The sequence below is a fragment of the Pteropus medius genome, unplaced genomic scaffold, assembly GCF_902729225.1.
Source record: "Pteropus medius unplaced genomic scaffold, Ma_sr-lr_union100, whole genome shotgun sequence".
In the NCBI taxonomy this organism is placed as follows: domain Eukaryota; kingdom Metazoa; phylum Chordata; class Mammalia; order Chiroptera; family Pteropodidae; genus Pteropus; species Pteropus medius.
The window spans coordinates 18,705,976-18,776,717 of NW_024340849.1; the positions used below are offsets into that span (position 1 = coordinate 18,705,976).

The 70,742-nt window shown below is 43.6% G+C and overlaps 3 protein-coding genes, 2 long non-coding RNA genes, 1 other non-coding gene and 2 pseudogenes across 7 annotated transcripts in view; 7 read left to right on the plus strand and 1 right to left on the minus strand.

Annotated features, from left to right (window-relative positions):
- Positions 1 to 747: 747 nt before the first annotated feature.
- Positions 748 to 8,668, plus strand: LOC120585533 (uncharacterized). Its single transcript, XR_005648400.1, has 2 exons — positions 748 to 2,110; positions 7,636 to 8,668. It is a non-coding gene; the product is annotated as an uncharacterized LOC120585533 (long non-coding RNA).
- Positions 8,669 to 17,581: 8,913 nt separating this feature from the next.
- Positions 17,582 to 39,954, minus strand: LIPG (lipase G, endothelial type). Its single transcript, XM_039841941.1, has 10 exons — positions 39,597 to 39,954; positions 36,580 to 36,761; positions 34,763 to 34,942; positions 33,524 to 33,635; positions 28,591 to 28,812; positions 26,561 to 26,803; positions 25,756 to 25,876; positions 24,575 to 24,793; positions 21,750 to 21,854; positions 17,582 to 19,620 (listed from the first exon to the last, which is right to left on the minus strand). The coding sequence occupies exons 1-10, from the start codon at positions 39,691 to 39,693 to the stop codon at positions 19,599 to 19,601; spliced, it is 1,503 nt and encodes a 500-aa protein (XP_039697875.1). The 5' UTR covers positions 39,694 to 39,954; the 3' UTR covers positions 17,582 to 19,598.
- Positions 39,955 to 40,062: 108 nt separating this feature from the next.
- On the plus strand, positions 40,063 to 43,890 carry LOC120585550 (uncharacterized). The gene is made up of 2 exons (XR_005648412.1): positions 40,063 to 40,622; positions 40,954 to 43,890. It is a non-coding gene; the product is annotated as an uncharacterized LOC120585550 (long non-coding RNA).
- A 3,476-nt stretch (positions 43,891 to 47,366) lies between these two features.
- Positions 47,367 to 47,482, plus strand: LOC120590480 (uncharacterized; annotated as a pseudogene).
- Positions 47,483 to 52,626: 5,144 nt separating this feature from the next.
- On the plus strand, positions 52,627 to 52,745 carry LOC120590880 (uncharacterized; annotated as a pseudogene).
- A 6,295-nt stretch (positions 52,746 to 59,040) lies between these two features.
- On the plus strand, positions 59,041 to 59,611 carry LOC120583185 (60S ribosomal protein L36a-like). The gene is made up of 2 exons (XM_039838509.1): positions 59,041 to 59,065; positions 59,168 to 59,611. Exons 1-2 carry the CDS (start codon positions 59,041 to 59,043, stop codon positions 59,458 to 59,460), a joined length of 318 nt encoding a protein of 105 aa, XP_039694443.1. The 3' UTR covers positions 59,461 to 59,611.
- Positions 59,612 to 69,312: 9,701 nt separating this feature from the next.
- Positions 69,313 to 70,742, plus strand: part of RPL17 (ribosomal protein L17) — a 3,845-nt gene continuing 2,415 nt past the window's right edge. Inside the window, exons 1-3 of one of the 2 annotated variants that reach the window (XM_039841949.1) lie at positions 69,313 to 69,400; positions 70,178 to 70,230; positions 70,317 to 70,357. In XM_039841949.1, coding sequence (XP_039697883.1) covers positions 70,191 to 70,230; positions 70,317 to 70,357 — 81 coding nt within the window. In that variant the 5' untranslated portion in view covers positions 69,313 to 69,400; positions 70,178 to 70,190. Of the gene's footprint in view, positions 69,401 to 69,449; positions 69,645 to 70,177; positions 70,231 to 70,316; positions 70,358 to 70,742 lie in introns of those variants that run through there. The other variant, XM_039841956.1, reaches the window with a different exon arrangement.
- Positions 70,032 to 70,097, plus strand: LOC120591510 (small nucleolar RNA SNORD58). The gene has a single exon (XR_005649906.1). It is a non-coding gene; the product is annotated as a small nucleolar RNA SNORD58 (small nucleolar RNA).

Below are 70,742 nucleotides of genomic sequence, written 5' to 3' on the forward strand. Positions count from 1 at the left end.
GTGGTTCCATGCAAATCAGTGATGCTCCTGTTTAAGGCCACAGGCAGCCCTCTAAGCCAAGAATCTGGAATAGGCAAGCCAGCTCTGCTCCCAGAGAGGGTCTGCACAGCCGAGCACCTTGCTGGCTCACTCAGCCACAGCAGATGATCGATCACCTTAGATTGGTTGACATCCATTATTCCATAGAACCTCTTTTCTAGCACTTTGTTGTTTATTTTCAGAAAATCAACCATTACAAATATTTTCTTTGGTGTTGGAAACTTGAATGCTATTCTCCTTCCTGTTGAATATATTTGCCAACCAACTTCACCTGCCAGAGACAATGTGAAAACCCATCACCCAGTGGCTCATTCAAGACAAGTCCAGAGTCTTGAACCATTATCTTACTTTCCTTGGAGCTTCTGTTTGCCTGAACTGTTCTGCCTTTCTCTGCAAAATGATTTTGAAAATCAGGCTTAGATTAGTACTCCTGGGCAAAACGGCTGGGCAGATGAGACTGCCTGTTTGTTTCAGTTTTGTTTTTTCTACCTAAAATAAGTATAAGGTCACAGAAGAAAGAGCATTACCTCCATGTGGCTTATGCTGAAAACTTGCAAATTTACCAGTCAAGACTTACTCACCCATGAGCTATCCTGGGTGTGAGTAATTCCTGGAAAAAAAATAATAATTCCTGAAATAAATGAGTTACCATTTATTTTGCCAAGGAGGCAATATAATTGAAGCATTCATTCTCACTTACCCAGTCAGGCCTGATGGCTGATGAAAATTGGTGGAAAAGGTTGTTAATTGGGGATTATGGAAACAAAGTCGAAGGCTGCCCAGGTAGTAGGATAGGACACTAGGCTGCATCCCCAAAGGACTGTATTCAACTGGAACGTAGAACAAGAAAAACATCTGCCCCACAAAGCAAGGAAGATTACTTGTCTTAACCTTGGCACTGAGTCAAAGGAACATCATCTCCCTTGAGAAAGAGTAAGGAAGGAGGAAGTGGGAAACAGGAAAACTGACATGTATCGTATTTCCTTTATATGACAACCATCATATAATAGACAATGATACCTTATTATCATATTTAATCTCGCAAATTATCCCCTTTTTAACAGAAGAGGAAACTAGATACAAGGGCTGAGATTTATGGCGTGAGATTTATTGCAGATCCTGTGGTCACCGGCATTGTCTAAGGCGCTTTGCTCAGACCTTGACTGCTATTGTCAACCACTGCCCGGGGATGGATTTCCCACATGCGCTGTCTTAAGCCTCACTCTACGTCTCTGTCCACCTCCCCAACTCCTCTTTCCCTCTCTCCTTCCAAAACCTGCTCTCCCAGGATGGTGGGAGAAAATGTGGGCTCAAGGGGAATTTTCATGGGCTCGCCAGTCATCCCACACTTTACCCACAACACTGTTTCTGACTTGAGAACAGAGCTACTAAACATGCCACTGGGCTGGAGCAAAGGAGATGGGAAAGAAAGGGAGAGCCGGCCTTACATGCTCACTTGGGTGTCTAGACACAGCTAAGTGGAGCTCAAGAAAGCTGTCTAGCTGCGAACGGAGAGAGGTGGTGGCTTCATGTGATGTAACTAGATGAAATAGCTGAGGGTGAGAGTATAAACGGAGAGAGAAGGAGAGGAAGCACTCAGGACACGGAAACAGAGCGGGTTAAAAAAAAGAGAGGGGGCTGGTGAGAAGGAGACGATGGAGACCTAAGAAAACCAGGAACACGAGTGGTGTCAGAATTTAAGAGAAGTGTTGGGAGTTTTTTCACCGAGAAGAAAAAGTCAAGTCAAGAGAATCGATTCTGCCTAGAAAATGTACATTGGCCCTACAAATGGGCATTTGGTCCTGCGGTGACAGTGGTAGATGGACAAGCTGGAAAGCAGTGTGTTCCGGAATGAATGGAAGGGAGGAAGTGGAAATCTGTTAGAGATGCACATTTTCAGGCTCCACCTCAGACTTACTGAATCCCTGGAGTGGGGCCCAGCGATCTGTTTTAACAAGCACTCCCGGTGATTCTGATGCATGAAAACCACTGCTGGATGCATAGCATCCCCAGCATGGGCTGGCACTCCAAAAGGGGAGCTGAAGGCCTCAAGGGGTCTCTGGTTTTGCAGGTAGGAAGCCCTTGAGAAGGAGGTATTGGAGTGGGATGGTGGGCGTTCTTGACGATAAATAGGTCTTCAGCCCAGGATGGTGGCGGAAGGAACGGCCAGCTCAGGACTGGGCTTCTGGGCAACAGTCGGGGATGGGATAAGGGTACAATTGTGGCAGTAATGGATTTGAGATCCAGGGCCTCCTGTCCTCTCTGCGTTCCCTCCATAGCTCAGGGTACCTGACCTCCCAGGCCCCCAGGCCACTAAGGTGTTAGGAACTTAACATGTTATTTCTTCCAAGGTCATTAGCATTTAAAAGTTGGCTTCCAGAAGAAAGCACTATTTCTAAAGTAGAATTGTAAGCTTTGGGGTTCCTGGGTAGGAAGCTGCCTGGTCTTCAAATCATAATTTCTCAAAGACAGCCTACTGGGCAGATGCATACTGCCCAGCCTCCAGCTTTCACTGGGGAAGGTTGGCGGGGCCCCTGCATGGGTGTAGGCCAGACTTCTTGAGCTGAGGAATTCCCCCATCTGTTCTGCTGCCTCCTAGCATCTCTCACAGCCACATCCTCTGTGGGAGAGAGGCAGCAATTAGCATAACTGGAACAGATCCCCTTTGTCTGCATTCCAGACTGTGAGAGTCAGGCCTCGCCCAGAGACATGCTAATGATGTGGAAGGGACCTTGGGTGCTTATTGGCACCAATCTTTGCTCAAATGTTGGGGCTGCTGGAAAACAACCAGGTATAGGTGCAGCCATGGCCGAAGTTTGTGCATTGATTCATCCTCTTCTCATCCAGGAAAACTCCTGCTCCTGCAGCCCCTCCAGCTCTCTCAACATCTTCCTCCTCCAAATTTCTACAGCCTTTTGCGGTCAGAAAAACATGCTTGTTCTTGTTACAAGTATCTTCCATCACCTCACCCATGATTGGACTTCCTCCCCATCTGAACTGCAGTTCCTTCACAGGAGACCTTGTTTTATACTTAATTAACTAATCAATCAGCCAATCAATAAAAGTCTATTAAAGAAACTCTTTGCCAAGCACTGCGTAAAGACCAATAGGCCCCATCTGGAAAAAGGCAAGTGCAGCCTAGTTGGGGGTGCAGGGGCATACAGTCAAGTGAACGGTTACCAACCAGTGGTGAACAGAGAGATGCATCGGATGCTCTTGGAAGATCGAGCAGGGGGTGCAGAAATGTGCCTTGGAAGGAGTGGGGGGATGAATAGGGGAAGGCTTCCTGGAAAAGGTGACAGTTGAACATCCTACATGAAGGATGAGTAGAGGTTTATCTCATAAGTGTTACAGGTGGAGGGAAAAGTATGTACAAAGTCATGTGGTAGGAAAGCATTTGGGGCTTTCCTGTGACAAGGAGAAAATTCTGAGATGTTCTAAATTAAATTATAGCAACCTGAAAGTGAGAAAAAGAGACAGAACTGTTAATCTGTTAATGGCTGCAGGCCAGCTAACAAAAGACTGCTCACATTCCTGTGGTTGCTGTTTGACCTTGGGATTGATTTCCAGTTGGCTATTTTTCTAGATTATTTTAGCCAGGCACCAATGAACCAAGAGCCTCTGTTTCTTGTTCCATGTGGACTTTCCAGACTACAGCCCACAGCCAATTCATACGAATGGACTTTTTTTTTTTTTTTTTTTTTTTTTTTGCAGACTATGCCTATCTCAGAGCTGGCCATGCTTCACTTTCTCCTACCCTTTTGTCTATAGCTAATATAATTTTTTTTCAGAGCGCTCATGTCTTTTTCCTCTTTCCCCCTACTTGATGTATAAAAATGCTTACAAACTCTGAGACAATAGACATGTTGCCTTTCCTACCTAGCCAAGTTGCTGGTGGTTTATTTATTTATTTATTTCTCTCTCTCTCTCTCTCTCTCTCTCTCTCTCTCTCTCCCTTTTTTTTCTTTTTGCTGGTGGTTTAGACCCCATGCGCCAAGACTGGTCTTTTTTTGCTAGCAATGGCCTAATAAACTCTTTCTTTCAAAAAGACTTTCAGCTGTGGACGTGAGAACTTTTTGTTTAACACCTGGGACCATGAGTAGCTGAGGTGGCTGGATCCTAAAAGGCTTTATCTTCCAAGCTGAAGAGCTGGGAGGTTGATTTGAGGGCACTAGGCAACCAGGAGGGATTTTGGTAAGAGGGTAACGTGGTCAGAGTTGTGTTTTAGGAGAGGGCCACAGTGTGGAGGAGGGATGGACTGGAGGGATGAACTGGAAGGGGAGAACAGAAAGACATCAGAACTGCTGAGGAGTGAGACAAAGGCAGGGAGGATGGGAGAGAAAGGAGGCAGTGAGGGAGAGGGAAGTCTGGGATGAGACAACCCAGCGTCTGGAGTAGATAGTCTGGGTACATGGTGGTCCCATGGGAACCAAGACAGGAAACCAAGAGAGGGCAACAGTCTGAGGGGTAAGAGGACAAGTTCTGTTCTGGACATAGTCAGTTTGAGGTGTCCATGGGTGGACCTGACAAATGGAAAGTTGGTCATAGGGGTCTGCAGTCAGGGAGAGAGATTAGGAGAAGAGACCCCAATGTTGGAGGTGGTATAACCTGGTGGCTTAGAAAAGGTGTTTAAGAGCCCAGCTGAGTTTGAATTCTGGCTTTGCTTCTGGCTAGTTGTGGAAAATTGAGGAAGACTTGATGTACAAGCTATTTGCAGGTTGCTTTCCTCTGTTTTAAGAAAGAAATCTGAGTCCCGTCTGATGAAAGTGGGGAGGACTAAAGAGAATATATGTAAGATGCTTAGCATGAGACGTTGGAGGCACTCGGCAAATAGGTTAAAATCATCATGGAGGTGGAAATTAAAGCTGGATGTGGGGAAGGCGGCCCTGGGGAGAGCGTGAAAAAGAGAGAGCCAGAAATAGAACCCTTAAGGAGCCAGTGGCCCGAGAGACAGGAAAGTAGGGTCAGGGAGACCAAGAAAGGAGGAACAGCCAAGGGACCAGATAACGTGTGGAGTTATGAGATGAAGGGGGACAGTTAAATTGTCAGTCATGAGGTTGCTGACGATTGTAGAGCCATTTCAGTGGAGTTGAAGATTAGTGTAGATAATAGTTGCCCAAAACTTTGCTATAAAGAACAAAAGATAATAAAATGAAGCAAAAGGGGAACAAGGGTAGAGAAGAGTTAAGACAAATTTTATATGTATCTCTATCCTTTCACTCTCCATATCTTACTGAAATTATCCGTGTAGACATCTGCTTCCCTGACCTGTCAGCATCCCTGCTGAGACACGTAGGTGTTTTCCCTATTAGACTGCAAGCAGCACAGGAATTATGCCTGTGAGTCTTTGGCTCCCTAGCACCTCTCCCAGTGCCTGGCACAAAATAGGTGCTCCATAGATGTGTTTTGAACCAGTTTGTGTGAGCGAGACAATGGATGAAGGCTCCTGCTCCCAGACACTGCCTACCTGGGGAGAGACAAGCAGAGTGAATAGTGATTGTCCTGGCATTGGAGCCTCAAAGCATCTGGCGACGCTGGTGTGACTGAGGGTAAAAAAAAGGGGCAAAAGAGCAAAGGGCTCTGTGGTTGCTCTGCTTATTAACCCAGGGCCAATACCTTGTGAATAAATGTTCAAGTGCAAGTTCAAGCATGTCCACAACAGGTATATAGACTTGGAGTGTATGTAGACTCATTTGTTCTCGGCACTGGTCTTTGTGGGTGCCAACTGTGTGCTAAAGCTTGTCCCTACTGGGTCACGAAATGTCTTAAACGAGGGCTGTAAGTGAAAGAATCTGACAACTCATAAATGACCTTCCCTCCTTACTAATAATGCCTAAATGGTTCTGGTCTCTCTAGGTGTGAGTTGCAGAGGCAGGGGGGACACACCTTAAGTGCTGCAGTAATCTCAGTCTTCTCACCTAGAAAGTCAAGGAGTCATTCTTGACTGGATTCCGAGCTCCAGATGGCTCAGATCCTGCTTAATTTCTAGATCTTTTCTTGAAATTGGGTTTGACGGGAGGAGCCTGGAAGGATGTTAAGCACCTCAGAGGGAGGAAGGGCTTCTGTGGAGACTGAAGGGCTGAGAGATGGGAGGTTGTGGCTCTGGGAAACCAGCTGCCTAACTCCCTGCCCTGACCTCATTTCCCATTCAATTGAGGAGTCAGGATGACCACAGTCATGAGATAGTCAAATTCATGTGAGGTCATATACGTGGCTCCAACGGAAAGTGGCAGTTTGGACCAGACCAGTCTAGGCCTTCCCTGAAGGTAACCCAAAGGTCCATGAGGTGGTCTTAAGACTTCCTGGGACCATTCTCTCAAGGACCTGCTCAAAGAATCTGCTCTGGCCTGGACAGCCTCTAGTTCTACTCTGTGCTGTAACCAACTTCTCAAGGTAATCCAGGGCCACAGCAGACCCAATCTATAGAGAGAAAAGGCAGTCTCCTGAATGTTCATCCTGGGCATCCTTCTCCTTGGTCTACAGCAAAATCGTTGAAGGAAACTATGTCTTCCCTTAGCATTATGAAGATGCTAATTCATGAAGGCTGATTTTGAGTCTCAGTTGGTGGATAGAGCAGAGATTATAAAAGAACTTTATTCTTTCTTCTCTTTGGTCTTGAAGTCTCAGGCAGGAAAGCAGAGAGGAGGATGTATCACAGGGCTCTGCTCTCCTTAGCTTTGCATAGGGCTCATGTTTCTTATGCATTTGCCTCTCTTATTGTGCTTAGCATTGGCCTAGACAAACAGGTATTGCTCCTAAAATATTTACTGGTTGATTAAATTAATTGTACACTGCAACAATAAAGTGATTTTCATATTTTCTAAATTATATACACTGAAATCTGCCATTTCAATGTGACCCTGAAGGAAGTTCCGATTATCTGTTTGAACAGTGAGGGGTTTTGTGCCCTGGGTCCTTCTTCTGCAGTGGAATGTATTCTCAGATCACCTGCATCTGCCACCCTGCAGCACAGCCCAGGCATCCAAGGCAGCATTTTCACCTTCCGGTTCTGATCAGGCAGTGAGAAAGTGCTTTGCATCTTTGTCAGAGCTTGCTCTAGGAAGTGCTACTTACATCTTGAAGTCGAGGAGACCCTTTCTGATGCATTGCTGCCAAGTGGATTTGAGGAAATGAAGAAATTACAGCATCTTCGGAATATGTTTCTAACTTTCAATGCAATAACCACTCTCTAAAAAGGAGAAGCAGTGAGCTTTCACAGGAAAGAGCTGTGAACTAGGAATCAGAAGACCTGAGTGGTTCTGCAACTTAAGGTTCACAGACCCTTCACTACTTGGGTCTCAGTTTTCTCTTCTATAAAATGGGTATAAGAATACTTGTCCTAGCCCCTCACAGGTTAGTTTTGAAGGTCAAATGAGATTAAAATGAGCAGGTGCCTTAGAAGCTGCCACATGCTGTCCTAAGGTAAAGGATGGATTTTTTTTTATTGCAAACTGGCTGGACTCTCCCCCACTCCGGAGAGCTGCTAAGTCAGACCACACGGGCCTACGGGACATGGGGTGCGGGGTGTGTGTGGATGTGGGGCCCTGGCAGCACCATCTGCTACCTTGTCTCACTCGCTCTCTTGCCCCACACCAGAGCCAGGGGAGGCTTCAAAGACGGAAATGTTTTCCTGGCTTCTGACGTGAGCAAACCAAGCTGTCCCTGGGCTGTACTCCATGCCTCTCAGAAGGTCATCGCTGAAGAGGATCACAGCCTGTCTTTATCTTTGCAACAATTACAGCCTGAATAGCCAGTCAGGCATCTTATTGTTTCCCCAGGGACGACATGATTGGAATTCAGCCCATCTCTTTGTAGTACTCCCCCATGCTGAATTAATGAGGGGGAAGACCAGGGAATTGTGTGCCAGATAATGAAAGCTGTGGACTTGGGATTTTACAAACACCCAGAAACTCTCTTTTGGTCGGGAGGCAGCTGAGCTGTGAAGGGCTGAAATCTGGGATTCTCTCTGATCTGGCTGCCGGGAATGGGGTAGGGGTGGGTTATAAATTCCTGGGCATCACCATGTTAAAACTCTCTTATACGAAGCAGGCCAGTGCCACAGGAGGGGATGAAGGCTTTCTGAAGACCATCTCTGAGTGGTGGCTGAGCCAAAATATCATATCACAACTGTGGATTTTAGCCAAAAAATGATTAGTTTCATATAGAGAGCAATTCTGAACAGGGATACAAGGATCAAAAACATAGACTTCTTATTCTTCAGGAACTTGCAAGGAAGGATATTAAACATAGGCACATGTGATTATTACCCATGGTGGGCTGTGACAACCACTATTTTGAAGGTGCCAACACAGTGCGATAGAGGCTTAGGTTATTGCTATGGTTTGAATGTGTGTGTCGCCTAAAATTCATATGCTAGAGCCTAATCCCCAAGGTGATAGTACTAGTAGAAGAGGCCTTTGGGAGATAATTAAGTCATGAGAGTGGAGCCCTTATGAATGGGGTTAGTGCCCTTATAAAAGAGATTCCACAGAGCTCCCTAGCCCCTTCCATCATGTGAGGATATAATGAGACATCTGCAACCCAGAAGAAGGCCCTCACCCAAACGTGCTGGCACCCAGATTTTGAACTTCCAGCCTATAAGAAATAAATTTCTGTTGTTTATAAGCTATCTAGTCTCTGGCATTTTGATATAGCAGCCCAAATGGATTAAGACAAGTATTGTTGGGAGAGTCCCAGGAGTATGATGGTTGATGGGTTACTACACTGGCCCGGGGCTACAGAACCATACCTGTAGTCATGTGTGTCCACATTTTTACCACCATGAGCTGGTAGCCTGAGAGCATCATTTCATTAGTCTGGGCTAGAGGCCAGTATCTTTTGAGATAAACAGTAGCTATAGCATAGGCTGCATCGGATACATGCCAGGATGAAGGCAGTTGCCCAGATACTCCAACCCTATCAACCCTACAACATCACCTCTGATTTGGACTATCCCATGCCCTAAATATGAGGCCCTCTCCTACTTAAAAAAAAAAAAAAAGGAAAGGAAAATAGAAACCATCAGAAGCTGCCCTTTCCCCTTCCTGGTCACCGAATCTTCTTATATTTGTTTGTACCCTTTGTTCCTTCTCTGTGCCACAGTAGAAGTTGTGTCCATCATCTCCTCCTGTCTAGCTGACTCCCAACACCTGGATTTTACAACCTACTGACACATCAAATATCCCCTCTCTCCCATGTCTTTAGCCCCGCCCCCTGGGCTAGTTCTTTATTCTACCTGCATTTAACACATTCAAGCCTCATTTGTCAAAAAAAAATGAAATAAAGCCCCGCTTCCTTGCCTTCATGTGCCCATCTAGCTACCATCCCATTTCTCACATGTTCTGGAACCCTAACCTTAACACTAACCCTAACCCACTTTGAGAACCATGGCCCTATATCCTTATGGCTCAAACTGGGTCCCCAGACCAGTATCCCTGCCATCATCAGAACTGGTTGGAAATGCAGAACCAGAGCTGCATCTTAACAAGGTCCCAGGTGACATATATGCACATTAAATTTTGAGAAGCCTCCTCCAAAGCTGTGTTTCTCAAAGTTTGGTCCAGACCACCTGCATCAGCATCAACATGAAGCATATTAATAATAAAGAGGACTCCTGAGCTAAAACCTCCGGAGTTCAGAAAAGGGCATTTATCTTTCCTGGGACTCTTTCTGATCTTAACATTTAGAAACTTCTATTGTCGACATTGTTTCCAATTTCACTGCCTGTTAGAATTTCCAGAGAGCTTATTCAAGCTGCACCCCAGAATGGTCAAATCAGACTCTTCTGGGGGGATGGTACCCAGGCATCAGCATTTTTAAAGTTCCCCAGGCCATTTCAATATGCATCTGAAGCTGAGAACAGCGTCACCTTCTCAACAGCAAACGTTGGAGCACATACCCCAGGTTACCTTATACCAGAGGTTCTCAAAACTGGCTACAAATCAGAATCCCCTGGAAAACTTTTAAAATCATCCATACATAGACACAAAATGGTTTATTTAAATCAGAACCTACAGTGTACCTGGGCATCCGTATTTTTTAAATTCCTCTAATCTACAGTCAACATTGAAAAGCACTGGTTTATACCATATAGCCAAGCAGGAACAGAGGGGCCTTGTAAGAGCTCTCAGAGTTTATGACCTCATCCCACCACCTTTGGGGCCGACTATGTCTGCTCATTATCCAACATTAAGTGCTTTCTTTGTGCCAAGCACAGTGCTAAGAGGTGGAAACCAAGATGAACATGGAGATGAAAAAGAAGCAGTTGCTGCTTTGCAAGAACTCTCAGTGTAGTAGAGAAGCTGGCTTCTAAACAAATAATTACAATACAAATGCCTTAAGTGCTGTAATGGTGGGATGAAGAATGTCAAGGGGGACTCCAAGAAAGAGTAGTTTTGCTCCTTCCTGAGTGCATTAGTATTGCTGAATGTGGGGAGGTGGTCACCCAGGTCCTCTTCTCAAAGGATTGTTCTTTACTAGCAGTTTTAGCATCCCATGGAAGCTTGTAAGAATACTCCAGACCTGCTGAGTCCGAGTCAAGTTTAACATGAACTGCAGGTGGTTCCTATGTACATCAAAGTTAGAGATGTGCGGATCTAATTAATGTCAATTAAGCGGCATCCATAAAGTCCACCGACCTAAAACAAAATCAAACAAAAATAAAGATGCTATCGCAATGACATGTGGAATCATCAAATTGTTCCTTAAGGTGATTGACTTCCTCTCTTAAAATGCAACACATTAAATAACTCTTCATCGTACATTCTTAGCATGAATCTGTTTAGCAGAATGTTTAGCCTCAGCCATTCTCTTTCTGAAGATTTCTCTACCAGCAAAGTTATTAAGTAACAGGAGTTGGGACTAGATTGGAGTATCATTATCACTTGGGCCACAAGCACAGCTGAACTAAAGTACAGCCTCAGTTTCCACATTTGAAATAAAAGAAGGGAAAACTCACCTCATAGCAATGCAGTGAGGATTAAATGAAATGGGACTGGAAAGGGCCTGGTTTCAGGCTGGGTCCTCCATTACTTCCAGAACACTGAGTGACAGCTAGAGAGTGTCCAGGCCTCACCTCACAGCTCCCTCCTCCATAGCACCTCCAGTTCTTGTAGCTACTCCTCTCCTCCGATAGCATTCCCTCCCACCATGAGAGGTGGTTCTACTGGTCCTCTAGGCCATCTTCAGGAAGGTGCGTATTTCTGGTATCCGACCACAAGTCAGCTGAGCGAGTTTGGAAATTTTGGTGCCTGCCAATCTCCCACTTATCTGAGCACCAGAAAGACATTTCTTTATTGTTTATTTTCTTAGGAGAAAGCCTTGAAATGAGTGTTCCTTCAAAGAAAGCAGGTAACCTCCACCTTATAATAGAAGAACATCCAGATTTGTGCAGAGGACAAACAAATTCACTATGAGAGTCTTCTGAAAGGTCATTTCCTCAAGTGCTTTTAAGGGAAGGAATGAACACAGGCTTTAGTGTCTGTAGACTCAAGTTTAAGTCCAAGGTCAAATACTAACCGAGGGGCCCTGTCCCAGCCACTGACCTCTTGGAACTTGAGTATTCTCCTCTGCAAGTTTTCTCCTCTGTTGTGCCTATAACAATACTTAGTTGTAAAGGTCCAATGAGGGGAAAAAGTGAGAGGACTTTATGTTACAATTAATTAGTCAGTATTATATAATTAAATATACGAAAATGTGCCTATTGTGTAAACTGGCTTACTTGAGCTAGCCCAAGATTGTTTTTAATGGCCCTATTCTAACTTTTTAAAAAACGTGGGGTAAGTCCGTAAGGCACATATTATTGGGACAGAGTAGGACAATATGTATGTCAAGGTGGAAGACTGAATGTCAGCAAAAGTCTGTAGCAAGGAGCAAGTAGGAAATCCATTCATTAGAATCCTGGTTGCTCACCTGTCAGTTCTGACCACAACAGGTTTCATTAGCATTAATAAGTGAATAAAATTATATTTGAGTATCACAATGTTTAATTTTAAGGTAGTTTACAGTACTATGTCCTCCTACTTCCCATCTCACACTTCTCCCACCCACCCCTTGGGATGGGAGATGAGAAAGTCATAATGCGAGTCTCCTCTCTCTTCTGAGCACTCCCAGCCCTGTAATACCCTCTTCCCTGTGGGAGAGCCTCTCTGTTCAGTTTCTTGGCATGTAGGAGAGGCTTCCTCTTCCACCCTCTCTCTCTCCCACTGTGTCATCCAGGCCCCTGCCACATCCAGGAGGCAGAAGACTGTCAAGTGCTTTCTCTTCCTCCCACAGTCAGGGTGATTTCAAACAGTGAAAGAGAAAGCACTTCCCTCATCTTCCAATCTCAGGGTGGTTTCAAAGAGCTCCATGCGTTAAAGAGAAAGCAACTCAGAGCTGGGAAAGTACCTCTAGCCATAAGCAAACAGTCACAGCAGGCCAATGATAACTGGCTTTTTGTTCACCCTACATCTAATCTGTGAGCCTCAGGGGCCAATCTGGAGTTCTCTGTCTTCACTCCTTTAAGTCCTTGAATTAATCATAAGCTGACTGAGAAATAATCACCTGTCTTCATTGGATTCCCTGGCGGACAGACTCTGAGATGGAGATTTGCAAGCAGGACTTTTACTGAGGAGTGTTCTCAGCATCAACACCTGCAGGGGAGTGAAGGCAGCCAGACTGCGCAGGGAAAGAGTTGAACTACAATGCAACAGAGGCCATGGTGGATCCCACCAGGAGCTCTGCAGCTGCTATGGCCCTTCAGAGTTGTCTGGTCTAGAGGCAAGGAGGTGGATGTGTACTGCCTCTCATCTGTGACCTTGAGCTCCTTGGTTGGCTGAGGGCAATTCCTGGAGAGCCCTCAACTGCCAACGCTTCCAGCCACTGGGGAATAAGTGTCTCCATCCTGAAGAAGGTATCTGGTTGGCCTTCCATGTGTCCACTACATCATCTAAAGTGGTATCTTGGCATTTTTTTTTAATGTTCAAATTTTACATTTTGAAAAATGAAGATGTCATTGCAAATAAATGTGTATTTGCTTAAATCTGTTTTATCCAATTTTTTTATATATATATAATCAGAAAGAGCAAGCCATGGCTCCCCAAAGAAATTATTTTGTCAGTAAATGTCGTGGTAAAATATCAAATATAGTGTAAGTGTCCTAATTCAAATTAAAAACTAATGAAGAAGGGTTGGAAAAGTCAGTATTAAGATATCAATTCTCCTCAAACAGATCTATACATTCAATGCAATCTCTACCAAAATCTCAGAAGACTTTTTGTAGAAATTGACAAAGTGATTCCAAAATTTATATGAAAATGCAAATGACCTGGAATAGCTAAAATGACTTCAGAAAAAAATTAAGGCTGGAAAACCATCAGTGCCCAACTTCAAGATGTATTATAAAGTAACCAAGAGAGTGTGGTATAGACATCAAAATAGACAAATAGATGAATGAAACAGGAGTCTAGAAATAAAACTACACCCATACAGAAAACTGAGTTTTTACAAAGGTGCTAAGGCAATTCTATGGAGAAGAGATCAGCTTTTCAACAACAGTGCTAGGAAAAATAAATATCTGTATGCAAAAAAAAAAAAAAAGAACTTTGATCAATTCCTCACACTATATAAAAAAAAATTAACAAAATTAATTATAGACTTAAATGTAAAACTTAAAATTATAAAACTTCCAAATAAGACATAAGAAAAATTTTTTATGACCTCGAGTTAGGTAAATTTTACTTACAGATGATACTAAAAGTGACATTCATACAAGAAGAACAAGTTGATAAATTGTGTTTAATTAAAATTTTAAACATCCACTATTCAAAAGACACTATTAGGAGAATGAAAAGACAAACCATAGACTGGGAGAAAGTATTCGCAAATCATATGTCTGATAATTTATACCCAGTATACATAAAGAACTGCCAAAACTCCATAATACAAAAACAATCTCCCATAAAATGGGGAAAAGATACTTTACCAAAGAAAATAAGTGCATGGCAAGTCAGCACACAAAAATATGCTCAAGATCATCAGTCATTAAGTGAGTAAAAATTAAAATACAATGAGATACCTTGACATATCTGTTAGAAAGACTAAAACTGAAAAATTGACCATAACCATTGCTAGCGAGGGTGTGGACCAACTGAAATTCTCACACGTTGTTGGTGGGAATGTAAAATGGTACAAGATTTTTGGAAAACAATTTAGCAGTTTCTTAAAAAGTTAAACATGCATCTACCATATGATCTAGACATTCCACTCCCAGGTATATACCCAAGAAAAGTGAAAGCACATATCTACACAAAGACTTGTACACACATGTTCATAACAGCTTTATTTGTAATAGCCCCAAACCGGAAACAACTCAAAGTGCATCAAAGTGCCTGTATAAACAAATGGTGGCATATCCATACAATGACTACTACTCATCAATAAAAATGAATAAACTACTAATACATATAAAAACATGGATCAATCTCAAAATAATTATGAAATAGAAAAATAGAAAACACACTGTATATACATAGAGAACGTACTGTATATATATTCTGAATGAAATAGAGAACATACTGTATATACATTCCACTTATATACAATTCTAGAAAACGCCAACTAATCTATAGTGTCAGAAAGCAGTTCAGTGATTGCCTGGAGAGAGGGCGACAGGAAGGATTACAAAGGGGCACGAGAAAACTTGGAAGTGAGTGATATGTTCACTATCTTGATTGTTGTGATAACTTCAGTTTCACGAGGCCAGGAAAGGAAGCACCAGGGGAACGTTCCTTGAAATACTGATAGAACTTCCCAGTAAAACCTCTATGACTAGACAGTTTTTTTAATGTATGGGGTAAAGAAAAATCCTTTATTAGCATTTCAGTTTCTTTAATATTCGTTGATCTATTCTAATTTTCTATTTCTTATTTTTCCAATGGTGACATTTATATTTTTTCAGGTTTCATCCAGATTTCAAACACAGTAAGTCCTCACTTAAAGTCATCCTTTGGTTCTTGGAAACTGACTTTAAGCAAAACGAATATGATGAAACCAATTTTACCTTAGGCTAACTGATATAAATAAGAGTTAAATTCCTACGGCATATTTCCAGTCATAAAAACATTACCAAACTTCTAAATAAAGACCCAAATCCTTCTAATATTAAACATTGAAATAAATGTGAGCTATATATACATTTAAGAAAGACTAATAAACACAAGTCAGATCATTATTCTCCAACCTGCTTTTCCCAGTTCAGGGTCACGGTGGCCGGAGCCTCTCCTGGCAGCTCAGGGCACAAAGAGGACCCCACCCTGGATAGTGCACCCTTCCATCGCAGGGCCACTGAGACTCACACCCACACTCATTCAGGCTGGGACAATTTAGACATGCCAGTTGACCTCATGTGCACATCTTTGGAATGTGGGAGGAGACCAGTCCTTGGAGAAAACTCATGCAGACAGAAAAAATGTGCGAACTCCACACAGACAGTGTGCCCTTCCGGGAAGCGATTTTTCTTTCTTGTTAACATTATAACGAAATAGTATTAGACAAAACGATGTTATTCAGGGACTCGTTGTATATATTTTATAATATCTATTAGCTTTATGGCTTTCTTTCACATTTGTATTATTCATTAAATTGGAATTAATCTTTGCATATGGTGTGAGATAAGAATCTAAAGTATGTTTCTCTTTTAATGAGCTTACTTTCCAAAACCATCTACTTAACCATCCATTCCTTTCCCAATGGTTAATATAATAGCTTTGTCACATATAAGTTTTCCCCATATATATAGAAAGAATTTTATTTTTATCTTTATCTTTTTCTAATTCAAATGTTTACAAAACAATGATTTTTTCACTATATATATTTAATAGTCCCAACAACTCTGCAAAGTATTGTCTCTCTCAGATGAGCAGACAGAAGCTTAAAAGATTATATTTAGCCTAAAGCTCACATAATACTGAGTAACATACTAGAACTTCGACACCAAATTAATTACTCTTTTCCCAGTTCCCCTAACTGCTTGTTTAAGCAGCTGGTTTCTTGTACCTAACTTCATCCATTCATTTGAATATCTATTGAACACCTACTATGTTCCAGACACTAGTCTAGATTCTAGGGCTGCAACAGCAAACAAGCCAGATACAAATCTCTGCCCTCTGGGAGCTAACATGGCAGAGGCCAGGGCAGCTCTGAATACAGAGGCGGTAACTAAGAAACACCACACTGGGTAAGCACTGCTGTTCTAGTGCCTCCTTGGCTCCCATCCCTCCAAGGAGTTCAGGACTTCAGTTTGTAGAGTCAAAGGAGGTCCCATGGAATTTCCCTACTCTAATTAGTGAAGAGGTGACACCGAATCCCCAAGTCAGATGAGACACAAGGGAGTCACCCAGACTATACCTCTACCTTTGGACAATTTCAAAAAGTCCCTTATGCCTGCCAGAGAGAGTTCAGTCCTTTTCTTGCTACCTGAATTAGGTTAAGAACCAACAATCTGGTTAAGAACACTCACTGTCTAACCCAGTTCCTCCCCTACGAACATCATTAAGCCTAGTATTGCAGAACGTAGCAGGCAGAAATAAAGAGCAGCCACTTTCCACCATCACGAAGCCCCTAACACAGAGGTTTCTTCTCATTGTAGAACACTTTAACATTCAAGACTAGAAATGAGGTCAAATTGATGTAATTCATCAAACTTCATAGTGCTAGATCAGTTTAGGATTACTAAAATTTGATTACAAGATTGAATGACTTACAGGACCCCCTTGTCTATCACCCTGCCTCTAGGGAATTAAAATTAATTCCTGAAGAATACATGGCAATATCCAATTTCCCCCCCCTCCTTTTTTTTGTATGTTATGTGTAGCATATACTGTATTTTTTTAAATAAATAAATTTATTTATTTATTTAGATTAGTTTCAAGTACACAGTACAGTGGTTAGACCATTTCCCCTCTTTTCAATCAACAGTAATCGGATTTTTAGCTGGGCCCATGTGCACCCTGAATAAAGATAGTATATCCCAACTTTCCATGTGACTATGATTTCTGGCCAAAAGAATGTGGGCAGTTTCTCAATCATTCCTTTCTACCTTCCCATGGCTGGCTACAAGGGGACCTAAAGGGGATACTTCAGACTAGGGAATAAGCGAACATCCTATAGATGACACAACAAGAAACGAAGGGCATAAACCCCTTTTGGCTTTGTGGAGCAAACCTCAGTACTAGCTGGGAGTTAAAAACAATAGATAAATCATCTTCTGTCTGGTTTAAGTCGCTGTTACCTAGGTCACATGCAACCAAGCCTGTATCCTCACTGATGTTCCCCAAGGTCCAGCCACCCTCCCTGTGCTTCCTAACATCCACCTTCAGACATTTCTACTGCAGTTTAAATAATTTTTCTCCTTGTTCTCTATTGAAAGGAGTTGTTATCCACTTCCTACCAACAATTAGTTCCAAATAAAGGCTATAGCTTATATTAAAGTAACTTTCTGTCAAATCCGAAGCTTGGGCAGCCATAATGCTCTCAAATTTTAAGAATTGAGTTGCCAGACCACTAAGAATTTTGTAAATTTTTATTATTTTCTATTAAAAATGTTTTATCTTGAAATCGGCTAATCTTTAAAGTAAAAACTAACCATATATTTGTTTTGCACATTTATACACTTGAGAAATAAATAAATGTTCTAAGTAGCATAAAAAAGCATCATCATATACATATAAATCTTCAAGCTGAATGTATAAATACAGGACCCAATGAGGATTTGATTCCCAAGGCTTCCATTGCTAAAAACAGGTTGGAAGCAACCAAGATGCACCATTAGTAATATAAGCTCTATTTTGGCTAGAATGCAATCACAGAAGCAACAGAAGATACAATTAAATTGAGAAAATACCTCAACTTAAGACTTGACTAGTTATGTCTTCTGAAGTGCGGCATTAAACAATGATACAACTTTGGCACAATACAGATAAAAACAGTTTCCTTTAAAACCTAAGTACAAAGAAAACCACTCTTCTCCCTACCTGAAGTCATATCTCCTTCCAAATAAAATCTCACCCATAAAAAGCCCAACCCCTTGGCACAGTTGTTCTTCCAGTTATACATCAATAAAAGAGCTTAAAGTTTTATGAATGGCTCTGAAAAAAATTTCTCGTTTGCCACATCCGGGGCAAGTTGTTGAGAAATGGCTGTAGAAGTCTTGATGAAGTTGCAAGGGTGAACATACCACGGGCTTTGTCTCCAGGAAACCTGGGTCTTCACCTGGCTCCACCACCAACTTGGTATATAATTCTAGGCATGTGGCTGAACCTCACTGAGCCTCAATTTTGTAATACAGAGATAATAATAGCTGCCCTGTTCACTTTCCTGCTGTGAGTCTCTAATTAGGTGATAGACATGCTAATCTTTTGAAAATACAAAAGGGCTTCTCAGGTATCATGTATATTAATTCAAATGAAAATTTGGAGCCTATTCCAAGTTGGACACAGAAAAGGGGCTGGTTTTAGAACAAGGTATTCCAAAGAGGTAAAAAAAACACTGTGTTAAATCTTAGCACCAGCTTCTTAACAGGTGATGGCTCTTTATAAACAGATACGTATAACATAATTAATACCTTCTATCTTTGTGAACAAAAGAGATTTTACTCCAAAGCAATCATACCTGGCAACTGGCCACCATTCTGATCTTCAGCACATATGATACTCTGTTTGCTACTCTGCCGGTGATCAAACATGCCATTCTGAGGGGAAATGCTCTTAATAACTAAGAAAAAATAGGTAGAAACCACTGAAAGCCTCGGGTTCCCAACTCTTTCATCCTGTAGCCTTACAACAATGTTCCTTGTACCTATATCACATGGATATTCATGGATCATATAAACTGAAAAGGAGTTTACAAATCCCAGCCCCATTAAAGTGCTAAATAAACATTTGTCCAACCAAAAAAAAATGAGCAATGGAAAAATAAGAAAGCCAATGATGTGTGCTTTAGGGACAGAGTGAGTTAAGGAGCAGGACAGAATGTCAAAAAAGTAACTGGTATTTTTCAAATCTGCCTATCGAACCCCAAAAGCGAGGATCTCAGCATCATCCCGGACCTCCTCTCCCCTCTCTGGGTAAACAAAGTCACAGGTCTGCCATCCTGACCTGAGTCAGTTCCCAGCAGGAAGACCACCCACTATGACTCAAGTCAGGCCAGGCAGCTGACAGCTCTCCAGGCAGAGCCACCTTAGATCCAGTGTTCTTTGTCAGGCAAAGCACGGGCTTATCCAGCCATTTAGAAACCAGCCCAGTGAGCGCAGAAGCCCAGGCATTCGGCTGTCTGCACACAGAGCTGGCGTTAGAGATCTTCTAGGACAGCAGCAGGAACAGCAGGAGCAGCAGGAACAGCAGTGCATAGTCCCCTCTGGCAAGAAGTCCCAGTTGTCATAGGAGGCAAGGTCCTGGGCCCAGCAAATAGGCTCTTGCCTGTGCTCCAGGGTCAAGGCCAAGAAGGGTCCTTCCAGGTGGGTCCTCAGCAGTAACTTTCCTCCATGTGCTTGGAAGGCAGGGCAGGTGGCCTTGCTGGCACCCTCAGGGAAGCTCTAGGGTTGGGCTGAAAGGAATCAGGTGAGAGGGGCGTTCACTAGCTTGCTTAGCAAACTCATCAGCCCCTAGTGAGGGTTTGCCCTGTTCACCTCACAACCAAGCTGTCTTTCATACCTACCGAACTCTTTTCCTTGCTTCTCTTCCGGAACAAATGGAAAAGATCCTGAGTGCTTCTTCCTTCCCCTCCCCCACCAAGCCACAGATGTACTTTGAGAAACACCACACTGGACTCCTCTCTGGGTTCCTAGTTCTATACTCCTCAGTGCTGGCCTCGCATTTACATACTTAGCACCGTACTCACCCGCAACACACACACACACGAACGCAACCACGCACACACAAGCACACACACACAATTGTGGGGAGAACTACTAATGAGTCCTCTTTGCCTTGATCAAGAGAGACTAGAATGGCAGGAAGGGAACAAGACAGAGTCAAGAGATCTTGATTCTGGTCTTAGCTACACTAACTTGCTAAGCTCTTAAAACTCTCAGTCTCCTTGTCAGTGAAGAGGTGAGCAGTGTCTAGGTCAGCAGAGAGAATACCAAAGGTGTTCCACGTGTCTAGGGATGTCATGGCTTCCTAGTGTTTATTATCTGGGTTCATATGGTGTCCTGTTCCTCCGAGGGTAAAGGAAAGGATGACTTGTTTTCTCAAAGAGATAGTGTAAGACAAGTTATAATGTTCTCAACGGTTACAAAGTTCTGAAGGGGAAAATAAGAAGAGAATATCTTATTGGATATTTTGTCATAAGAATAGCAATCTTCCCTGGGAGAGTCCAATCTACATGGCTGTTCCGAGGATCAATGAAGTTAATACATGCGAGAGCACTCAGAAGGATATATAGATTTGAATACAAATGTAAAAAATTAAAATTATTTTTATAGCAGAAAATTATATGAGGTTACAGTAAACCGAGTCACTTAATTAGATGGGCAGTTTCAGAATCCCACAAGTCCTATGATCACTGAGCTTGTGGTCACAATGATGCTCCTGAACAGGAGACAGAGCAGCTGGGGTATAGCCTGGCCCTCAGGGTTGGCAGACGGTTAATCACAGGGAACCTCAGCACAGGTGCAGCTGCTTGATAATTGATACCCAGATCAAGGTGAGGGGATTTATCTGAGCGAGTGGAACCTCCATGCTCAAGAAAGAGCTCAGGTTTTATAGTAAACCAATCTGTTTCAGTCCTCGCTCTGCCATCACCAGCTGGGGGACCTGGAAAGAGTGACCTAAAATCCCTGATCCTCAGTTTCCTCAGCTGTACACAAGGTCAACAACGCCAGTGCAATGGTGTTGATAATAAAAGTAAATGAGATAATGAATGGAAGACACTGAATGCAGGATGGGCACATGCTACGCGCTCAGTGCCTGGTAGCAGCATTATCTAGGACCTCGGTTAGGGCAAGATGCAGGGGCCAGTGGGAGGCTGGTCTCCCTCCTCAGCAAGTGTTTAGGCTCCAAGGTATGTGACGGTATGTGATGGATTCCTCTTTTTGATGTGCCCACTGCCTTGTACCATATGATATTGGCCTTCCTCAAATCTGAAATAATAGGACTCCAGCATGGAGCAATAGGACGCCGATGCAAGATGACCCCTTTGTCTGATTAAATACCACACACATGAGCATTCCTGCTTCTCGAAAAGGGGAAGAATTGCTCACTGATATCCCCACACCAACCTGGGTTCCTGAAAACCTAACAAGGGAGACTATACCATGTGCTTCTCCTTTACCTCACACCTGACTCCCCACTCCAACCAGGTACCCAGAAGAAAGCTTGGAACCCTGGAACTTCCCACAGCCCTAGTCACTACGAAGATGTTCAGTCTAAGATAGTGCATGGGCACCAACTTCAGGAACTTAGTTACTAAAAGACTTCATTCCACCAGAACCACGGGCTATGACCCCTCACAGGTGAGGCAGAGCAAGAGGCCAAGGGACATTAACATCCTCCAACATCCTGTGTGTTCCACTGATTTGTCTATCTCCTTCTAGCAGAAGGTCAGCTTTGTAAAGGAAAGAAATGTTATCTGTTTTGTTCATTGCTACGTCCCAAGTGCCCAGACCGAAGTCCACACGTGCTAGGTGACTCATCGACATGTACTGCATGAACACATCAAAAAGTCCCAGTTACCTAGTTTCGTTTTTCATTCTCCAGTTATCCAGACACTTGTGAAACCAGAGCTCTTGGCCAGGGGATATGCTGGTGTTCTCAGGGTCTTCTGCACAGAAAGCAAATCTAGAAAGAAAAAGAAACCAGTGAGGCAGCCAAAGCTGTAGAGGGGAAGGTACACAGCTGTGCATTAACCAGAGGGTGGTTTTGGATCCAAGACAGACAGAGCAAGGAGAAAGGAAAAGTTTTCATCATGCCACACCCTGACTCAAGAACTTTTAGAACTCCCCATTGCAACTACGAGCACTCTAAACCACGTCTTACTTTGACATCTGCCACAGTTTGGCACATGCAGACTTTATTCACACACCTTCCACCATCTTCCCTCTGTCTATCCTAAATGCTTGCCTGCCTTTCAAGGCATGGCATCTCTGAAGCCTCCCTGACTGCTCAAGCCCTTGACCTCTCAATGTAATAGAAAAGCATATACTTATATATATATATATAAATGTTGCTTTTGCTATTGTCGTTACTTCTTATGGCATGGAGTTAATAATGAATGTTTTGTCTTATTTTAACACGTTATACACTAGTTTGAATTGTTTGTGGATTCCTGCTAATCTTCTCTGTATTGTTCTAATTTTAGTATTGTGCTGCCGAAGCGAGCACTGGATTCCTATATCTATGGTAGACTGCAAACTCCTTAAATGGAGGAACTCCCATCCAGTGCTCATAAACGTCTATTGACAAGCGTAACTGCAACTCAGCTACGAGTTAAAATCAAAGGTTCAGGAAATGGACAACCAAGATCACAAAACAATCAGTGACCTAACAACCGTTTCAACTATAACTTACAGCCAAATCCTGTGGGCTACCCCAGCTTTGGTGGTGTGCGGTTAGCATGACCCCATGACCAATAGATGTATGGGACACCTGACCCCGCTGCTGACCCAAAGGACAAAAGCCACAATCAGAACAGCTTTAAGAACCTTTACTAGGAAGCCCAATCAATACCTAAACATAGAAAAATGTGACTCTGGCCTTACCACAATTAGAAAAAATTTAAACAACAGTAGGGGACCAGTTCATACCCAACAGGATTGCAAAAATGTTTCACCAAATGTAAGTGAGGAGAAGAAAGGGAAACTCTAATAAGATTGAAAACTGGTCCAATCGCTTTGGAAAGAGAGTTAATACCTAGTCAAGTTGGAGAAGACATGTACGATAAGCCAGGGATTCCACTTTTTAGTATCCTTGCCCCAAAGGAGCCCTCACACATGTGCACAAGGAAAATGTCCAAGGATGTTCATCCCAGCACTAACTGTGACTACGAGAAAATAGCAACCACTTAAATACTTAGCAGAATGATGGTAAAACTATTGTTTGTACCATGATGGCTTACATACAGGAGTTAAATGTGAATAGACTAGATCTATATGTATTGGATAAATTTCAAAAACAATGTTGAATGCAAGAAAAGCAACTTGTTAAGGAATATGTCCACTCACGTAAACTTCAGAAGCCTCCAAAACAATTCTATATGTTGGTATGGATACAAACAGTCATACGAAAGGTATAAAAATCATGAAGGAGGGAAAGACACTAACATTAGTCAATGTTAGAAGATTCGTTCATTTGGTTTGAAAGGGGAGGAATCGGACAGGGGAAAGGCATAAAGGGGCTTCAACTCTATCAGTAATGTGTTACTTTTTTGAAATCTTCTATCTGCAACCAATGTGGAAAACCACTTAAAATTTGTAAAGTTTCGATGGTTCATTATGTTTGAAATGTTTTTTAAAATGATCGTCTTTCTGCTATCATACCCATAGGCATAGGTTCCACTTAATAAGCACCAAGAGAAGGAAAAAGACATGCAATTATTTAGATCACCCCATCTGCCACCCTTCCCCCAGTTCATAAGTTTCTAGACCAGAATCACTCAGACAAGGGACCCAAGCCTCCACTCGCCCCCACAGTCAAGCTGTGCCAGAGGTGATGGATGGAATCTGGGCATGGGAAGAATTGTAATGGAAAAAATGCCAGATGAGGTACGAAGAGCTTGGAGGCTGCTTCCTACCACCTCAAAGCTGGCAGTGACCTGCCAGAGGTCTGCTAAAGAAACTGACCAAGGAAGCCCCCTCTCTTGGCAAAGGTCTCCCAGGCTCCCCTGACTTCTGCTTAGAAAGAAATCTGCTCAGAAAGTCAAGGCACAGTCTAGGGCCTGATGGATAAAGGTTTGGATTTTTCGTGCTAGGCTTAGTATTAACAGATATAAAGAAACTGCCAGCTGGCATGACATAGAGGATTCTGTTACCCGACCTCACCCTGTGTCCTTGACTCAGAGCTTCCAAAGGAGGGGTCTAATGCTCTAAAAATAAAATGCTAGGGAAACCAGGTCTTCCCACAGGCCTCATCCTGGAGGCTCCCTGGACTTGATACTCTGGTTTGCTCAGCACAGGAGCAAGCAAAGACTTTTGGTTGCATGGACCCCAGAACAAAGCAGCACTCCTAAAGAGCCCTGTGCAGGAGCAGCCCCACTTCCTCCAGGGACAACACAGGGCTTGGCAAACAGAATGGGGGCTGGAATCCCCTCTCAGCCAAGGGCCTGTGATTAGGGCACAAACTGCACAACTGTTAACAGGGAACTTGATCTAGGATTCACTTTTCCTTGAAAAGATAAGCAAGCACCTTCGATCCTTCCACATCCAGAGCACGTGGGCCAAACCCACGTGCTCTGGATGTGGAAGGATCGAAGGTGCTTGCTTAGCAAAGGGAAGGACATTGCAAAGGCATACACCTTCTGCTCATCACTGACATGGGGCCAAAAAGGGTCATGAGGCACTTACTTCCGCTGGGTTTCTCCAGACTTAACCCGGATGCGCCTGATATTCAGTTCCTGCACGGACTTGCGGGATTGAGACCAGTATCTGTGAAGCTCCTTCCACAGGTTGTACCAGGGCTGAGATACCTTCTCCCAGGTGAGTTTGATCTTCAAGAGGTCTCCCAAATCCTCCTCAGTGTAGACCAGGAAGGTATTGGTGGCATTCAGCCCGATTTGCTCCACTCTGCAAGGGGAGAGAAAAGCTGGTCTCACTCTCCTGCCACCTGGATAACTGCTGCATCATGTGGGGTGACACAGTGGCATCACCTGCTCCCCATAGACTGGAGAGAAATGAGCAAGAGGTCCCTCCCCCATGCCCAGCGCAGCCCACCAGCAGGACCAAGGTGGCAGTGTGTGCCAGGTTGACATAGAAGTAAGTTTGCCTATAGCACCCCAGCTTCTTATCAAAACCATTCCTGAGCGCTCCCTCATTTATGCCACTTCCTGGAGATACAGGACAAAAAAAAAAAAACAGAAATGAGAAAGCACAGGGAAGTCATATCCCCATCCAACAGTATCTTCTTCCTTTCAGCCTATGGGCATCTGTCTCTCTCTGGCCCACTACGGGCATCTGTCTCTCTCGGCCCACTCTTGCCTGTCTCTCTCACCTGGAACTTGGGGAGGCTACCTCACCGCATTCGTATGCATACAAACCTTGTCTCCCAACTTAACTCTGATCCCTGAGAGCGAGTACTTTGATGATGTTGCTTTGCAATGCCAGCATTATTCAGCATGATGCTTTGTACCTTAGGAGTGTTCAACAGCTATATACAGATTGCCATGTGCCTCTCCCACAGATAATTAGAAATGGCCCCTTATATGACTTTTATGATGTTCAAACCTCCTAAAGCTTCAGGTGTCAGGCATTGTCTAAAATGAAACAGCACTTTCTGCCTAGCTGATCCAGCAGCTTTTCACACTGTTGATTCACCCTGGGAGCTTCCCTCCCAGAAATGTTTCGCATCACGGGCTTATGGAGAGCGTACGAAGAGACAGAGGACTGCGGAGGCCACTGCAACCACCCAGCTCCTCCCCCAGGCACTCACACTACACTCTCCTGCCCTTGTTCGCACGCTCCTGCCCTCTCTCATTCCCAAACCAACTTGTTCTCTGTCCTGACCCCAGCAAAGGGAACTCCTGACTTACATTTCCAAAGGCAGAGTCTGGGAGTCTGCGTTGGTGCCATAAAGAGTGACATAAAAGGCAGGCTCAATTTCTTCCATGCTCTTGTAGCTGAAGACATGGATTTTCATCTGATAATGATAAACTGCAGAAATAGCAGAATAAAGACATCTGTGAGCCCTGTTTGTCATCTCAGAGCACCCTGACCCAAACTGAGTCACCCATCACACTTGAGTTGTTAAGGACTGTCATCCTTTTGGTCCGGCCAGCTTCCAGCTTATCTCTGGTCTTGTTCTGTCCCATGGCATAAGAGATCACTGAGGTATGGGAGCTCTGAGCCTGGGGTACAGGAAGACTTTTGGGGTCCTGGCTCAGCTACTTTCCAGCCTTGAATTAAGGACGCAGGCTCTTTGAGCCTCGATTTCCTCATGTGTAAAATAATGATATCCACAAAACCTTATAGTTTTATAAAATGTTATTAAAAAGCAGGATATCATTTTGATCCTCTGTCCTACCTCAGATTCATTGTGATGATCAAATGAGATAGATAGGGAATGGCTTTGAAAAGTTAAATGCAAGGTGGAGATTTAAGATATTGATATTGTGATCATGGAATGATGATTCACATCACAAAAGGAGTCCCCATCATTTACTTTTAAAGATTAACTTTCCTAACGCATGCACAATGTAATCTGATTTGCCGTGATTTGAGTTAACGGTGCTGGCCGCATCTCCTGGGCTGGGATGTACCCTGATCCACCACATGGTATTTGGAAGGAGGGTAAAGATGAAAGACCTGCTTCAGGGCATAGAGGGGACTGAGGGTTACCTCTGAAAGGCATGCCTGCCCGGGTTTTGAGGTACATCTTGGTGTTCCTCTTGTTCCTCGTTTTCTTGGCATTGTAGCCAATATTATTACAACGGTTCTTCCGGCAGCTGAGACAGATCCCCTTTTTGAAGCGATTTGAGTCCGCGCACTGGAATGCAAAGCTGGGCTTGTCTTGATTCATCAGGGAGTCAACAAAGAGGTGGACAGACCGCTCATGCTCACATTTCATCGCCTCTGCGATTGCTGAGGGAGGAAGAGACAGAGAATACCCAGGATAAGCCGCTTCTCGATGATTTGCCCGCTCAATCAATACGCACTGTGCACTTCATTGGTAATAACTACTTTTATTGTTGCTGTTAATGTTCTTATTTGTATAATTCTTAATATATGCCTGGTGATGTGCTAGACTCCCATGAAGATTTAGAACTAAGGGCTATTCCTGCCACCTAACTGCTTGCTCTCCAGGAGGGAAGACAGAACGAATACACAGAAAGCAACGAAGAGCAAGAGAGTGCATGTAATAAGCACTAAATAGGCTGATGAAGACCAGCGGTGCAGGAGGAGTCACTAGGTCTTGATGAGACTGTATAGTCACAAAATGCTGGAAATGGATCAGATGCAAGCTCAGGGCTCAGCAAACTACATCTTGCAGGCTGGCCACCTGTTTTTGTAAATAAAGTTTTATTGGAACACAGCCACACTCATTTGTTTACATATTATCCGTGGCTGCTTTCATGCTACAACAGCAGAGTGGAGTGGTTGAAAGAGAGACTCTATGGCCTGCAAAGCCTAAAATATTTACTAGCTGACCCTTTAAGAAAATGTTTGCCAACCCCTCGCAGTCCAATCCTTTCAATTACAGATTATGACCCAAAGGTCATGAAGGTGAAGTTATTTGCTCAGGCTCACACAGTTGGTTGTAAGTTTGGAGTACAATTTGGATATTCTGGCCCATAGTACATCAGTACATCTTGTAACCAGAGGCTAAAGTCAATAGTTCAAGTAAATCCTGGGACCTAAAGAAAAACTTGACAAAGCCACCCCCAGTCCTTCCTCACTAACACCACCAGCCTTAGGAAATGCCACCTTCCCATCCCCTGAGGCAGGGCTGAACTCCCCTCACATGGACCACCGAGCTCCTGAGGGGCTACTTGGATAGTATCGTATTGGGAGAAGGCAACAGTCTTAAGACTGAGTGACAGAGTAGGACATCCAAGGGCACAACATAAGAATGAAGAGAGCTGACTAGGACCAAGACTTAGAAAAGCTGCCAGGATCCAAGGCAGTGAGTGAATGAGAAACTCCAAAAGGGATTAGTCACTGGGGCCACACCTCAATTTCAGCAGCAAATTCAGTTCAGCCCATGTCTGCAGAGAATCAGCTCAGGCAGTCAGAAGATAAATTATAAGTGAATGGAAAAAGCAGCTTGGTTTTACTTCTTTAAAATGTTACCAAAAATTACATTATAGTGCATCTGGGCTATAGGATATTATACAGCTTTCAAAAAGGATAAGGAAAGTAGGTATATATGGCTCTGATGTTTAAGAATGTCCATAATATATTATGATTGAAAAAGGAAAGTTACAGAACAATGTACTTCTGAAAAATATAATTACACATACACACCCAAATAAATTTGCAAAGAAAATGTCTGGAAAGATACACATGAAACTGTTCATTCATATTGGCTACTTCTGAAGAGTGAAAGTAGGAGTGGGAGTGGAAGATAAGCAGGAATTTTTATTGCTTCATGCAATTCTATATTGCTTGATTTTCTTCAACCAACATGTACTGCTTTTGCTATAAAAAGAAATTAACCAATAATAACTGTGACCTCAAAGCATGAGAAGGCAGAGCAGAGCCCACAGGGAGGCTGCTCACAGGCTTATGGGATGAGGAACAGCACACAGCATTAGAGGGCACTGCGTGGGGAGGTGGGAATGATGAAATGAAAGTGGCTGGGAGCTCTAGCAGCTCTGGCTGATTTAAGAGGAGATGCAGTAACATGAAGCAGGAAATAAGGAACTCACTTCCATCTGCAATTGACCCCAAGATGTCATTGAGTCCACAGCCTGGCTGGAAGTCACCCCCGTTGGGATAAATGTCGATGTGGCCCACAGGCATGCGAATCCCGATGCTCAAGCCAAAAGAAAGCGTGTAGGTGTGGAGGACATCCACGAAGTCGGCATCATCAGGGGACAGCCTGCTGTGGATGTCCACTCCTTCAAACATGGGTCCAGCAGGATCCAAACCTACAGCAGGAGGAGCCATAATTAACTGTGTCAGGCGCATCAAGTCAAAGAGTCCCGGGCTGAAGTTAAATCCAAGTGTACAGAATAACCCATCCTCAGAGCCCAGCCCTGTGAATCTGGAACGCATGGTGCCCACAGTCCAGGAACTTACACTTTTCTAGCACCTTCACCTGTCCTGACACCTCAGCTGACTCAGTAAACCGGCCACGAGCTTCACCCTGAAAGGCAGCTCCAAGGAACCACAGACTGTCAGAACTAGAGCAATTCTAGAACAAACTCAAGCTGACTGAAACTAAGCCTTTTGCCCCATTTAATCTGCCCCTGAGCGCCTTCCACAGCCTCAATTTACAAGCTTTTTACAGAATAACTAAGCGACCCACATTTGGAGGAAACATTCAGTCTCCCCAAACTGAGTTATTTGTGTTTGGACTTCTCTCCCCGACCCTTAGTGATGAATCAGGCCCAGGGGTGGAATGGCAAGCATGGGGGGACACCAGATACACTGAGAATTCATATTCCGGGCCTCCAGAATTCCTCTATTTTGCAGCTACAAAGAGAAAACCGTTTTGCTTGCAAACTTTCTGTATTAAACAGGCAAGCAGCTCTGTAGAGAGTATTAGTTCTCACATTTGAATCACCATGAATATCAGAGGGGAGCTTGTTACAAATTCAGATTCCACTTTGTACCTACAAAAAACTCTGGAAAAACACACCAGCCACCTGTTACCTGTGTGTACAGATGTTAGGGGAGAGGGCAGGGAAGGGAACTGGGCAGGTAGTGGCAACCATAAGAGAGACTTTCATCGTCTTTTAATTTTGGAACCATATAAATGTAAAACCATTCAAAAAAAGATTCTGCGAACCATAAAATGCGGATTCCCTGACCCCTTAGAGATTGGGAGGTCTGATGTATTTACTCCCCAGGGGATCCTAAAATTAGGTGGTCTGTGGACCAGATTTCGAAAAACTTCTCTATGCTTCAGTATCATCTATAAAGTGGAATCTAAACATCTTAATTCATGCAGTTCACGTGAGAAGTAAGAGAGTAAGAGCTTGTCGATGTAAATACTAGCTATTACCAAGCCCAAATAATTGTGGGAACTGAATTTATGCTGACCTAGAAGGCTCTTTGCACTACAGACAGAGAAAGTTAGGAGGAAAAAATACATGGCAGCAGAAGAAGTAATTTTGCTCCCAAGGGGATATTTGGCAGTGTCTGGAAACATTTTTGGTTGTCACAATTGGGGGAAGGGGGAGAGAAGCTACTAGCACCTAGTGGGTAGAAGCCAAGGATGCTGATAAACATCCAACAAAGCTCAGGGCAGCTCCCACGAATAAGGAGTAACTGGCCCAAAACGTGAACAATGCTAAGGTTGAGAAACCCTGACTGAGAAACCCTGATCTAGAAACACCAAAGCAGGGAGGAGATGTGACCAAGAACAGTCATAAAAAGGAGGAGATGGATAAGAGAACCGTCTTCCCCAGACCCCAGTGCCATAGAACCAAGGAGCACACTGAGAGGCTTGAGACGAGAATTTTTAGATAAACAAAAGGCAGAGCCATTGTCTAGAGTGGACAATAAATCTGTAGAACCCATTACTCATGAGAACTGATAGAGGCTGAAACTCTAAGTCATTGCCAGAAGAAGTTTATATAAAAGCACAGAAGATGGAGGCAGAAAGGGAGCCCAGGCTGCTTGCGGGCTCATCCCCAGCCCAGGACCCAAAAGAAGGTGGCACAAAAAGCAGAGTAGCCCATGTTTTAGAGGCTGCAAGGACTAGGGTACTGACACAAGCGGCCTCTCCTTGCCTCTCGCCAGGTCCTCTGGAGGAAAAAAAAAAAAAAACAGAAAGAGGAACATTCTGCTTTGCAACCAATACAAGAGAGGGGCTCTTTGCTTGATGTGAACAGAAGTCTCCACCAGACGGTCAGTGCCATGGAAACCAAGCTGCACTGGTGGAATGCAGGCGGCTGATGGGGCTTCTTGACAGGCCGGCTGGCGGAAAGGCTGAGCCTTCTCTTACCCAGACTGACCCGGCTTGACACATAGCCAGGGCCTGCGGACTCTGAGGAAAAGTTGCACAATTTATGTTTAAAACTAGAAATGGGAGGGTGAACTTATCCTCTCCAAAAAGAAAGAAGATGAAGAACCAACCACCCCTTCTTTCATTTAGCCAGACTCCTCCAAAAGTACTCTGTCCAACAAATGGAATACACACACACATACACACACACACACACACACACACACACACACACACACACACACACACATGCACACACAGGAAAGCCTCTGCATCCTGGGCTGGCAGAGCAAAGCCTGCTACTCTACAACAGCATCTTCATCTCTACGGCTAGGAGAGAGGCGGCACAGTGGCTAGGTGCAAGCTCTGGAATCTGACAGCTTGAGTTTGAGTCCCAGCTCTGCTACTTAGGGTATAAGATACTGGGCCCATTACTTAAGCACTGACTCATAGTTTTCCCATCTGTAAAATACAGCCAAAAGGACCCCTTTTGCCTGGGTGCTCTGTGGCTTAGAGATAGCATAAAATATCTGTCACACATTAAGTACTTGACATGAGGTAGCATCTAGCCCAGAGACTGAAGAGTGAACACTTAAATCATATTTCTTACATGAATGAAGTTGTTTGCTTACTTATTTATAACCAACTGGATGCACGTTCAATTAGAAATATATGACCTCTTCCCGGCTGTATCACAAACTTCTCTCAGCAAACCCCAGTTCACAGCCCTCTGATCCAAGCAAGACTGGGATTCAGGTGTGCCCCCTGCAGGCCAGAAACCAAGGACCCCCTGGAGCCTCTGCACAGCAATATCAGTGCTCTCAGGCCCCCTCAAGGGTCAATCCCTGGTCCTTGTACTGGTCGAGACTACCTGGTTCCCAAGCCCATGAGAGGTCTGAGGGGAGAGGACAGTGCACAAGCCTCTGCCATCAGACATGCCCAACAGCAAGTGTCAGGTCAGCCAAATAACCTCTGAGGTGCTGCTTGGCAACTGAACATAGGCCACTTCTTCCAGTCATGCTCACCCCAGGCCCCTGCTCCACAGAGAAGGGCCGGAAAGAGGGAGCTGCACTCAGGACATGCAGCCGCCATGCTCCAGGCAGACAGCTTGGAAAACTAATTAGCATTCTGCCAGAGAAGCCCACACCTCAGCAGCTGCCACCCAAACAGGCAGAGGGGAAAAACTGGAATGTTCCTCACTAACCCCATCAGATTTCAGATTTAGAAATAGGGAAAGAGGGGCTCTGCAGCTTATCTTGGTTGCAGTGGCTCTCTGGTGGAGACTTGGTGTGTGCTGGCCCAGCTCTGAATATCACGTTGCTTCTCATGGGGCCTGGAGAAGGTGCTTAGACAGAAGGGCCCACAGTGGCTCAAGGTGGAACAGCTTTGCACTGGCAGTGGATTAATGAGCGGTCATGTGTGGCCACATGATCACTGCCCACTCACATAGCTCAGGCCCCGCGGTCTTTGTAATCAAAAATAAAGTTCTCAAGCTATGCTGAATCAAACCACTGGATCTAAAGAAGTGTGTGTGTATGAGTGTGCATGTGTGTGTGTGTGTGTGCACATGAGACTTAAGCCCAGAACAATGATTTAAGGAGGGCACTAAAACCTCACAAATACATATTTTTTTATCTGTCCTACCAACTTATTGCTGAAACCTGCACTTCTACCTTTACTAAATCACTCTTTAGCTAAGGATGCCCTTCTACCTGAGTCCTGTTTCAAAATGAAAACACTGCTGAGAAAGAAATAGATCAACTCTGTCCTTTCGGGTGAGTAACTGGGCCCTTAGTTTGGTGGGGGCAAGGGGAAAGCTGAGAGCAAAGACAATTAAAAGAAAGCGGAGGGGTAAAAGTTCAGGGCAACAAATTTGCCATTCATTTTAGCCTAGAGGAAGTCTTGTATATGTACTGGAGGGGGCTCCAAACTGGGAAAGAGAATCTTTCCCACTTTTCACAGTCGTTAAATAATTTGATCCAAACTCTCATATCAAAAGCTCACTAAAACAGAAAGTTCAATTTTCTATTGACAGTCTGGGTACCAACATCAGAAAGGTCTCTTTAAAGACAAAGTTTAACCACCCATTCCAAACAGGTAATTAACACTAATAAATATGCCAGCTAAACATTGGAAAGAGGCTGTTGGTGGATGAAATAGAAATCAGAGGCAGAATTCAAACCACTCACTCTTTTCCCATAAGGTCCTGGAGTATCACGGCCAGAGACGGAAAGTGAGCCCCAGAAGCTGGGAGGCTAGGCCTCCCTGCCCCCCACTTCTGCCTTTTACTTATTAGCTATTTGCCCCTGGGTGTTTCCTCACCTATGAGACCAGACCAGTGGGTTTCAAATTGTGTTCCCCGGTGCCCTGAGACCCTGTTATTCCCCTGGGGAAGGGGAAGGCCCAAACAGCGAGGCTAGTATTGCCCACCATCACGTACCCAGCTGCAACCAGAACATCTGTTCTGTTTCTCATATTGGGTGCTGCATACATTCAGTTTTGAAAAAAAGGGTTCCGTGACTAAATAAAACGTTTAAAAAGCTCTGGATTAGACATTCTCCAGTTTTCTTCCAAAGCTAACCTTCTATGGATCACTCTTGCTGCCTCTCTGGTACAGAAAAGCCAGCTTGTCAGAGATGTTGAGGGAGCTTCGGGGACCAGCTGTTAGTGGAGGAAGCAGAGCTTACCTGTGATTCTACCCACTGTGCCTTTTACGAAGTTGCCAGTGTACCCAGCCACATGAGCTCCAAGGCTGTAGCCAATCAAGTGAACATTCTTGAGAGAAAAGTCATCTTTCTCCTGCAGTAAATCACAAAAGTTTATGAATGAGGAGTGTGGTCCCAAACCCACAGAGTCCCCTATAATTCAACAGTTCAATTATGACAAGGAGTAGCCAGGGGCAGAGACTTCCAGGGGCATGGCTGGCGTTGCTGGCAATGCAACACAGATGGAGCATAGCTAGCAAAGAGGTCAAAGGGCTTGGTGACACTTTAAATGCCAAGCGCTGGGGGTAGGTTGTGACTAGAAGCTGCATATCTGACCCTTCCCCTACATGTTGTCTGTTCTTTCTGGTGGTAGCTAACAGGCGCAGGGATGGCAGTGTGGAGGTCAAAGCCACCAGATTCACTGGACTCTAAGTGCCAGCCACGGGCTCTGACGGCATACTCCTTTCTGGCCCCCGTAGGCCCCAGGAGCAATGCCCTCCCAAGCACCTCAGAGTTGGAGTATAGGACCCTAACAGGGCACTCCACTGGAGGGGCTTGAGAAGGTGGAGATTTGACACCACAACTTAGGAACAAAGCTCTACAAAACAACCAAGGCAGAAGAATGAGAGGCTGCTCAAGAACCCTAACCAGAATTCTGCCAGTAATTCATCAGATTCCACGGGCAAAAGGAAGGTCAGGCTGGAATGGCCCAGATATTCGGGTCACTTTGCCAATGCACTCCTGCCTCCGGGTAAGTCTACTGATCTCGGGCAAATCATTAACCTATAAAAAGTAAATTTAAGACCTCTAGATGTGTTTATGTCTGTAAGGCTGTCCTTCCCCACTCTCAACAGCCACCCTTCAGGCAAGAGCAGACTTCAGTAGGTTTGTAAGATTATAAGCCAGTCCTGGCTCCTGGCCATTCCCAACCAAAGGGCATCAATTTGTAAGATCAGCAAGTAATGACCCCTAAGGCAAATTTTTTTTCCATCAGATAAAGTAACAGGAAAAATACAGAGATATTTAATTGAAAAGCTCTTTAAAAGTCCCAGCTTTCAAGTATTTCAAGCAATACTTAATTCAGTAAAAAACCTGAATCCCAAAGATTTTGATCAGACATCTGAAATTCATTGTAACACAGTCTGACCTGTATTTCTTAAGAGGGTTTGGGTTCAGGATCCTGCTCATGAAGGAAGACGACTCCCTTTCATGCTCAGTTACCTGCAGCCAGTCAAGCATCCTTGCAATGCTGTGTCCCACCACCCGAGTGTTATTGACCGCATCTGTATAAAGCTGGTGGGCCAAGGGGAGCCAGTCAACCACCACGATGTTGGCTTCTTTCTCTCTTGTATGCAGGGCTGACACGAGTTTGTACAACCAATTTTCAAATATGCCACTCATCTGCAGAGAAAACAGGACTTTTAAAAAAAAATTCTCTCAGTTTCAGAAACACTAATGAAAACGGAATTCAGTCCCATGACCCTCTCCCCAGCCTATTCCAGAACCTTCACATTGACTGATCAGGGACAAAATATTTGCACGTGAGCAGGGCCAGTTACAGGCAGGGTTTCTATGTGGGCATTTGTCTTCCATTACTCTTTACATCCCCATTTTTTCCCACCAAAACTTTCATAGCTGCTGCTCCCCTTTCTGATAGGGCCACTGTGATACATGCATTGGTCGCAATATTGACCTAAGGTTAGCCTAAGTCCTTATCACAGTCAGGCAAGTGGCCTGCTCCATCATTCAATGGCAACTGGGATGGGTTACCTTGGAGAATTAGCTTCTCTCTTGGAGATGCAGGAAGATGCTGTCTCTAGGCAAATGCAGAGTTAACGACCCTTTCTCACAACCCATCTCTGTCATCCCCCTGAACCCCAAAGTAGAGAAGATCTGTCCCAGGAATGCCAAATTAGAACTCAGAACACATTTTCCCATAGAAACAAAGTATAAATGGTGGTGAGGTCCAGTTGTAAACCTATCCACAAGTACATTATCAGATAAATAGATTTTCTGTGCCTGGCCTGGGAACCCAAACACCATTTACAATCTTGCTTCTATGGGAAACTGCTGTTCCAAGTTCCAAACAGATTACAAAAGAACTTTCTGGAATACAACCCATTTGTAAGTTGCAGGCAGTTTGTATTTGTATTTTTGACAGGAGGCCTTTAAAAATGTTCAAATGCATGATTCTAACTGTGGGCTGTGGGATGAAGATAAATCAACAGGCTTTTAATGATCTCTTCAATCACATTAGGTAGGTAGGCACCTAACCCTTCACCCACTAGGCCTGACCTCAACAGTTGGTGATAGACCTAAAGACCCAGTAAGCATGTAACGGATATGAATTTCTCATCATTAAGAGAAGGAATGTCCCCTCCCAATTAGCTCAGGCAGAAACCTGCTCACTTAATAGTGCCATTTTCCTACAGACTGTCATTATATGAATGAATAAATCCCTTGCTGGTCAAAAGCTTCTGAAGCTGAGTGTTAAAGCCCTTTTTTTGTTGAAGTCTGTCATGGGCTTTTGAATGTGAATTGCTCAGCTAGGGCACATAAAAAGCCCCAATGCCCTTAAACGGAGCCATCTCTATGCAAACAGGAGGGCACCATGCCAACAGTGGCCAGCAAGCCAGGCCAGCTGGCTCTTCATAGATTCTCTGAGCCAGTCAAGTTGTTTCAGTTCAGCTCAGCTCTTAGGGAGGGATGGCCCCCATGAGGCAGTGGTTGACCAATGTTAATTAAGTGTAATTAGAGGGGTCCTTAAGAGCCAGTGGAGCTGGGCTGCTGCCCTTAGGAAAGCCACTGTTTGAAAGCCTGCTATATACCAGCATTAAATACTACCCTGCTGGAGTCCAGATTGCCCCCTCAGCGAAGTGCCCATTACATTCTTCACAGCTATCTGAAATACAAGCAGCCCACAAGAAAAGAACGGGGAGACAGAGTAGAATCTGAAAGCACCAGTATTCTTTTTAATTGACCAAAACGAAGGAAACCAAATTTGTGTAAAGCTGCAGAGCTCCCTCCCCTGGGCTCACCGTCCATCCATGAATGATGAAAAAGGTTTTGGCTGTCATGTTGAAGCCACAGTCTTCTAGGGACTGGTTGTGGCCAAGGGAGAGGTAGCATCCTTCATGCTCTGGATCCTCGGAGGTGTGGAGGTTAAACTTCACTTTGGGTTTGGCAGCAGCCTGTACACCCCTGACTTTGTGGAGCTCATCTGGGGAGAAAGAACAGAGAGTGGATGCATCTAGCGAGCACTAGTAGTGAGACATCTGGGGTCTATTTCTAGTGCAACCTTGAGTTAATTACTTAACCCTTCTGGGATTTCATTTTTACATCTACTGCATGTTTGCTCCTCACCTCCAAGAAGAGTTGCAAAGATATTATAAAAGAGATATCTCATTTATATTTAAGAGTATTATCAGTCACTAGTATTAATTACTGTGACTCTGAAATAAACATGTCTCCCTTGCTTTTCTCTCTTCTTTCTTATCAAAATGAGTTCTCCTTCCTTCCCTCGAGTTACAACTTTTAGCATATGGGCCCTCAATTCTTTTCCTAAAATGCTTAGAGTTAGCAGTTAAGTTGCAGAATTCAGAAATTTTCAAATTTTAAAAAGGCATTATTCTACATACACTGTGTATTGTATAACACCCCTAGCAGGGTCTGGGGGCATTCTCCATCAAACACACTAATATTTTTCCAGAGAAATACATGATTAATCACACTCAAGGGCAAAAAGAAAATTGCAAGTAGCCTCCTATTGGTTCAGGTCAGATTTGCTGCCAAAAGAGTTCAGGTCTGGTAAGGCCAGGTCAAGGCAGGTCTTGCTGCTAAACAGATTACAAAACAAATGTTCCAATTTCGAGAGATTTGGGGTTTTGGAATTGGAGGTAAGAAGCTGTCGACCTATCATCTAATGGGCTTTCCCTAGTGTTCCCATCTCAATTCCAGCGCTTACTCCAAAAACCTCTTGCATCCTCAGTGCTCTTGCGGCGCCAGGCATGTGCCAGACTTTATTCTAGATTGTTAAGTAAATGACTAAAGCCACAGACAAACTCATAAGAGCAGCAAGACTGCTTTCTCCAGCTCCACTGCTCACACACAGTGCCATCTGAGAGATGGTTCTGCTGCCAAAACACAGCCAAAGCCACTGATGGACCCTATGGCCTTCAAACACTAGGTGCTGTCATCACCACACTATTTCAGTGGTCATAAATGAACCCGTCCAGCATTTTTTCAGCCATCCAGGAAACCATTCCTTGAAAACAAGCTAGGCAATTAAAAAATCAAACTCTCCCATCACCCAGAAGTCAGGAGAAAAGATAACAAATGACTATCAGGAGCTTCATTTTATCCCAGAGTTTAGAAGCAAATGAAATCATGGAAAGAGAAACCAGAATGGCGGAGAGGGGGTTGGTGAAGCAGGAGGAGGGGGGAGGTGGAGGATAAGAATGAACCAGATGTAAAAAGAATAGGGTTCCAGAAAATGCAACTAAATACACAGGAGCAGAACTTTGTCATTAAAGTAATGAACAAAAGCCTCAACCAGCAGAAATTTGAACCATGGGCATAATGAGTTTGACACCTCCCTAATTTCCACCCAGATAGCCACTCACATAGAGACCAGATGGGGAATTCTAGGAGAAAAAGAAAAGGAGTTTGCTGGCTTCCTGGGACGGATTGGTGGATAAACCCACATATTGACATAAAAAAGACTTGACTTAGCAGCTGGCTTCTCTGACTCCAGAGTTCTCTAACTTCATTTCTACTACTCTCATCCTGGTCACTTCAACCTCTGGAACTTCATAATTATTCTTCACCCAGATTGTTCTCATGGCTCATTCTCTCACCTCCTTCGGTTCCTTGCTCTCGGTGGTCAACTTCTCAAAGAGGGAAGCCTGACCACAGATTAAAACGGTACCATCTTCTCCCACCTGAATCCCATACCTTTCTCCTCTGCTTTTTTCCTCTATAATAGTAAGTACTATTTATATATTTTAACTAGATTCCTGTCTGTCTTCCCACCACTGAAATGTAAGCTCCATGAGGACAGGGGTTTTCACGTAGAAGTATTTAAGCAGGCATGCAATAAATACTTTTTTGAATGAATGAGATGGCCCACTAATACTCAGAATCACAGAACACAGAAGTTGAAAGAGAAGTTCTCATTTGACAGGAGAGGAACTAGAGATTCTAGCTACCACAGGTCACATTTCTACTTAGCACTAGAGTTGGGGACATGCTAAGTAAAGCGAGGCTTTCCCATTCATTCATTCAAATTAACCCTCCCACTCATAGATAAACTGATATGGGCCCACATCATTTGGCACAAACCCAAAAGAATAATAGATGAAATAACCGAGTGTAGTCAAGGCGTTCCCCTGGCACTCCTAGATGACCCTAACCTCATCCCTGAGCAGGCTTCTTCCAGTGGAAGAGGCTGCGATGCAGAACTCAGAAAAAAAAGAAAAGCTAGCGCTAGGAGGAGGAAGGTGAGGAGAGAGGTAGGAAGAAACGGCATGGTGGAAAGAGTGTTGGGGAGGAGGAGGAGGCTGGCGACCTGGGGGAATGAACCCAGCAGTTTCTGGGCACAAGTCGCTCACCAGATACTTCCTGCCACCTTAACTTGCAAAACACACCGAGACGAGAAGGAGGAGTGCCTTGTAAGAGAGCTCTTTCTGACAACTTTCATGACTCGCAAACCTCCAGGTTCAAAGATGAGGGAGGACAAGCTCGGAGAGCTGCTGGCCAGCCAGTCGGGCTGACTGGACAGCACGGATCAAGGGACCCACTTAATGGAAGAGGGGAGGGTAAGGCGAGAGCGAGCGGACGAGGGCACCCGCCAGCCTGCGACCTCTCGATGCTCTACTAGGGATGCCCTCGTCAGAAGCGCGAAGGAACAAGTGAACTGCAAGGCTGATGAGGAGCAAATAGCGCATCAAGAAAGGAAGGATTCTGCAGGAACCAGGAGGGACTGAAAACCGGTCAAGACAGAGGGGTCCGGCACAGAAAAGCAGTTGATGGGGTAATAAAAAGAAGTGCACGTTACCTTGCAGCGGTCCCTCTGGACCAAGGGTTGCGGGGCCTCCCGCGGCAAAGCAACAATAGACACTCCAGAGGCAGAGCAGAGGAATGAACTTTCTCATCCTTCCCCGCCACACCCCCTTCCACGAATCAGGGTTTAAAAAAAAAAAAAATGCCTCTCTGGCTTTCTGGGTTTCTAACACTCCGAGCGGATAAGACTCGAAGTGGGCACCTTCTCTTGACCAGACAGCTGAAGGTGGAAAAAGTGAAAAATTAAAACCTGGCTAAACTGAGCAGCCAGGTGGTGGAGGGAGTGTGAAGGGACTTGACCAGAACCAGATCTGCCCTCACCGGTGTCGCCAGCCCGGAAAGCAAGGGCTCGCCACTGTCACACTGCGAGCTCCCCGCGAGGTAAGTTTTTAAACTATCGGAGTCATCTGACCCATCGCCAGATGGTGATTTGCATAATTTATTCCCGTCCCCGGACTCTGATTGGTCACACCTTCGCTGACGCCAGAACCGAGACTCCCCAAAGTTTGAATGAAAGCGCCGCACACCCACCACGTGGACTCTTTGCACGCGCAGCCTTGAGTTCGCCCAGCCTGCTCCGTGCGCGGACTGCCGCGCTCCAGCCACCCCACTTTCTCCTAGTGCCCACTCCCAGACCCCAGACTCTTCGTTCTCCCCTGCCGCCCCAGGGGGACCATTGCCCGGAAACCCTGCGTCCGCTGTGGACGAGATCCCTGGAGAAGGAAGATCATCCTCTCCAAGGCGCAAAGCCACCCCCGCGCCCGGAATGATCTCTCCGCACCCCTGGCCAAGGGTCCGGATGGGGAAGAGCCACCTGGTGGCCCCTTTGGTCCTCCATTCACTCCAGCCCAGCGAAGCCCGCAACAGGTGTAGACAGAGTTAATAGACATAACCCGGCAGAGCTGAGGGACTGAGGACTGTGGCTGCGGCGTCAGGATCGCACATACCCTTCTGGGAGTCCTCGCTCCGCCACCGGCTGCAAAACTCGCTGCGAGCGGCTCAGCGGCTCAGCTTCTCCAAAGTCTTTCCTTCGTCCCCAATACCCGTGGTACCAGTTCCTACCGCTTAGGGATGTCGGGGGAAATTAAGAGATAATGTAATAGCGCGCCTAGTGCGGCGCCTGCCATGTGGTGAGCCCTCTTAACTTGGGCGTGGAGGATTGGGAGGACACCAGGCAACACTCTCCAAAGGAACAGTGAGCCGAGCTTCGGGGTCTCAGGCACGTGACTAGCGCTAGGTCTCAGCGGACGCGCGCAACTATCTGTTAAGTGGAATTAAGCAGTTTCTTCTTCTCATCTTTTCCCCCTTCTTTCTTTCCTTTTATTTGATCCGGGTCCCTGCACCTCCCTCAGGTCTCGGGTCCCGGCTTCGGCTCCGCCCGGGTGACCCCGGGACCCAAGGTGGCGAGCGCGGGAGAACTCGGCCCAGAGTCCGCGTCTGGTGCAGAGGAGCCGGAGCCGAGCCCGAAGGGCGGCGGCCAGGACACCTGGAGCGGGCTGCGCCTCAACAACCCTTAGAGACGCCAGGGCTGTGGGAGAGGTAGAAAGCGCCGCCGCAGGGCTGCGCACCGCCAACCCGCTGGGTTCCTGCCAGCCTGAGCTGGCACTGCAACACTGCACCTTTGGCTGCCAGTACCTGGCCGTCACCGGGAACTGGTCCCACTCCCGCCTGAGGAGGAAAACCACCCCAGCAGCCCCGCGCCGCCTCCTCCCTGGAAGAATTGTGTAAAGAAACCAGTCCCGAGGACCAGTTCTTGTTCCGACCTATCCTCTCTATTTTTGTTACTTTGGCTTCCCACGGAGAACGCTTTGTCTCTCCTGCGTGCTATAATTCATTAACGAGAAGCAGGCTGCTTAATTTTTTTAAGTCTAAAATGCACTTTATGAGATGGTAAATGGCCCCTCCAGGTATGTTGCTTCTGTCTCTCTCCTGCTCTCCTCTCTTGGCAAACTACACAGATATAAATCAGGATTATCTCCATTTTACAGATGGAAAAACTGAGTCATGGGGACAGGCTGCAGGTTTGAAGGAAATCTTGACAGTCTGGTCTCTCTCCTCTGCTCTAGGTTTAATTTGGCCAGTTAACCTCTAACTATGAGCCCCTGGGTACAATGTCTCCACCTTATCAGTAGCTGAGGCAGTAGGTAACTTATGAGGCAAAAAGCCCCTTCTCTGTTCTGAGTTGCTTAAAGCTAGAGTCCCTAGAACCATAACTGGACAGTGTGGAGGATATATGTTGGGGACCTTTGTCACAGGTTATAGTGAGATCCCCTAAGGGAGCTAGGTATTCCTGCAAAGTTGGTTATCTCGCTGCAGGGGGGACAGATTCAACAAAATCAACATCCATTTTTGAACTGCCAAGATTATGAAAGCATTTAAGTTTGATTGCTGGTTGGTTAGAATGCCCTCCTGTGTCTCTATATTAAAATATCATGTGAGAACTTTCAAGAACATAATGAAATTATAGTCGCAGCATTAGAGTAATGTATAACATCAACTGTTTGTCATGCATCATACTTTCCAGAAGAGCCACAAGGAAATCTGGAGAGCCTCCTGTGTAGATGAAGTCCCTGCCTGGGGAGTTTCAGCAGAAACTTCTGTTTGCGTTGTAGTCAAAATTTCAAGGTCTCAGGCTACTCTAGCAAAGGACTCCAGTTGTTCTTTCTGGCTGCCCAACATCTGAATACACTTTCTTATGTTGGAGGAATGAATCCCCTTCTTGTGAGAGGAGCCCACTTTCCACTACAGAGGCTGAAAAGCAAACACACACCTTTCCACTACAGAGGCTGAAAAGCAAACACACACCTTTCTATCCTCCTTTGTAGCTAGAATTTCCCATTTAAACTCAGCCTACCAAATTCTGAACTGGAAGCTAGTGCAGCTGGATGCATTCCACTCTGCTAATGGGGCAGCAGCAGAGGCAGCCAGCTCCGGCTTTCTGTGGCAGCAGTGAGGTTACCACCAGTGGGGTCACCACCAGATCAGTCTGCCTGAGTATATCTGCCGAGCCTGGTTCTTCTTTCCTGAAGAGATTGTGGTTGCTACCCAATATCGTTTTAATGAGTTCCTTTTTTGCATAAATGAGCCAGAGATCCTATTGCTTACAACTAAGAAGACTTGATCACCAGATGCTTATTGAGCAAATGCTAGGGGCAAAACAATTAGGCAGAGCACCCCTAGATGGGTGGCACCACCCCATCTTTCACCGCCCTCCCTTTCTCTCTCTGTCTTCCTGCCTTACTGGCCTCATCTTCTGTTCCTCTATCTGTGCTATCCAGTACCGTCCGACCCACGAGCTAGCTGTGGCTATCGAACACTCGAAATGTAGCTAGTCTGGACTGAGATGTCCCTTGAGTGTAAAATACACACCAGATTGCAAAGACTTAACAAATTTATATTTATATAAAGAAAAATATATATTACTGCACTCGTAATCTTTATGTTGGTTAAATGTTGAAATAACAATATTTTGGATCTACTGTGTTAAGTAAAATATAATGCTAAAATTAATTTCATCTTTCTCTTTTTACTTTTTATAATGTGGTTGCTGGAGAACTTTTAATTATATATGTGGCTCGCATTATATTTCTATTGATCATCATACAGCATCTAGATTTGGCCCTTGCTCTAGTTAATGCTTACTCTTATCCAACTTCAGATATCTGCTTGTGTCTTCAGGAAAACTTTCCCTGACCTCTGGCCTAGGTTTTCTATATTTGACATAAGAAATGTCCAAACTTGCAAAGAATTTTTATGAGTTTATTTGAGCCAAACTGATAACATATGCCGGAAGCAAAATCTCAAACGCTCCCAAGAATAACTGTTTGCAGTTTCTTTTACGCATTTGAGATTAAGGTGGGAACTTAAAGAAGATTACATGGAGGTGGGAGAACACAAGGCAAGGATTGGATTACAAAATAGTTAAGATTTTGTGCTCTCTTGAGGGTGGTCACCTATGAGAAGGAGGGGTCTGAAAGGGGGCATTTCAAAGGTGTGTTAACTCCAACGCTCAGAAACAATGGACAGGGCTGGCTTAAGGCAAAGATAAACCTTTAATAAAGAAGTTATATGCCCGGAGTGTGACTACTCACCATCGCCTGCCTAGTTAGGAATTTATGATCAGACGCCCTATAAGGCTACTTTCCATAGAATTCCTTTTCTGTCTACACCTATAAGCATGTTATTTTCTTTTATAAAACTTACCTAGGTCCGTAATTAGACATTATTTATTTAGCTATTTGATTAATGTCCATCTCCCTGTTAGAATATAAGCTCCATGAAAGCAGCAATTGGGTTTGTTTGTTTGTTTTTCCTCGTTCCCCTCCCAGAACCTGGCATAAAGCCTAACTCATAGAAAGAGCTCATTGAGTATTTGTTAAATGATTACATAAATGAAGTGTGTCATGAATCGCCAAGAAGGAGACTTGCCAAACTGATTTGACCACAGAACTCTCTCCCCAAGAAGGATGTAGGGGCTGTAACTACAGAGGAAATTAATTGAGCCCAAATTTAAATCTCCATTTGCAGTATGACCTCAGCTGTCTTACATGCCGAAGGTATAGGTAGGCTTGTTTGGGGTTTTTGTTGTTGTTTTCTATGTTTCCCTTCCTCAGCAAATCACAAACTCCAATTTCTTGAATTCTTCCACTTAGAAGACTTCTAAAAGAAGTTGAAAAGTTCTCTTTAATAAAGAGACTTGCATGCAAAGTCACACATGCAGTTCATGTGTGGTTGTATGTTTTTCTCCTGCATATATACAGGCACGGAGCCTGTGAAATAGTGGGTTTAACCACAGTTGGGGTAGTTTAAAGGAATTTACCTGAGAAACCAGGGGGAGAGATAGTGCATGATAAACGGCTACATTATCAATTGACCAAGAAGAGCATGAGACCTAGCGAAAGGCTGTCAAGTTCCACTCGCCACCCTCCCCCCTGTCCCCCCCCAAAAACCCCGGAGTGGCTTAGCTTAGAATGTCATTTTAATTCATTATATTAATAATCTTCCCCAACTAGCCCTACACAAAAATGCTAAATGATTACTGGGAGATCAGCCTGGGACTTCAGGATTCTGAGCAGGCCTGGAGATCAGCACCTCCCAGGGAAGGACCGTAGCCAGCACTGTGAGGAGGAAGCACAGCTGAGCAAACTAGGCAGGTTGACCTGCGGGGGCCATTTCTCTTGCCCAGCATTTCTATACAACATACCAGAGAAAGGAAAGGCTGAAGCAAGGGGGCTTGTTGCCACGCTGAGAAGCATTAAAAATATTTCAAATGGCAGAATGGAGGACTAGTTTACCAAATAAGTCCATTTTTAAATGCTCTAGGCATTTTCAAAGCTCAGCGTGGGGGATGGGAGAGATGACATTTAAACCTAATTTAAGCCTAATTTTAAAATGTCCATTTTGTAGCAAAGTTTGTTACAAAGAACTGACCCCAGAATCTCTAAACAGACCAATAACCACAAGAAAAGATTGATAGTGGCCAACTATCCTATCCACGCGGATCCCAAAAGTTCCAAATGTGTATGGTTCCCCAGACAAATTCTCTTTACCACCGAATCCTTGGTTAAATCTAATTTTTCACCTATTTCTGTACCTACACCTACATAGCAGATCATAGTTGGACATCACACACACACACACACACACACACACACACTCAGTTAAATTAAGGCCCAGTACCCTCAAGTGGTGTTTTAATTCTGCCTGGCAATCAACTATATTTCTTGGGTCATTTATGCCTCCTACTCCTTCTCCTCAACAATTCTCTCATATCCTTTCTTCTCCTCTCAGACCTCCAACATCTCTCCATCCTCACTCTCAGCTGATGACCCAACTTCCCATTTTACTAAGAAAATAATATCAGTCAGAAGAGAACATCTACAGGCCCCTGACATCATACTCATCAAGCCATTTGCATCTGTACCCATGTCCCCGGCCCCCTTCCCATCACTGAGGATGAACGGTCCATGTTTCTAAGTACCACCCGCACAGGTTGACACACCAAATTCCATCCCCTCTTGCTTCCACACAGACATCACTCCAACAATTTCTCCCTCTCTACTGGATCATTTCCATCAGCATACAAACTCCAGTTATGGTTTCTCCATCAAAAAAAAAAAAAAATTCCAGGAGAGAGGGGGAAGATGGCGGACTAGGTAAAAGCAGGGTTCATTCCTTCCCAGAACTGCACTGAAATTACAACCAAACTATAAAATAAACAATGCGGAGAATCCCCTGAAGTCCAGCTGATCATAACACCTACATTTGATAATATAAATGATCCACATTGAAGCTGGTAGGAGGGGCAAAGTCCCGAATCGGGCTGGACCCGCACCCGCGGATGGTGGAGGATCACCGGGAGGGAGAGCGAGGCTGCAGAGGCTCTCCTGAAGGAGATGGGGATCCTGGTCACAACTTGCAGGCTCTCCAGCCCAGGGTCCCAGCCCAGGGTCCCAGCCCAGGGAAGAGGAGATTCCAGTAACTCTGTAGAAACTACAGAGGATTCCGGCCGTCTGGGTGAGACAGAAGGCGACTGAGCCCCTAGACGTCCCTTTGAAGGACCCGCACAAAGGTTTTCTGACCTGCGGACACTCACTCACCCAGGACATCGGTGGCGGGTCTGAGGCTCACGTGGGATTCATTCTGAAAAAGTCTCCATTATCTGGAGTCAGAAAGAGGACTGGAAAGGCAGCCACCATTGTTCCTTAGTCTGGCCCCCCTGCAGATCACGCCACAGAGCCATTAGGAGATGCTGGTCTGAGGGGAATCAGCCCGTCCCACCTAACCTGCAGACTGCCGGGAGCAGTTGTTTATGGTTGGCTGCCAAGCCCTGAGCTGAGTGATTCAGACCGAAGTAGTCACAGCGGAGCAGCCATTGTTAAGAGCAGCATTTCTAATCCCAGCAACTGCGGCCAGCGCTGTGAGCCCCATTTCAGAGATAAGGTCAGGCAGATTGCTGCTGCCAGCACGAACTCGGGCAGGAATCGGGGACTTGTGGGCCAGTCCCAGACAGCAGTTGGTCTTGCTGTGATCTGGGTCATCTGCGGGCACTTACAACAGGTACCAAATTTCCAGCACGACTGAGGCTGTTTTGATCTGACTGCCACTGTCTCTCTGACTCACTCAACCTAAAGATTGCCTGGGGCACTGTTATTGGCTTGCTGCCAAGCGCAGGTCCGAGTGATTCAGGACCAAGTGTTCGCAGCGGGGCGGCCATCGTTGTGAGTGGCCTTTCCAATAGCAGCAAAAGCAGCCAGCCCTGTAAGCTACATTTCAATTCCCAGTGGTTGACCAGTGCTATGAGCCGCATTTCAACAGAAAACATGGCAGAGTGAAAGACGTCCCCAGATCTCTCCCCTTGAAACACAATAAGCTGAACATCTAAAATTCAACAAAAAACACCCAAACTGCACACCAGCACGTCTGAGCGTGGGATCTGCACATGAGAGCTACCACAGGTACTTTAAGGCATTATATAAACCAGGGATCAACAGGCTTAGACACCACCTACTGGAAACCAAAGGAAAAGAACCTTCTTTGCAACAGACTACAGACAGACCTTTATAAAATAAACCTTCTTTCTGGAAAACAGCATAATACACTTCCATTAATGCCCAGGTGGAGAAATAGTCCATTAAACACCATGAACAGGACATGGTTGCATAGCATAGCAGTTAGCACGTCTGCTTTACACACAGAAGGTCCTGGGTTGGCGCCCCAGTGGAGCTACGGTTCATGGTCTACGGTCCATGGTCTATAGTCCATGGTCTACGGCCATGCCACCCTGAACAAGCTTGATCCCATCTGATCTCAGGAGCTAAGGGTCGGGCCTGGTTAGTACTTGGATGGGAGACCACCTAAGAAGATCAGGTGCAGTAGGCATAAATGATAAAAAATAAAATAAAAAATAGAAAACACCATGAATCGCCAAGGTGACAAAGCATCTCAGAAAGAAAGAGAAAAATCTCCAGAAAATAAGCTTACAGACATAAAAAAAAAAAATCCATCAACCCCATTTCCTTCTTCAAACTCAGTTTATTTCTCTGCTGCCCTTCACAGTAAAATTCCTCCAAAGAGTTCTCTGTGCTGCCTGATTCCAATCCCTCTCTTCCCATTTCCTCTGGAGCACCACACCTTACCACAACCTCTCTCATCGAAGGCACCATTGGCCTCCACACAGCAGGTCAATCTTCAGCCCTCCTCTTACCCTGTCACAGCTACTTCTTCCTCTTTGTACATTCATTTGGTTTTCCTCCTCGCTCACTGGTCTCTCCTCCTCAGTCTCTTTTGCTGAATAACTTCTTATTGATGGAGTGCCCCAGGGTTCATCTATGGCCTTTTTCCCCTTTGTTTCTCTAAAATCACTTTCTTGATAATCTCATTTACTCTTATGCTTTCAAAGTCATCTGTATGTGTTTCTCAAATATACTTCAACCTCGTCCCTGAACTCCAGACTTGTTTATCACCTTAGATCTCTAAAAGGAATCTCAATCGTACCATGTTCAAAACTGAATTGCTGATCTTCCCCCCAAATTTACTCTGGCCTCTGTCTTCCCAGTCTCAATAAATGGCAAAGTAATCCTTCCAGCCACTCAGGCCAAAAACTAGAATCAGCTTTGACTTCTTCCTTTTTTTCCTTATCCCATTTCCAGTATCTAACAATTCCTGTGGTTTCACCTTCTAGATTCATCCAGAATCTGACCACCGCATATCACCTCCATTACTCTCACCCTGGTCCAAGCCACCACCATCTTTCACCTGAAATAAATACCCCAAATAACCTCCAATGACACTCCAACTCATTCATGGTAAAGATTAGTCTTTATAGTAATGTACCAGGCTCTGCAAGACCTTCCCTTTACCTCTCTGCATTAATTCGTGAGGCTTCCCTGATCACCCAATTGAAAATTGCAACCCTTCCCACCCCTGCCAGCTCTTCCTATCTCCCTCCCCTGCTTTATTTTTCTCTGTAATACTTACCAACATCTGACCTATCATAAACTTTAACTACCTATTTGTTTACCATCTGCCTTTCCCCAATAGAATAAAAGAGACTTTTGTGTATTTAGATCATTGCTGTATTCCCAGTACCAGGACTTAATAAATACTTGTTGAATAAATGCATGAATAAACTCTGAAACTAAACTTTTTCAGAGCCAGACAAAGAATGACAGAGTCAAAATTCTTTCTACAAAGTCAGAATAACACTGATAGCAAATCTGACAAAGATTGAAATGCAAAAAAAAGGAAAAGAAAGAAAGCAATAAACATCTCGTTTCAAGTATTTTAAGTAAAATATTAGCAAATAAAACTCAACAGTGCATTAAAAAAGACAATAGATAATGACCAAACAAGGTACATTCAACTTAGAAATATAAGCATGGTTTAAGACAATGAAATTTATAAGCCGCCATATTTATACATCAAAGGCAGACAAAAAACAAATTATTTCAATAAGTGTTTGAAAAAATTAGAAAAATCATGGGAAAATCTTATTTCATACTTCAAAGTTCAGCTTAAAATTTTGTTCCTTTCTAAGGACTTTCGTATCTCCCATCTCATCTCGTCTCACTCTCACCCCTGAATTCATTGCTCTGCCTCTGATCTCTCCCTGCACTTAGATTCTACCACTTGTTCCATATATAATTATTCCTGTGTCTGCCTTTGGCTAAGATGGGAGTTTCTTGATGGTGGGAACTAAATTTTATATACCTAGTTATCTATTTGAAACACAATAGTATACAATAAATGTTTACAGAATGAATGAAGGAATAATAGTGACTTCCTCTATTTAAAATCAGAACAAGGGACTAGGGGGTGGGTTGAGTGAGGAGTTATTATTAGATAAGTACAGAGTTTCAGTTGGAGAAGATGAAAAAGTTCTGGAGATGGATGGTGGTGATGGTCGCCCAACAATGTGAATGCACTTAATGTCACTACGCACTTTAAAAATTGTTAAAATGGTCCAATTTTCTGTTATGTATATTTTATCACTGACATAACTAAACTATAACTAACTATAACTATCAACTATAACTAAACTAACAAGTAAATTGTCTTTTATTCTCACCTATAAAATGAAGTGCCACACCCTATGAACCTTTGATTCTACTTCAAGATCCATACCTTAAGAATATTCTCACAAGGAAGGAAGCAAGTCCATGGAATTTCACTGCAGCCTTATTTGCAATAGCAAGTGGGAGAAGAGACAACCTAAATGTCCTGTTAGGAAAATGGATGAATAAATTGTACCATTTTATACTATGGAACACTATATAATGTTGACAGTGAATCAGTGAGAACTTCATTGATCAACACAGATCAATTTCCAAACCACAGTGTTATGATGCCATTCAATAAATGGTATGATGCCATTCAATAAATCTTAAAAAGAAACAAACAAACAAAAACTTCGCATACTATTTATGGCCATATTCACATATATAGTAAAGTATGAAAATATGCAATTTCAGGTCAGTGGTTAACCTGAAGGGAAGGAGCAAGAAGAGATGAGAATATTGGTCTTTAATATTTTATTTCCTATAAAAGGAAAGAGTTCTGAAATACATACAGCAAATTATCATACATCTGTTAAATAAAGTGAATGAGATATATAAAGGTCAATTATATTTCTTGTATTTTTATGTATTATTGAAATATTTCATAAACTAAAACCTAAAAATTAAATTAAGTTGATAAACTAAAGGTCAGATTCCTTTGTGACACATATTTTGACTAACCTAATTCTCAGGATGTAACTGCAAACCAAGGCATTTGCCGACTTACTGAAGCATGCATCAGTGCAAGAAGGTTTGAATGTGAGGAAATAATTGCAGTAGGATGATTTGGGCACATGTACCCGTGCATGTGTGGGGCGCGCGCGCGCACACACACACACACACACACACACACACAACCAGCTAAATAAAAACTCCAGTGTCCACAGTAGGACAGCAATAGAATAGAGGTAAAATACCCTTCTATTTTATTAAGAAAAACACCAATTAGATCATTGCTTGAAAGTAAACAGTTCCACTAATGACAGCCTTTGCAAGTCAGCCAGTTATCCATGGGGTGGTAACATTGCAGGTAGGGGAGTAGTGGAGAATGCCGATTTCCTGTTGTCTGGCCTTAGATGGCCTCCAGGGAGAGCCAGGACAGGCATTGTGAAGCTTACCAAGGAGGGTGAGCCCAGAAGGGAGCCAGCTGCCACCTGCCTAAGAGTTCAGCAACTCAGCGCTTGGAATCCTTAAAAAGCTTCTAGTCTAACTGCTCTTCTACAGTACCCACGTCAAACCTCTGCTTAAACACTTCCATAGTTGGGCCCCACTGATTTTGAGGCAGCCAGTTCCGTGGCTATACCATTTGGGTTGTTGGAAAATTCTTATATATTTTTAAGAGAAATAAACAGAACTAAAGCAGGAGGCATAGTAGAATAATCAGTAAAATGTATATAGGGCGTGGACATGTGAGTGTGTAGGTATGTGTGTGTTTGTGAGAGAGAGAGATCATACACCAAAAATATAATATATTAACATTCTGAGGATTAAGATTGTTGGTGATTTTTATTTTCTTCTTATTGTCTGTCTGTATTTCCTAAAGTGAACAAGTTTTACTTTCGTAAAGTAAGAAGAGATAATATTACATATATTTTAAGCTTAATAGGAAGATAAAGTTCTTGCTCACAGTGGTAAAATAAGCCCTTTCCTATCTTGCGCCCATTGATTCCAGTTCTGTTGGGTCTATTCTGAAATGCTCGGTGGGTCCAGACTGAACCAGCCAAAGAAAGGCCAGGTCAGAGCTCTTCGTGTGGCCGGTTCACCCTGGACGAATGTCAGCCCATGTGAGAAGAGTGAAGTTTTTCGGTAGCTACAGTAACTTTAATCATGTCAACATTTCGGATCTGTGAATCGGGAAAACCCAGTTTTCTTTTAGAAAAGGGAGCTGTACTCAGCCCTCATATCGCAACGAGCGCCTTCCAGAAACATAACAATTTTGAAGCCAGTACAGCTAAAGACAGGTTAGTGGAGGAACGTTTCGATCTGAGCACTCCTGGAGAAGAAAATAATAATGTCTGGCATTTGTACAGTATGTTGACAGAAAAAGTTCATAGGCATCATCTTAATTGACTCTTAGCTCAGCAGACCCTCTCCCCACACCACCCCAAACAAAACATACCATGTATCAAAAATACAGTGTGTCTATACATGTGTTCATTTTTCTGGGAAGAAGAGCACAGGGGGTTTGTTGACCCCTAAATGGTTCAGGACCACTGGGATGATGGGTGCAGACCACAACACGTTTTTCAGAGAACTGACTGCCTTCAAGTCCTCATCTGTTCCCAGCAGTCTGATTTCTGTCACCTCTTCCAGTTCCTGCTACCCGTCTCTTAGCACACTATCAGGACCCTTGGGCGCTAGGACTTATTTCCAGGGTCTAGAGATGGCCAGACCTTCACCGTCGCCCACCAGACTCACAGTGGAGCAATGAGGGTGTCTGCCTGCCTGGTGACAGGATTTACAGCTAACAAAACCCTCCACTAGGCAAGAGGATTGTAAGGCCTGTCTGGCTACAATTTATTCTCTTCAGTCACTTTGAATACAGCCAAGTGCCAAGAGAAATTTGAATATGAATGCTATTGCCTCTGAAATAAGCTTGGAAAAATATACAGGCTCTCTTCAACAAAGAGCAAGCCTGGCTGAATGCAAAGAAGCATGTTTGGTGTGGGATAAAGACCCACAGGCAGACACTGTCCAATTGAGTGGAGTCTCAGAAAACCAGAAGGAGATTAACTTTTTATTGGACAGAGGGCTCGAGCTTGCAGGAGAGGCAGTAACTTTACACAGAAAGGTTGAATGAAAGCAGTGTGTGACCTGGAGGGATGAGGACCATGTCAGAAAAAATTTATCGAGCTTACCTAAAAGATGCATTGGGGAAGTTACAGGCCTTAGTAGGGAAAAGGCTGCTTCAAGAACACATGTGTAAAGACATTTGTTGCATCATGGTTTTCAAGAGCAACAGATTGAGTCTACGGCCATGCCACCCTGAACGTGCCCAATCTCGTCTGATTTCGGAAGCTAAGCAGCTTCGGGCCTGGTTAGTACTTGGATGGGATTCCACCTAGGAAGACCAGGTGTTGTCTTCCTAGGCATTTAAAATTAATTAATTAATTGATTGATTGATCAATTAATATTGAATATGAATGCTATTCAAGGCTTGCTCTTTGTTGAAGAGAGCCTGTATATTTTTCCAAGCTTATTTCAGAGGCAATAGCATTCATATTCAATATTAATCACATTCATATTAATTGATTAATTAATTAATTAATTTTAAAAAAACAAATATTAAAAAAAAGAGAGCAACAGATTGAAGACAACCTACGTGAGCATCACTAAGAGATTGCTTCAATGCTCCGTGGACTACTACGTGGCAATTAAAAAGAATGTGAGCCGATATAGAAAAACTCTAATTTTTCTTAAGTGGAAAAAAGCAATGTCTAGAGTGTGAAGTGTGTGGAATGTGTCACTTTTTATGGGAACACGCTTAGGTAGTCACATAGTATCTCTGAAAGAATTCCCAAGAAACAGGTTAAGATTGGGAGGCAGACTCGCCTTTCACTATATGCCTTTCTAGACCTTTCCAATTGTTTACTATGTGCCTGTATTCCTGTTTGAATAAATAAATAAATAAATAAATAAACAAATAAGCAAATAAATAAGCAAATAAATAAATAAATAACATTAGGAAAGAGGGGAGGGGAGAAGCCACTCTGCCATTCTCCTCCCTCCAAGGTCAGCTCTGCCTTCCCTTCCCAGGTGTAATGGTTAGTTTTATGTATCAACTTGGATAGGTCAAGGTACCCAGATACTTGGTCAAACATTATTCTAGATAATTCTTTGAAGATTAACAGGTAAACCAGTAGACTTTGAGTAAAGCAGATTACCTTCTATAATGTGAGTGGGCCTTATCCAATCAGGTGAAAGCTTAAGAGAAATAAAGGCTGAAATCCTTTGAGGAGAGTCAGTTCTACCAGTAGACTGCCTTTGGACTCAACCTGCAACTTTTTTTTGAGAGTCCAGCCTGCCAGCTACTCTGCAGATTTTGGACTTAGCAATCTCCCCAATTGTGTGAGTCAATTCTTTCTCTCTCTCTCTCTCTCTCTCTAACACATGGTTGCTACATACATACACATGGCCATACACACACACACACACACACATGCAGAGACATTAAGCTGGCCATGCATTGGCTGCTATCTCCACTCATATACATGTACTGTATATATGTATTCATATATGTGTACTCATATATATATATATGCATACACACACACACACAAATATATATAGAGAGAAAGGGGGAGTCAAGAAATAATCAAGAGTCAAGAAAGAATCCTACTTTAATTTCTAGCATTTGGTCCCTACAACTACATATATATACATGTAATTTCCCTGGAAAACCCTGACTTGCAGATCGGAGGGAGCCTCTGAGTCCAGACTTGTGCAAAGGCAGTGGGGAGGGGACTTTTGCTCCCTGGTGGAAAAGAGCAGGCAATGGCCACTGACCTCACCCTGGGGGCAGAGCTTGGAGGAAGGCAAGTCTGTCCACCTGTGGGGCAAGCCCTGCCTATTCTCCCATGGACACTTGAGATGTGCATTAACTGATCAGTTCCTTTGTGTCCTTCTGGCCCTTCCTCGCCATCTGGCTTTCTTTTCTTTTCCCTCTCCCACTCTTCAAGTCTTTTCTCTTCCATGTCTTCTTTGTGAATGAGATTTCACCAACAAGGCAAAAGTAAAGATGTTGCCAGGCTGCTCTTTTCTCTCAGGCTATGATCCTATTTGCATTAGTTCAATTACCAGTCATGGCATCCGGGGCCAGCAAATTCTGCTGAGTAGAAAGGACAATCGGCTAGTTACTTCGTCGCAAAGAACCAAGTAATAAGTTTGAACATTTTCTCCCAGCTTTCATTGTTTAACCAAAAAAGACGAGGCAATTCAAGTCAAGATGATTGAAAATGACATGTATAGATATCCTCTTTTTTCCTCCCTTTCTAACTCATGGCACACTGAATAATTCATTCCGCCTGTGTTATTCATTCTTCATTCTACCATGAAAGAGGGCATAAAATGATCTCAAACCTCAGGTCCTTGCAATGGGTGGTCCCTTTAAAACAAGTCTCCTTCCATGGACCCCAGCTTCAATTAAGCAGTCAATCCACAAATACAGACTAAACCAGTTATGATCAAGACATGACACGAGACTTTGAAAGGTTTCAAAGGAGCAGAAAAAGAGCTTATGCACAAGAAGAGTAGATAAAGCACACACATAAATAGATCATACATTAGCAAAACAGTATAAGGCTAAGTAAGTGACAAATCACAGTCGAGCAGCCACGGTGGGCTGGACTATCTCCAAAGGCTCTGGTCTGGGCATCAGTAGTGGACAGGAGTCAAGAAATAATCCTGCTTTCACTTCCTTTATATCATTTAATGCCAACAGCTACCCAGCAGGGTAAGTAGTTCAGGCAGGCCTTGCCACTGTCCAGGTGGGTTTGGTTTGAGTCAACGTCATTTCATTACAACATTGATATGCTTGCTGATTGTTTATATCAATTAGCCTATGGTAAAATTGGTCTCACTATATATTGTTTCGCTTAAAGTCACAGCACCTATCAACGACATGAAGGTTGATACTGTATTTCCTGACACACATCAGGAACATATATTCAAAAAGGCCATGTGCTTTGACCAATGCTACCCAGCACATCAATTCCAGAATCGGGACTGGAGCCAGATTTCCCAATGCCCTCATTGGTGCTTTGTTCGCTAAATGAGAAAAATGGACAAGGCTTTCCTGGAAAGGGCATTGACAGGCTCAAAGGCCCAGAGGCACAAGGAGAAAGTAAATAAGCGAGGCTAATGGGTACAGTGGGGGAAAAGCCAAAAAAATGGAGGCCCACTCCCAACCCCCACAGTACACACACGTACACACAGAGTTATCCTCAAGTTACACTTCTGCTTAAGAAAATATGAGCAACAAGTAAGGCGTTAATCATGCATCAGCCGAACTAGGATTCTAAAGGACAGTTTTGACCTCTAGGCCCTTGCCCCCACCCCCAGAGGAATTCAGCCCCAAATTCGTTCAGCAGGATTAATATGATGATATAAAAACCGCTATTTGGATCTGTCTGACTTTATGTCAGAAACTCATAGAGGAAGTAATAGAATTTATTTCTTCAGCAAAAACAATAAATAAATGAAAGCAGCTTTATTATCTATAATAGTTATGCAAAGTTACTTTGTACAAAGTTTGGTACAAAGTTACACACATTGTACCAAAACTGATAAAGTTTGGCACAATTTTAGGTACACACAAAAGAATTATCAGTGAGACAAGGCGTTTGTTCTAGGGGCAGGAAATAGTGAGGTGAGGTGGTCGCTTCAGCTCATTGGTCTGAAGCTTCCAGATGGACAAGGCTCTGGCATCACATGACTGGCTTGGATCCACTATCACTGGGAGCTGTTGCAAGCAGGAAAGAACAGAGTGTGACCTGCCAAGAGAAACTGGACAGTGGCCTCCATTTTCTCTTCCCTGGTTGGTCAGTCTCCTTATCTGCATAGTTGGGATAATAAAACTCTAAGAAAAAGCCCTCAGAAGGTACTTCACATGGGAACAAGTGCTGCCATCCTCTTGACCTTTACTCCCTGAAAAGACTGCCAGTGGGGAAGAGAAGGGCATTCTCAGGGCCTCTCCAGCAGAGCTTCAGATCCGGATAGATTTATAAACCAGGTGAAGTTGAAGGATATTTTCTCTGCTGGGTTCTTCAATGACCACACTTAATATCCTCTAAGAAATACAGACTCTTTACTTCGGAGATCTGAAATCTTACCCAGCAGACCCCCATCTAATGGTGGGGTCCCCTCCAGTTTCCTGGGCTGGGTTCCTTCTGCCATGGATGCTGGTTGAACCTAGGTAATGAAGGGAACTGGCCACTTCGGGAGGCAGCCGCTCATTCTATTCAGGTCATTGTAAATACTAGAAGTCCTTTATTTGAAATTAAACCTATCCGAATAATTCCGAGTATTGATTTTATTTCTATCTACACCTTCATTCATGTGGTGACCCAAGGTCCAGAAGACTGTCAATAGGAGTCCTACATCTGAGTCTTCTCTGATCCAGGCTGAACACCCTCACTTTACCTTAGTGTAACACAATGGCTATGAGCTTCAACTCCAAGAGGCCATGCTTGGAATTTCTTCTCTACCACTTTCTACCTAAGTGCCCTTGGACAAGTTACTTAATATGCTCATCTTCCTTTTCCTCACCTGTATAATGAGAAAAGAAATGCCCACGTCAGAGATGCTGGGTCAGACTCTAAGATGGCCCCTTATGACACACACCTGTGGTCTCATGCCCTTGTGTAACCTTTTCCCCTTGAGTATGACCTGTAATGTGCTTCCAACCCAGAAAATATAGCAAAGGTGACAGGATACCACTTCGTGATTACGTTACGAAAGATGCTGGTAGACGCTATACTTGCTGGCTTTGATGAAGTAAGCAACCATGTTGATGAGGCCTATCTGGCAAGTGACTGAGGGCAGCCTTTGGCTAACAATTAACTTGGAACTGATGATGGCCTCTGGCTGACAGCTAGCGATAAACTGAGGCAATCAGTCTAGCATCTAGCAAAGACCTGAATCTTGCCAGCAAACATGTATTGAAAGCAGATCCTTTCCCAGCAGAGCTTTCGGATGAGAACCCAGCCTTTGATTTCAGTCTTGCAGAGAATTCAATCTTGCCTGGATTCCTAACACACAGAAACTGAAAGATAATGCATGCATGTTGTTTTAAGCCATCACCAGGTAATATTGTTATGTGGCATTTTTCATTTTACTGCTTTTCATATGGCATTTCACCAGCCCCAAAACCTCCATCTACTCGTCTACCCACTTCAGAACTGTTCTACTTTGTCATTCATTAATCTTCAAAACATATTTGTGACCTGGAATCCCTTTATGTTAAAGAATTGCCTTTCCAGGAACATATGAGATCTTGCTCCCCAGCATATGTCATCAATTTGGCTCAAATAAACTCTTCCAAAAATAAAAAAATAAAAATAAATTAAAAAAAAAAAAAAGACTTGCTTTTCCAAATCTTTAGTGAAATGTAGCTAAAAATAGTTGGGAAGGGCCATTAAGAAAAATGTATTATATTCATATGAGCATGCTGCCATCCTGGGAGGCAAACACAGCGCTCTGAAGGAAGGCCCACAGGTTTGTTTTTGATGGGTGTAAGGTGGTTTGGCTCATGGAGTGATACCTGAGAAGGTTAGATCAGGAAAAGGTCTGTCTTGGAAGGCTTCAGAAAGGAATGGAATCTAAACAGGTGGCAGAAGGCAAAAGACTAGAGAAAAGAAAACCAACTTAGACCAGGGAAGCAGCATCAGGGTTTTAATATCCCAAGCTCTAGCCCCTGGAGGGCTCAATAAATGGTGCCGATCATCCTCATTTCCAGAAATAACAACTCCCCTTCTGTGCTAAACCTGGTTAGACCACACCTGTAACTAACACAGCCTCGTTGCACCACAGCCTGTATCTCATTCTATTTCTCTTAATTAGGTCTGAGCTTAAGAACCTTAGAGGCAGGGACCACATCATTTTCATCTTTGACTCTCCATCTAGCACATTTACACATTGTAGATGTGAATTAAATTTTAGTGAAGAAATCTAAGTGACTAGTCTTTGGAGAACTATGATGGCAAGAAGAGGACAAAGGGGCCAGTAAAAAAAAAAAAAAAAAAAGAGCTGAGGAAAGAGAAAGAGAAGTCAAGCGTGTCTAAATGCAGAGAGGTAGCCCCATAGATCTTGAACATGCAAGCCCCGTGGAGGAGCGAGCCCTGGGCAGGGTGGGGAAGGTACAAAGGGGCTCTGAAGTGAGGAGGCCAGGCACAGGGTCTCTTGGAAGTCTCATGAAGTAGGAGGCAAAGCCTTCCTCCAGGAGTGAGACAGGGCCTGGGGACTTGGGGAAAGACAAGGTCTAGCTGCAATGACAATGGCTTTCACATCTTCCAAGACGAGAACCGTGGAGGCTCTCTTCACTGGTACTTGTCAGATCTTAAGTCCAAAAAAATCTGGCCACTCAAGAAATCACCTCACCCTGAGGGTAAGTGGGAATGAAAACGCATTCAATATCTGGGGAGCAACAACTGTGAATCCCTTCCCCTAAAGAAATAAATAAGCCTTTCCATAGTTATACTTTGCCATAAAGAAGGATATTTAAGAAGTAAAAAAAAAAAAAAATGGTGATTATCTGTGGGTTGAGAGGTGGGGAGGGTGAGACAGATGGGGAAAGGGATAGGAGTGAGACTTGTTATTAGATGGCTTTTTATATTGTTTTGCTTTTTGAACCAGATGAATATATTCCCCGTTTTTACATTTTAAATGATAAACGTAAAGAAGACAAAAAACTGTTTGAAAAATGGGTCTAGAGAATTCCATCTGGGCAAAAGGTAAAGAAGTTCGCGCTGGTAGCGCTCTCCTAAACATGGTGCACGTCCCTAAAACCTGTGGACTTTCTGTAAGAAGTGTGGCAAGCACCAAGCCCACGAAGTGACACAGTACAAGAAGGGCAAAGACCCTCTGTATGCGCAGAGAAAGTGGCATTATGACAGGAAGCAGAGTGGTTCTGGTGGGCAGACTAAGCCGATTTTCTGCAAAAAGGCTAAAACTACAAAGAAGATCCTCCTGAGGTTTGAATGCGTTGAGCCCAGCTGCAGATCTAAGAGAATGCTGGCTATTGAGAGATGCAAGCATTTTGAACCGGGAGGAGATAAGAGAAAGGGCCAAGTGATCCAATTCTAAGCTTCATATTTTGTTTTATTATGAAGACAATAAAATCTCGAGGATATGTTCACTTCATGTCGATCTTTTAGGAGAGAAATAAACTAGTGTCACTAATAAAATTCCCTTTTTGGGGAAATTTAGGCTTGGGAAAAAAAAAGTAAAGAAGTGCTCTTCTGAAACAAAGAGTGAGGAGCAAAAGTTGTAGCCTTTATCTAGTAGCCCTTACAAAAGGCCTCAGCCACTGGGAAGGCCGCAAGGCAAGACGTGTTAGGCTAATATTTTTCATTAGAGCAACAGGGTAAGTTGAAGATCACTACACAGAAAGCAACAGAAGAATGTTCTTTTACCTGCGTGATGAGAGGGTTGGGGTCGGAGACCTTGTCAAACAAATAAACAAACAGACAAAAAATTTAACTTTCACAGCTGAAAATCTTTTTTTAAAGAAAGGGTTTATTAGGCCCCTGCTAGGGAAAAAAAAAAAAAGAAGAAGACCAGTCTTGAGGCATGGAGTCTAAAACTTCAGCAGCATGGCTAAGTAGGCAAGATAATATGTCCAACTTCTAGGAGTTTTGGAAGTGTTTTTGTACACCCAGAAGGGGGAGAAAGATGTAAGCCCTTCTGAAAGGATTTACATTAGCTATCGACAAAGGGGACAGAAATAGGTGAAGCCAGGCGTTCCGAGATAGGCACAGCACAGACTGCAGCAGCAGAGTCCAGAAAGCTCGTGTGTAAATTACAAGTGGAGCCTCCTGGGGTTTGATGGCGCCTGGCTATTCTCTCTTTTGGATAATCACAGAAATAGCCATCTGGAAATTAATCCTAAATTCCAACAGATACACAGGAATGTGAGCAGTCTTTTGTCAGAGCTGGTCCACAGCTATTATTAACAGACTAGCTGTTCTCTTTCTCTCACTCTCTGGCCACTGTAATTTTAATTTAGAACATCTCAGAACTTTCATTTCCTCTTTTTCATCCAGATCTTTCTAAGAAAGCATCGCTGCTGAACGCCTGTATGATTTTAATTATGCTCAGATGGACCTTTTTTTTTGCTCAGGGCATTGACCCATGTTGCTAGGAAGACTTATTTCTAGGACATCATGCATGTCCCATGGAGGAGGGAAATCCAAGGATTAAATCAAGTGAAGAGATGTCTTAGGCCAATCGTGGGCAACAAGAGGGAGAGACAGACAGACAGAGAGTTATCAGCTAACACAGACAAGGATTTAAAAAAAAATTTCCTCGAAGAGTATACTCTTCTTCTGGAAAGGTACAGGGGGTTAGTTCATCTGTCGAGTAAGCATTATGTTAACTGGGGCTTGACTTATGGATTTACATAATTTAGAACATTTCAGATTTTTTTTCTTGTCAACTTCATCAAACTCTTCCAGCTCTAATGCTCTCATGGTCTTTGAATGAGAGTTTTACTTTGTTTGGTATTATAGGCTGGGTACTGTTTCTGCCCTCTATGCAGCCATGTGTCCCGGGGGCTGAGCCTTCATCATTCTGTCTCCTCCCTCTTACCAATCCCCATCCTCATCCCTCATCCCACCCCATCTTCATAAAGCTTAAAAGTCAGCTCAGTCTGAAGGAAATATTTAATTCCTTAGATCAAAGTCATATTTACATGTCAAGGTAAGCAGCTCGCTACACACACCCTTTGCCCACAAAAATGTCAAAAAGCTTTACCTGATGCTAAACTGGTGCCATCTAGTGGCCCACGATGTCACAACAGGAACAACGAGACACGTGGCCTTCAAAAGTTTTTGTGAACAACGTTAGGGTTTCTTTCCAGGCTAGCCCTTGGCAAAATTGTGAAATCCAAGGCAATTTTTTCCATATTTCCAGTTTTTCCTCTCTGGAATTATTTCCCATGACAGGCAGGTGTAATGGAAAGAGAACAAACACTGGAGTCAGGCCGACCTAGCTCTGCACCAAATGCGTCCTGTGCTGCTTCTTTGCTGTAGGACCAGGGCAAGTCACCAAACTTCTCTTGAGTCTTGAGTCCATCCTCTGTGAAACATTGTAGTACAATCTCCCTTACAAAGTCTTTGTGGAGAATAAGAGTGAAGAAGTGGACATAGCATTCGATATACAGTAGATGCACCCTAAATATTAGTTCCATTCTCAAATACCTCTGTATTTTAAATATAAGACTGAAAAAGGTAACTATCGAACTCTGGTCCCAGAAGTATTAAAATAGAGGGTGAATAACTTTGTTTGGATGTCAGCAGGAAACACTCCATGCAAAGAGTTCACCAGAAGAGGCTTTAAGGGACCCCAGAGATGTGGGCAGTTAAGAGAGCCAGCAAGGGCCATGGCGGCACCCAGAGATGGGCAACAACAGAAAGACATTTCCACATCCAGGACTGATGGGACAAGCACATCCTGTAACAGAGTCCAGAGAGACCTGAGCTTGGGAGGAGGGGCAATCTGGCAAGGGCTGTTGTCAGATTGAATGACACGGCCATGCCAGAACTCAGTGCCAAGGCAGCAAGGGAGCAGGGAAGAAATAGCCCAACCTCTCCCCCGACCTCCCAGTGCCTGCGCATGCTCACTGTTGGCCCCATCCAACCAGAAGTCAGCCAGCAGGGAGGCCCAGCCTCACTGGCACAGAGCAGACACCAGAGCACAGTTCTGGGGGAGACACCCGGAGGGTAACCAGTGCAGAACATCACGGAGGAAATACCTGCTTTGGGGAAAGAATCAGATTAGATGATGTCCATGAATAAATTCTAAGGAGAAGGAAGAATAAAGGAGGAATGAGCCAATCTTTACCAAATAGCTATTTTGCGCTATTGACCGTGTCTTTTAACGTTCTCTTGTAATTTTCCCAGCAACCTAGTACAATTTGTATTGTTGTCTTCCTTTAAAATTAAGGAGCAAAACCAAATAGCTTGCATTGAGACACCCAGCTAGGAAGTAGTGAAATTCTGCCCCCAGTTACTGGATGCCAATGTCCCTCTCTACGTGATCCCTCCACCCAAGTGCCAGCTCTGGAAGGTACTGGAAAGATGAAACAGGCAGCAGGAAGGAGCAGAACAGAAAGACAGAGAGGGCAGTAGCACCCCGTCCTGAAAGGCAAAGAAAGAGACTCTGTCCCATGAGTAAGGGATTACATTTTCCTTATTGTTGTGAAGAGAATTCCCCTTTCCTGGCAAAGAAGGCCAATTTCTAAGTGAAGCTCCAACAGCATTGTATGGGAGGCTCAGACTGAGGAGCACCAAGTAAATCTTTGCCAAGGGATTAAGACTTTCCTCCTCTGGTGCTGAATATGATAGGAAGGGGATGGGGGATGGATGATAATGCTGAAAGACAGAACATTGAATATTCACTCATCTGAAAATCACCAAGACATTTCTTTCTGAGATGATCAGTCTAATCCATATTGTCCAACTGATTAAACAGCCAGGCAAACAAACCTTTTCCTAAAAGATTTATAGCCTCAACTAAAACAGTTTGGATAAACTGTCAAGCTCCTGCTGGGCCCACTTGACATCTGTCTTTGTCAGGTCAACTAGGAGAATGGCTACTACTTTGAAAGACTAAGGATCTGCTGTTTTCTGCTGCTCCTTGGAGATCTACATAGTAAATGAAGTTCCAGCAAGTCACCATTAAGGAGAATCCAACAGAAAGTCTCAGAAAAGCTGTGTTTCAGTCATATTCGAGGAGCCCAAAGGCATTTGCTATTCCATTCCCACCTTTCTTGCCCTTGCTAAACTCTTATTATCTCTTGCCTGAGTATCTACTACAGTTTTTCTGGAGCTCTGCTACAATCCAATCCCAGGTTCCTGGCCTCACCAATCAACCCAGCACCTCACAGCCAGAATAACCCTCCTCTAGTTTCCTTTCATTAGGCCCATCTTGATGAGTGCAGGCAGCAGTGGACCGAGAAAGTGGGATTGTGGCCCGGGCCCTGAAGAGCATTGCAAAAGCCAGAGTGAAGCTTCAGAGCCACTTAAGAGACGGACTGCCCTAAGGTAGGGTGAGGAAGAGAGGCTACCCATAATAAGCCTTGGGTCACCAGGAAACAAGGAGGTCACTGGTAAGCCTTCAGGAAGGTGCAGAACTGGTGGTGAGAATGGTGGGAAAGAACGCAGGCATTGAGAGCAAATCTAGGTTCAAATCCTGGCCCAGGCCCTTTAAACCTTGATTTTCTTATCTGTAAAATGAAACAATAATACCCACTGTGGTGGACCCTGAGATCTGCCTCCCAGATTCCTCTCCAGGAATGAAGAGCTTAATCTCCAACTGTTAGGAGTGCTGTCGGCCCTCAGCTGGGCCCTCAGCTGTCAGTCTTTGAGGACTGGCGGAAGAAAACTGCCTCACTGAGGATACTTCCTCCCTGGGGCAAGGGCAACCTCTATGCAGAAAAGATTAGGTTAGTTTTGTCTTCTACATAAATAAAATCTTATAAATACAATCACACTCTTATGTGTGACTGCTTTAACTCCATCCTATGCTTGTGAGCACTAAGTGACTTATTTTAGTAACTATTGGGCCATTCACTGTTATAACTTTAAAAGTATTTTCTACATCCTAAAACAAGGTCTTCCACTAAGATGGGGGTGCTAATGTGCTGGCTGCTTGGCTATCACCCATGGGAGCATAGGTTATCACCCATGGGAACATAACATTCTAACAAAAAGCTTTCTGCTTCTGTACCTCCGCTTGCACAACCGACCTGTGCGCTGACAGTTAGTAAATAGAAGAAAAACAGACTTTTGTGTTCAGACAGAATGAGGAATGGGGTTTAGGGCTTAAAAACCCTGTACCTCTACATTTCAGGGCTGCTTAATTTCGGGTCTGCGTACCCCTGGCAGATCCAGCTGGCTGAATAAAGAGTGTTCTTCCTTTAACTTACTGGTTTCTGGTGGTCTGTGTGTCTTTCGGGGGCTGGCGGCCACAACACTAATTACTGGAAAAGTACCAAAAATATCAATAACTTTGCAACAGAATTTAGATGTGATAAATTGCTATGAAAAGTTTTTTTTTTCATTCATGACATGCCATGTTATTAATTTAGGATATCCTTTTCTGAAACATAGGTAATGACTTTTTACTTAAAAAAGTACTATATAGCACTTTCCAGAGTACCAGGCACCATTCTAAGTGCCGTATAAATCACTTAGACCCTATGTGGTAGGTTCTGTTACCATCATCCCTATTTTACAGATAAGGAAAGATAAAGACAGGAAACTAGGATGTAGGTAACTTAAGGAATTATCTTCAGTTCAGACAGCTAGTGAATGGCAGTGCTTGAAAAGGAAGAGATGGGAGTTGAAACTAGGAAGTCTGGCTTCCGTGTCTGTATTCTTAAGTACGATGCTATAAAATATTAGAGATTAAGAGAGGAGGTATCTGAGAAATGCAAAGGAAAGGGCTTGCAGAAATGACCAACTCAGCTGATTATAGATTAACCACACCCTATAGATCTTTAAATGGCCTTCTGGAAACTCTTGTCACACCTACAAGACAAACGATCTGTAAATAGATAGGACTAGTGGTTAGGAATTCCTTCCCTCTTGAAGCCCCACTTGAAACTCCCCTTCTCCATCCTGAGTCAAGAGGTGCACTAGAACCTCAGACAAAGAAATCACGCGCCCCTTGCACGGACACTGCAGAAGTACATACATAAGCTGTAAGAAATCTAGCCAAGGAGAGCTCGTGTTTTTGTGCTGTGTAAAGCCTCATGTGCTCCGCTGGCAATAAATTCTCCTTCCTCTAACAAAGCTGTCTGAGCATCCAATTTCCTCCATCGGGTGTCGCTTCCTGCAACAAGATAATGCTAAAAAAATAATAATAATAAGTAGAATGTTATATTGGTGTATTAAGGTGTATTAAAAATATATTCCCTTTTACTTTAGATTTGTTGCTATGGGAAATTAGTTTTGCATTATGCAATGCCTTTAGAGATTTATCTGTTGTAAAAAATTCTACTGCCTCCTGTTGTCAGTTTCTCTGCATATAGGATCTACTCACTTCCATTCCCACCATCAGTGCCACATCCTCTCCTGATTTTATTGTTACCCACTCTTTAGTTTGACTCTAGAACCCAGCCAGGGTTCTCTGACTCTGGGACCCACATAAGAGGGTACATGCTCACTGAGATGCTCAGTTAATAGCCTATCTCCAAAAGCCCTCTTCTGGTTTAAAAGAATGTAAACTGTAAGGACATCTACATCCTCGAGTTTTTAGGATCCTCAAAATTTTCTCAATGAGAAAACCAGTGTGAACTGCTTAAAATGCTCCACTAAGGTACTAACCCAGGACTTTCTGCGTGTAAAGCAGACATGCTAACTGCTACGCTATGGAACCACGTCCAGTAAGTGCTGTTTAATGGCAAGCATGTTTCTTCCAATTACCTTCACATCACCATATCTACCAAACTACCTGTATCCACTCCAGTCTCCAGGTCCTCCCTTGTTACCACGGATGACGTGTTCCAGCCTTACTCTAAGGACAACCCCCTCACTTATGCCCTGGATCCATCTCCTCTCTCATTTTCAAGGACTCAGCTTTCGGTGATACCTTCTTTCTTGCAGAGTCAATTTATCCCTCTCAACTAGAGGACTAAACAGTTGTGCAAATATTCTCTAGTATGTCCCATCTTTAAAAAGTTATCCATTATTCACATATGATAAAGATGGAATTTAAAATCTATAGGGAAAAACAAAGATTATTGAACAAACTGTTGTAACATTTGGGTAGCCTTGAGAAAAAAATAAAGTCAGATCCATATTTCAGGCTTTACAATAAATGGATAGCATATTTAAACATGAAAAATAAAACCATAAAGTATCCCCCAAAATGGAAGAATTTAAATAAATTATCATAATGGAGAAGCCCTTTCTAACACAAAATCATAAAAGAAAAAAAGAGTGAGAAATTAACACAGAAATAAAACATTTTGGGCAAAGCAAAAAGCACCCTGCTATTACTCAAATGGCCTTATTCTGCTCAGAACACTGGTATTCTCTGAGGTTGGCAGGAAAGATACTCTCTGGCCCAACTCCAAACCCTACTGCTTCTCAAAAACACTTGCCCAACTGCTTATGAATGAAATTCTTCCTATGGCAATTCATGCTTCTCCTTTCAATCCAATACAAAATCCCTCTGGGAGGTGTCATTTATAAAGCTGGTTTTCCTTTGTTATACTAAGAGGCAGGAGAAGACTGTGCTATAGGCTCAATGAAGAGATACTGGCAATACAATCAGGTAGGAGAAGTCCAGAAAGGGTTGGCCAGGTTACAAAGCTCCCAAAGTCTACAGCTTACAATCATGAAACCCTGTGACTTTTACTAAAATCTCTTCAATGCATTCTCTACTCTCCATTCTCTGCCAAAAAAAACTGAACTGAATCAGATCAGTTCAGGCCACCACCATCTTATGCCAGCCTCTGGTTTCGCCCCTGTGACACCCCGAATGTCTCCCTGCAGAGTGATCCCTTTAAAAGTGAATCTGAGCAAGTCACCTCACCCATCCCTGAAGGGTTTAAATGCTTTCAAAAGTCCCTCATTGACTTTCAGATAAATTTAAAACTTCTTGGCAAACAAATAGAATCCTTTAAGGTCAGGCTCACCTCTTCCTCTCATCTCTCCCCAATCAAACCCTAAAGTAACCTGAACATCTGCAGTTCCCATAACAATGATCATTTCTCTCTTATTTCTGTGGCCAGGTAACTCCTGGTTATTCATGGTGCAGCTGCCATGTCATCTACTCAGGGAAGGCTTTTCCACACTAAGTGCTATTAATAAAGTCCTCAGTGCTCACCCTACTTTAGCAGTTTCACACCATGTTCTAAATGACCATTCCCCTGATAGTTCTCTAGTCTTCTATTCTTATTCTCGCCCCAAGACTTGAGGTTAGGAATTCTTCTAGTACGTTTCAGTTCAGCACCTAGCACAATGGCAGGCATGTAATAAGTGTTCAATAAATATTTGTTGAATGGATGAAGGAATAAATAAATTGATTGTTAAGGATTAAACCTATTTGTAGTTCCCCATTGTTTTAATAATTAAGATTTTTGCATAATAAATATAATACAATTAAAAATTTTATATTTACAAACAACAAATTGAAGGAAATATTTGTATATATCAAATACGATTTAAAGAGTTCATTTAAATTCTATAGGAACATTGCTGAGGCTCTAAAAGATAAACCATTCCCATCAAAAGGAAATAATCCTGAAAGGCTTGAATCCTTTTAGTCTAATCTAATGCTAGCTGACACAGAATCTAATGCAGTATCATATCTATCTTTTAACCATAGGTTCGATCTCTTCCTGAAATCAAAGATAATATGCCTGAAGTGTATAGGGGAAGGAGAAAGAAAGGATTAGGGATAAGAAAAGCACAGGCCAGATCACAGAGGGCTCTTAAGTCATCCTCAGGAATTTGGAACAGGAATCACAGGGAGGGAGAAAAAATGAAACTCGAAAAATGACATCATCATTTGGCAGCTATTTTAGAAAAAATGATTCTGTCAAGAATATGGAGGATATATTAGAGTATGGAAAAAATAAAGGCAAGCAGACCACTTAGAATACTCCAGCAGTAATCCAGATTTTAAGTACTTACGTGTGCCAAGACAAGAAAAGGATAAATTGTCTTTGAGTTTTCTAGTTTAAGAACTTAGGAGTACAGAGAAGCTACTGGCCAAGGCAGGAGAGGTAGGATTGCCTAGTGATGACTTGGTTACTGGAGTTTGCCTTTGCTTCCAGATGTCACTTTTGAGCTGTGGGACTTTGGGAGAAGTTCCTTAATTTCTCTATGCCTCAACTTCATAATTTATAGAGTGGAAATAATAGTAATATCTCTCTCTACAGTTGTCCCAAGGATTAGTTAAGTAAATGCGCGTACAAGCACTGAAATAGTGCCTGGAACTTTGTAAGCTTTCTAAAGCATTGGATGTTATTATTATTATTACTATATAACAGAAAAGAAGAAACTGGAGAAGGAGATGAATTCTGTTTAAGAACATTTTCGGTTTCAAATATTTGTCTTGGAGACCTCCAAGAAAGATGTCCCAGGAGCTGTTTGATACCTGGGCCAGCTCAGGAGAGAGATGTGGAGAAGAGATATCGATTTGGGAGTTCTCAGCCAGTGGTCAGTGTCCCCTGCTACTCTAGAGGTCCAGTGGTGAGTGAGTGGCGGTTGAAGACATGAGGGATGGGAATTACTGAGGAAATACCACAGAATCTATTGTTTGGCAATGGGAGTGGAGTCCTGCAGAGGACCTGGGACTGAAGTCTCTAGAATTGAGGTAAAAAAAGTCAAGTGTATAGAGTGTTGTCCAGAGTCCATTCACTTGGAGCTTGAATCTGCCTAGAGTGATGGTGCCGTGAAATAGAAAACCTAAAGCTAAGTGCTAAACCACCAATGACTTAAACAATGAAAAGGGAGAAAATACCTAAGGGTTTTTCTCCACCTAATGAAGAACAAGAAGTGACAGTGGAGAACCAGATTCCATTCTTGAACCAGACCCTTCAGTTAGCACATTCTTTACACAGTTTCCAGTACAATTGATTGGGTAATATTCTCATTCTGAGAATTTTCTGATTACCTTCTTAATTGTCTATTTACATCTTTTTAATTGCCTATTTACAAACCACTTTCGGAGATACAGGGATACTCAAGCTTAACGAATATTGACAAATAAATATCTTGTGTATATCTAATAATATGTGATCCTGTCCTAGAACTACCAACTTGTTTTTAATTGACTGATATTTAAAATTCCTAAATTTATTTCCGGATACAAAAAAAGGAGAATTTTGAGACAGTCCCTAAGAATACAATTCGTTTTCAGACTTTCTAAAATACATTCCACACTCCCTTTCTCCTCCGCCCTTCTTTCTTCAAATCTCGTTTCTTCAGCTGAAAATATCGCGAGAGATCGAGTTCTCATGAATTCTCCCAGAAATCCCCGCTCTTCCTCTTCCCCTAAGCGGCCTCAGGTGAGTGACTGTTTTTGGTGTCTCTCTACGAGTGTGGAATCCTCTGGTTATCGTCGCCATCCTGGCCTCGGGGGCACCGATTTCAGGGTCTTCGGGAGGAGAACTCTTGCCGTTACTGATTCCTCGCTGAAGGCAGTGTCCTTCTATGCAAGGGGACGTTAGGAGCACCCGATTTGGCGCCCTGGGGCCTTGCAGCCTTTGCCGCCCGAAGAGGGGCGCGATGAGCGGGAATGGGGGCTTCAGGGGAAGAGGCAGCCAGTGGTCAGTGTCCCCTGCTACTCTAGAGGTCCAGTGGTGAGTGGTGGCCAAACACGCGATGCGTTTGTGGCCTCAAGGAAAGTTTTGGGGGAGTAACGTTGGGTCGAGGCATTATTCATTGAAGATGAATGTTTCAAACTTGCTAGCGTTTAACGGTTAAAGCCCTAAAGTGTGTGAAGTTGTGTGAGTAAAGGGGTTTCTATAGACAGAAAAAGTGGGTCATGTCATTTTACGCCTGAAGGATTCAGAGTAGCATTAAAACAGGCTCATGGCTTCCAAAAAGCTGATGAGATTCGTGGCACCACTCTGGTGTCTGCACTGCTGTAGTCGCTGGTAGATGCAAAGAGAAAGCAGTGGATGGGGAAAAGAATAGCTGCGATGATGGCATTTCTTAGGACACCTTTGGATCAGTCATGAAAACAACTACTGTCTGAGCAGCTGTTGATAGCAATTAATACAGATTTAGACCGTATAAGTTAACTGTAAGTATGTATTGACAGAATGCCTGCCCCTTTCCAGGTGACCTCCGAAAATGGTTCGCTACTCACTTGACCCAGAAAACCCCACTAAATGTAAGTGAACAAGAGATACATATTCTTTGGGCATAGGAGAAAAATAAGATAACTCAAAATTAATCAACACGTCCTCTATTTTTTAGCATGCAAATCAAGAGGTTCAAATCTTCGTGTTCACTTTAAGGTATGTGAATTGTAGTTACGCTTTTAGAGTCATTTTGCATATTCCTTTTTTTTTTTAAATCATTTTAAAGGTAGCTACATTAATGTGTTTCATAGGACACTTTTGGAGTTACTGTGAAAATTAATTCTGACCAGCCACCTTCTAGATATTAATCAGTATAAAATGAGTGTTTTGATTTAGGATATGTGGAATTGGATAAAAAACTACTAAAGAACTAGAGAACCTAGTGTACAGATCAAGCTGTAGGACAGGTAATTGTAGTTATAAGGTGATGGAATTAAAACATTACAGTGAATGAACAGGTTTAGAATTAATTTTTTCTATTTTCAAACCAAACCTCCCTGGCTCTTAATCACAGATTTTTTTTTTCTCACTATTATACCTC

Coding starts and splice junctions, on each gene's coding strand:
- LOC120583185 (XM_039838509.1), top strand. CDS start 59,041: ATGATAAACGTAAAGAAGACAAAAA. Junction 59,066..59,167: donor AAACGTAAAGAAGACAAAAA/ACTGTTTGAAAA, acceptor CCTAAAACCTGT/GGACTTTCTGTAAGAAGTGT.
- LIPG (XM_039841941.1), bottom strand. CDS start 39,693: ATGAGAAAGTTCATTCCTCTGCTCTGCCTCTGGAGTGTCTATTGTTGC. Junction 36,762..39,596: donor TCCAGAGGGACCGCTGCAAG/GTAACGTGCACT, acceptor CTTTCTCCCCAG/ATGAGCTCCACAAAGTCAGG. Junction 33,636..34,762: donor GGATGCTTGACTGGCTGCAG/GTAACTGAGCAT, acceptor GATTTACTGCAG/GAGAAAGATGACTTTTCTCT.